A 72,089-nucleotide genomic window follows, 5' to 3' on the forward strand; every position below is an offset into this window, starting at 1 on the left:
ATCATTTTCTGTTTCCTTGGCAACTCAAGCTGGGAATTCTCGTACCACCTTCTAGCTTCCTAACACAATACCTTGTCGAGTAAAGTTTCTTTGCTTTTACTTCATCGATCTCCTAATCGAGTGCAGAATATTATTTTATATTTTTATTATTATTATAATTTTAATTCCGGTATTCTTTACGCGACTAAATAGTTTTATTGCAGGGCTATGAACCATCGAAACTATCGACCCATCAACCACAGAACCAAAAGATTGTCGCTATTTTAAACCAGCGTACTGCGAATGAACTTTCCACAGTGCATTTGCGGGGAAACATTTGAAGAAAATTCGACAATTTTTAATTGCTATAATTGGGAAAAAGGAAAAATTCGTGTGAATGATTAAATAGATTAGTATTCCTTTAGTATAGTCCAAACAATGATTTTAGTGGAAATCTTAACTGTACCAAAGTTGATAGTGATGTAACATACGTATCTACGATCTACTAATTATAGTTGAAGCTAACCTGAATATAGGTCAAGTCGTAAGGACAATTAGAATGTGTTGGCAATAATCTATAGGATATAATTTGGCAGATCTTTAGAATTAAACAAATTATATTTATTTAAAATATATAGTAAATTATTAATTATAATAAACACTTACTTCGCCATTAAATATAGCCGTTTGACAGATATTAATAAATGATTTAATTTGATCAATAGATGGTGGCTCAAATTCTAGCACATCTAACGGTGTCCATCGAAAATGATTTGGAAAATATTCAAACGAAGGCTGTTTTTCCGGCGACAGCGATACAAGATGTGTTATACCCTGTTTGACGATATATTTAATATTTGCTTCAGATTTTGGGTAGCCCATGATGGCCAATTCTTTCTTTATTATCCATTTAAAGTTCCACGGAGCTAATACATCATACTCTTCGCTCATCTTTGTGTTGTGGCACTCAATAAACAAATCTATGAAGATTAAACACTGGACCAGGGGATCGTGTTCACAAGCTGATATAAAACTAACGGCCAGGTCTACTCGGACGCTGAACAACTACTTCTGGGAACTACTCCAACAATATGTGACACAACTATAACCGCACTAAAATTAACACTAACACATTCTCGTTCGGTATGATATATATAATACATTGCCAAACTATTGTCTCTCTCCTAAACACGATAGATACACTCAATGAGTATTTAGATACATACTCATTATACTTTTATAACTATTGTTTTTTTATAAATATATCGTTCTTTTTCAATTACACGTCTTGGGCATCAAATAGCGACTTAAAGTACAAGTCAAATAATACAGATAACTGAGCGCCATAGTTAATACTTTCATAACATGCTGAATTTATCAACGTCTACTTTAATTTCTCTAAAAAACTACTTTTTTTTTTTAAGTGCAGATTAAATAGATATACATAAACAGCCGTCGTTATATTACGTGTGGCTCAAGGCTGGTAAACTATACGATGAATTTACCTTTTAATCAGTAAGATATTAATTTTAAGAATTAAAATGTCCTTAATTTTTGAAAAGTACAACTAAATTTTGGGTAAAAACAGATGCAACTTTAAATTGTTTTGTCCAAGTCTTGAGAGGGTTTCAAACTAGAGTTCCGGTTTACCCTTTTTTAAACTTTATCATGAAGTATGTATAAAACAAGGTAGATAATTATTGTGTTAAATAAGACTTCCTTAATTACCATTGATCAATTTAATAAAAAGTAGGGTCTAAGCTTTAATGATACTTTGGACTATCATTGTCCATTGTAGGCACAATTCCCCAAAGGGTACTGTTAAAAACAAATATCATTCTTTCTCAAATAGAAAAGCAAAGAACTGATTGAAAAGCTATCCTGGCAATGCTCCAAACGTTTATCCTGGTTATGTCCTGTTAGTTTTCCGGGCTCAGTTAGTTGTTATTTTAGAGGTTTTCGATTTGAATCTCTTACATTGGAACATTGTAGAAGGTCCTTTAATTTTATATGGATATTTATATATATATGCATCGGAAACATATATTTAGCGCTCTGCAATCCAATGCAGATGTTTAAAGAATTTGTAATTATGTGTTGGCAAACTAAGCATTTAATTTGCCTACATTTAAATTGGGGTAAAAAAATAAAATAAAACTAAGCAAAGGGATTCCGTTATTCCTCATAACCTTAAGTATAAAGTTATTGATATTTTCGCTTCTAAAATATGAGAGTAGCAGACTTTAGGCATGACTTTTGTAGGCGCGCGAAGGCACCCAGAAGCGGGAAACGCGTGAGTTTTAGAGAGGGTTAATCTCTAGTGCCTTTAGTGCGTAAGCCCCACCACCTCGACAAGGTTGGACACTAAGTGGGGTTAAGGCCGGGAAGGGCCGGGGCCATAAAGGGGGCAAACAAATGGCACCGAGACCATCCCTGCAGATGAAGGCTGGAGAAAAACTGATGCTGAAGAGAAGAATATGTAAAGGATACAGGACGGGCGGTTGATGCGAGGCTTCAGACGTTTGGCGGGAACCAGAAGCGCGGGAAAAGGCATGGAGGGAAAGTTAAAAGGCCCGCCAAGAAAAAGCTGTGTACTACTGAACAACTTTTATTCCTTATTTCTTTTACATATGACTACGTAAACGAATTTATAATCGTAGATAAATGAGGATGTTCTCTCTAGAGGTATCAGGATATAGTTATTCCAACGGAAATTGCCAATTTACTTATACAATTTTGGTTTTTATCAACTTTGCGAAACTTTTCTGAAAGGATAGGGGATCGAGAAGCTTTCTGTTGACCTATAATAGACAGCCCTAACTCAAAAAAGAGCCCTATCGTATAGTCGTGTGAGTGATTTCATGCCGGATGTTTCTCTTTCAGGGATAGTCAGTGGAAAAAAAGAGTCAAAATGATCCAATCTTTATTTAATTTACCACGCCATAAATTAAGGCCAATTTGAAAATGTGGTTAGGTTCAGTAGTGCTAGAGATATCTTTGATACGTCGTAGTACGAGTATGCGGCAGTGTAGCGCGAGACGGAAATAGAAGTGAAGTCGAAATCTCAATACTAAACTGATTTATCTATCTCCAATACTAAACTCATTTATCTATCTCAGATAATGGATGAATGTCCAAAACTATTCCGGAATACAATAAATATGCTTCCTGCAAAGGATTAAAAAAAATAAAAAGAAAAGAAAAGCGAAATTATTTCAGATAACGGAAAACCCCCCGAGTAAAAAAAAAAGAATTTTCCGAAGTACTTGTATTGAATATCCATATCACCTAGTACAGGATATAACACCAAGACAGGTTGCTATGCTACCCTAGTAAACACTGGCACCAAGGGGATTGGGAAAGCAACTTTTACTGTTTGGGTCAATGGTTCATTGTTACAGCTTCCCAACTTTGTGCAGCCAGTGACGTGGAAATATTCAGCTGGGAAATTTAAGAAAATTTAGTAAATTATAAATTTAAAAACGGTAAATAATGAATTTAGACTTTACAGATTTGACGGAATTTCTGCCACCTCATCCAAAACAGCAGGTAACAACAATCCGCTTATAAATACATTTTCACCTGACTTTTAGTGAAAGTAGAATGATTACCACTTCTAATCAGGTAATTGTTTTTAAATAAAATGGCACCTTTTAAGTACAAATGGCTTTCATAGCAAAATATTTTATGAATATAAAATTATGACATTTAAAAGTAAATATTTTTACTCGAATAATATTCTAGAATATTTTGCTTTCCACAAGTTGCTCTAAACTGAGTTAGAGAAATCTGTTAAAATTTATTACATAAGTCCCTACTTCCAAATTATGGTTATGGAGCTTATGTTACTTATTCTTTAATAGCATACAAGTGCGACCTGATGGCGAAGTTTAACATTAAAAAAAAATTAGAAAAGCACGGAAATGTTGAGCTTCAGCGGGCGTTGAATGTAGTAATGTATTTCGGTAAGAATTATAAGTTAACTATGTACGTCAGCGACACTAGATCGGCAATTTCATGAGTGATGGGATTTTCAGCGAAACTAAGGATAATCTTTAGGAATCTAATAATATTAACCAAATTTATGTATTTATTTCTGGCTGGAGTACTCGTAAAACTAGGAAATTTATTAAATACATGTTCCATAACTTATAATATACAACAACATAGTTTACAATACAAGTGGCCCAGCTTCTTCTGGTTGCAGCTAAGGCAGACTGCTAACGTATAAAAAACTAACACAGACGGCAACGAAAGCAATATTTTACAATTTCCATACGATCACAGCAGACTGGTACTCATCAGTTACAAATATGATGATGCAGTTGATAATTATTGACCATCAGTTTATGGTCTATGCCTACAGAGCCAAAAAGCATCTTTGGTCTTCTTGGGAATGGTTCCTGAAGAACCAAAACTTCGAGAACTCTCTATTCCTGAAACTTTTCGTTAAATTTCTCTAGCTTAAAGCTGATACCACTTGCTCGTTGTTAGCCATTGTTCGTTTCACATCTCAGCTCATTTTAACACTTCTGAAAATGCCACAATGTCGCAAATATATAACGGAGTTTTCATGCAATATTTCATGCTCCAGTCCATTTTTTCCAGTCTTAAGTACTAATTTTACTCCTCTTAAGTGGTAAATGAAGTCCACAATTCGTATGAACTCTATTTATTGTTTGCCAAAGTAGTTTACAAAATTAGTCAACTAGAACTGTGTAAATTTGCAGTAAAACGAAAATGATGAGAACATTTCACTCACTCACTATCTGGTTCGACAGTCCTAAAGTAGGGCCTGGACCTCCTCAACAAGTTTTCCCCATTCATCCTGATCTACGGCCTTAAGGCGCCATCTTCTCACTCCAACCCGACGAAGGTCTTCCTCCACATCATCCAGCCATCTTAGTCGAGGGCGCCCTCGAATTCTTCTCTGACTCCTGGGTTTTCTTTTAACAGTTTTCAGGACACCCTTCCCGCAGGCATCCTCTCCACGTGTCCCAACCAATCTCACCTTCTTTATACGGGCTACTATGTCTGGTTCACCAAACAATTCTATCAATTCAAGGTTCTTTCTGATTTTCCAGTCGCCATTCTCCTCGCACTTCGAGCCAAATATCTTTCTTAATATTTTTCTTTCCCAAACCCCGAGTAGCTTTTCGCTTTCTTTGCTGAGCACCCAGATTTCGCTGGCGTATGTGACGATGGGTCTGATTATTGTTTTTATAGGCTATTATCTTAGCCTTGTGGGACAAATCCTTAAACAGCAAAACCTTTTGAATAGCGAAAAGGCATCTGTTTCCTGCCGCTATTCTCGCCTTTATTTCTGCGAGAACATTGATTGCACAAAATTTCAAATTTCCATTTAGTTTAACAGAAAACAAGCTCATACTATTTGCTGTCATCAGTAATCTATATATAAAATTAAGGGTAAACAGGAAAAAAAATCAAAAAACAGGCTAATGGATCATTTAAGATTTTGGTCGCTGAGAAGAGATCCGCCAGGCCAATCTATATTATATAATGCGCAAAGTCGTAAGGCCCAGGCCGTTCAAATAGGCTATATTTGCCTAAGTTTCTCCCATATAGCTGCTCCTAAGTTATTACCTTCTTTTTTTTATTATATTAAGTTCCTGCTGAGTCTGCTGTATTTTCTTCCATAAATAAGTTTACGATGTTATCGTTTAGTAAACTTTTTCTTTTTCTACGAGAGTAAACTAATTTATTTTCTCATCTCGTATAATAAGGGCATATGTACAAGTCTATGGCTTCTCATAGACATGCTCACCTTGTAAATCTGCTAATAATACCTTTGGATATTATGGTAACCACTTTTCTTTTTTTTTTTCTTTTTAAAGGAAGCTGTAGACAAAATTAAAGCAAAGGAAAAAGTGGTGGAGGAAGGTATTAAAAGCCTTATAGGGTTTACGCCGACCGTCAAGCCGCTGGGTACGTTGAAGGAAATTAAAGCGCAAGTAAGTATTCTATTGAAAATATTGTGTGGTAAGTATTTTATTGACATATACTGTGTATTTTATTAGCATAAGGCTCAAGCTTCTTGAACTTGACGCTGCTAACAAGAATAAACGGCCGGAAATGATTGATTATTTTATTCAATAATTTATGTTCACGTTTTTCTACTTGAATTATTATTATTGGTATATTATTATTGGTATACGAGGCAAGTTCCTGTTTCCTGTACCATATTGTAGGTGTTCTTGTATCCCCTTCTTACATTCCTCTTCCGATATGATATCTGCACAAAAGAGCCAAATATTTCATATTTAGCAGAATCCTCCTCTTCGTGGCAGGGTCTGCACTAAGGTTTTGGTTTGAATAACTTTTGCCCTGGCTGTATGATTTCTGATTCTACCATGCCCAGTCAGGGAGGCCGAGCAACAGGATAATCTGGTTCAAAGTGTATTCAGTTCTGATTTTACTGAGATCGGGTATGAACTTTTTCTCTGTTTAATTAACATTTGTCACGTTCTGTCCAAAGCTATTGCTTTGAATGTTCGCACAGTGCGTTTGATAATACGAAGAACAAGTTCTGAAGCAATGTATGGTGTGGAAGCAGCATGGAAGCCGATGGGGCAACTCTTTGATGCCAGTGTAAACAAACGTCCAACCTCATTGCACCATGAGAGCTGCTTCAAAGAATTTCAGTTCGACTTTGGTTTAAACCAAGTTTAAGTTTCTAAACACAACGTGGTTATCATCATATACCTGCTACCATGATTTAATTTTTTATTTTACCTCCATAAAAAAAAGAAAGGAAGTTCAACTACTACCACAGCTTTAATTATTCCAAACTTAATAAACTGAAAACGGAGCAATTGAGCTCTGCCCATCTGGTCTCTAATTAATGGCCAGAAATCGGCCAATAATCTCCGTTCATCTACTTAGTTAATATTATTCCATCTCTAATTCAAAATCATTACTGAATATGTCCTAAACCCAATCAGATTAGCAACTAACATGAATATTCATGATGCTTCTGTAATGGAAGAGTATAGACCATGGCATTCCTCTTTGCGCACTCACCCCCCGCTTGTAGTAAACCTCAGAGTACCATTACCATTATCGGAATCCACAGAGGATATCTGTTTCACTTCTTTCAAACAATAACAGAAATTGGCTAATAAATTGTGTCATCAATTCCTATTAAACGGATAAATCTATCTATCTACAGGAATAAAAAAGAATTACATCAAAATCTATGAGAATTAATTGGCAACAATTTTTCGCTAAAACCCTAAATGGAACTTGAGGAACCCACTGCCCGGGTGGCGCTGCATTGGGAGCGATTGAGCTGCCAGAATCAAAGAGTGGGAATGAAAAGAAATTAAAAAAAAGAAATTGTGACCAGTCGAAGAGGAATCCTTTGCAGGGTGTTAAATTTCGGGACTCCTCCAAGATATCTTTAATCTTATAGAACGCTACAACAATGCCGAAAAGCATTTCAATCCTTGTAGAACCCCAGCCCGAAGCATAAGTTAGTTTTACACATCAGTTCATTTCATTAACTTCTTTATTCATTACATTACAGGTAAAAGCAGAATTAGAAGCAATAGCTCAAGATAAATCTGCGAAGAAATTAAAATTTTTCAAAATAAATTTACAAGAAACGGAAACATTCTCTTTAATTGAGATACCAACTAGCTATTTCTCTCCGGAAACGGAAGAAGGTGTACGAATCGCTCGTTATATTGAGTGTTACAAAGAGGTGAAATAAATATATATATATATATATGTGGTATACAATAATAAATATTTGAATTTTATAATGAATTCAGGGTAAAACTTTCAAATTCTAGAGGGAACAAATAAAGTATCCAGCTAAGACGTACGACGGTGGTTCGCAGACATTGACCGGAACTACGCACGACAAAAATATTGAGACGTTACCGGTCACTTACAAGGTATGAATGGAGAACGAATATATTAGTTCAATATTATTGGCTCATATCAATATTGTCAAAAGCGACGAAATGCGTGTCTGTAAATTGCTGATTTTTATTTATTTTATTTCTCCTTCTATTGAGCTGTAGAAGTTATACTATGCCATCTAGATCTCAAACAACTGCTGATCGGATCTTTAATTCCTAACATTCCCAGTATTAAAGATAATTTAAAAATGTTCGAATTGAGTTCCATATTTTCAAATTATGAATATTTAAAAATAGCTATTATGTTTTATCATTAAATTTGCAGATTTTTTTTTGGATTAATTTTCAAAACACCATTTCCAGGATCAATCAAGTCAAGCATCAGTTTGGGATATTGAAGATACTTACAATGGTACCAATGTAACTAAAGGTATAAAAACATAACTCTCATTTTACTAACTGCTGTATTTTTTTCCATAATTTGACCAAATCTTTTAATAATTGCATAACCTTTAAACAAGTTGACAAGAAACAGGGTGCCCCCCGCTTAAACTCGAAATAAGGGGAATGGAATAAAATGCTACCAGGTGGGCAAACCTAAATACAATTTCTTTAAAAGTTTTTATTTTTTACCATAGAAGATTTTAAGTCTTACAGAAACTTGACGAATTTAATAGGCTTTCTAACGGAGTATTGGAAGATATGAAAATGTCCAGCATTCGAAAAAATAACGCCCGTTTTGATGAAATTATTTTATGAAATTGAATGCTGAATATGAAACTGTGCTTTAAAATTGAAATAGATGCTCCATTAACTCACGCAATGTTTTAGTAAAAATTTGTTCAACAAACAACAAAAACCGAAAGATCATAATTTCAAAAAAGATTGGGGAAACCAAAACCCAATTGGGTGGCCCTTTAAGACAATTTTCATTGTACCATCGCCCAATTTCTTTAAACTGGTTCCAGCAGGACCAATCTATGCATAAATATCTTAGAAGTTAAGTTAAATTAACTGCGGTAATGCTCGTAAACTCAGCGAACCAGCCATATTATGGCACCCAATATGTTTATGTTTAGGTAAACAGTTTGAAGGGCTTTATTATCACTAGTAATAACGCATGCTAATCAGTGTAGTACTGAGCTCCCTACATTATTAATACTGTTTACTAGAGCTAATTACCGAGATTCTATCTTATTCTCTCTCCAAGTCATGACTGGTTACTGAGTTATTGCTGGAATTAATAGCTTACGATGAATGATTAAGAAAGTAATTACTTCCGTTGTTAAAACAATCACGGCATAGTTGTACATATCTCTCGGAATGCCTAGGCTATGTTAATAATTTAGCCTAAACAAAAATTTGGGTTCGTTCATTCACTCGACATACTTTTAGTAAAGATAAATTGAGAAGATGTGCTACGTAATTACTGAATTTCAACGATGCTCAAGTTCTTGTTGAATGTTCATTGGAGGTAAAAGGGTATGAATTACTTTCAGGTAATAAGTGAATGTGATGGGTAAAGGTGCACGGTGTCACCAGCACTCATTGCCATGTCGATCCCTCTATCAAACCAAATTGACGCAAATAATGTGACTACTTAAATTGAGATTTAAACAATCGAATACCAAGTTTAATAGATATCTTTGAAATCATCTTCGAAATAACAAATTCCAACAATTCTAACAATGATTTTTAGTGTCCCTTGTTTAATTCTGTACTTGTTTGCTTAAAAGTATCCAAATAGAAGAAAAGCGTGCTAGATGCTGATTAGAAATTATAGGATTTTTCAAAGTTTGGGCAAAATAATGGAACTGCTAGGTAATGGTCTTTATCCCTGATTAGAAGAAGTTGAGTTCCATTGTTTAGGAGTAGGGCCAAGACTTGATAATGAAGGGATCAGAAGTTTAAGTATTGTAGGAGGGTGACGTAGCCCGAGTATAGTTAAAGATAGCTACAGAAATGGAAGCTATGATACCCGAAAACTATAATTTAGTATTTTTACTAGAACTAGGACCTCCTATAATAATTGTAATAAAAATTATTTATTGGCATTGTATTGATTATTATTTTAAATTATATAATTATTTTGTTTGTTCGTAAATATGCTCTTTTAATTATTTCCCAATGAAGTGTAACTCAGACCTCACGAAAAGAATTATTATTAATAGAAGTTAATTATTTTAATTTTTTAAGGAACTAAACTATTGTATCTAACGCTCCAAAATATTAAAATTTCACTTGATATTACACAAAAGCAACAAACCTAACCGAAATTTAAGAACTCAATATTATTTTAATTTCTGTTATTTTTAAAACCAAAATGTTTTTAATCCGAAATGAAGGGAAGCCGAAATCTCTACACCAATCTGATTTACTCTTATAACTGAAGATAGATGAAAGTCCTAAACTGGCCAGAACCGGAAGTATATAATCCAAGATATAAAATAGGGTTCTCTGCTTTAACCCGTACGCCCACCATCCTGATTCTACTAGACTTTCGTAAGATCCCACCAGAGACGACTGAAACGAATGTAATTAAAAATGGGCAAATATAATTAAGGAGGCCTAGATCCTAGACAAATAGTTCACCTGATTTCTAATTTCTATTTAAATTTAGGTAGTAAAATAGATTCAATATAGTTGAGTATCCTCTAATCAACTATTTCCATATTCTCTCTAATCAAAATGCCTTTGCAAAAAATTAGACCCAAACATTTCTTTTTCCAGAAGAGTACGATAAGGAAGCAGTTTTCTTAAGAACAACCCAAATTTTACAAAGAATCTTAGCTTCTAATAATTTCCACCATCAACAAATGTTGTTCCATTCATATATTGTACCAAGTAAGTTGATTTTTTGTTGTTTTAATTTGTACATTAACTTAATACTAAAGGGATATAAGAGTATTATTAATATTAAATAAATGTTTAATGTATTTGTAAGAGAGTTTAGCTGGCTAATCGTATGGCAGCAGCTCAGGACTACGTTTTGTTCAAGGTTAATGAAATAATCTAGCGCGCTCTTCCAGTTTTTTAGGAAAGTATCCAAATAGAAGAAAAGCGTGCTAGATGCTGATTAGAAATCTAAAATAGTTACCGGAAGTCTCTAATGAGGAACCTTCCATGTACAAATCCATGTTCACGTAACACTAGCCACTTTGCCTCACTTGAGGTTATTATTATGATTAATAAAGCCAACCATTTCCTAAGAATGGCCCAACAATGCAAGAACTGGTATGCTCGCAACTTCATCTTCGTTCTGTCGTTATACTAATCCCGTCTCTCACGAGTTAATCTTTATCTTTTTTTCTGTTCTACTATAATTACATGATCCATTTCGACTTGAGGTTGAATTCTTTCTTTGTTTTATTAGAAAATATCGCCCAAAGCTTCAGAATATTCTCTCGTTACTTCCAGGTAGAGGAGTTGGAAAATACACATTAACTTTACTCTGGAGTTTTAAGGACATCTGTGAGTTACCTGTACTTGATGTTTGCTGGAATCCCAAATCCCAGGTAACAAAATAATTTTAAATGGTGCCATTTAATTGATTATCTCCGCATTCGGCTCGAAAAATATTGGATTAAAAATACTGGAATTTTCAGAAAATACTAGCTGCATGTTACGGAGATCGTGATAAAGATGAGGGAGTGCTTTGTGTTTGGAATGTAAAAAATCCACATACACCGGAAAGAAGAATAAAAAATGCCACAAATATAAACTGTCTCGCATTTACTAAAACCAGACCGGATATATTAGCGTACGCTTGTCTTGATGGCAGTGTTTCTTATGTTGATATAACATCTAATTTGCCAAATCCGGTGGATTTGCAAAAGTAAGTAGTTTGGCTTTTTGGAATTTTTAATTTCTATCGCTTGCGAATAATTCTAGTTCTGTTAGATAGATAGAGCTTTCGTTTATTTTGGGTTTAAGCAATAACGGTAAATGCTTAATTTAAATCAAATAACACCAAATAATATTATCTGTTTGAAGGATAAACGGAAGCGGTACACCTAGTATCCTCCCATACTTATTTCCTTTTAAGCTAGCCAATAACCTCCCTCTGATGGATACGACCTTTTCTAGCCACTTGTGACGCAACTCTTTCAATACCGGATAGGATCTCAAGAAACTAGACCACATCTTCAATCTGCCCATTCACACACGCACATACTCTCTTTGATCTCAGGCACATGATAGTATTATTTAAGTCAACGCTTCCCGCAGAACAAAGATTTGGAATGTAAAACTCCAAATTACAACTTCTTCAGAAGAACAATCATGAGAAGTGTGAATTGATTGAAAGCGAACTATTTACATGTAAATTGTATGAATCTGAAGAGATGGCTAGACGAATAAAACGATCCACTTACGATTTTAATCAAAGATTTCGACTTGATTGGTCTGCGGTTAAGCCTATTGGTGGAGGTTTGTTTTGGAGGATCAAATAAACTAAGCTATTATTAGAAGTAAATACAATTTACTAGCTGTTTAGTTGTGGGTGAATGGTGGTGAAGTGAATTGAGGTTACCCGGTGGGGTCGTTATTCCTAAATAGCTGCAAGCAACAGCTAACCCTTGCGGCAAAACATGACACTAGCTTTTTATTATATTTTATTCAATTAAATCTGTAAATCCAATTTGAACATTCAAAGAACTTTTTTAAAAACGCAATTCGCAGAGCGATAAAACTATCTATAAGCTTAGAACTTGCATTAAAAAGACTTCTTCTTCTTCTTCTTCTTCTTATGGTACTACAGTCCTATAATAGGACCTAGACCTCATTTAAGAGAAAGTGTCACTATTCCGGCTTATTTCTCTTTCTTGATTCGTAACAACAGATTTTTTTCTGAGGCCGGGTATCGTAAGCCCTGCACTCAACCCCCAACCAGGTGGACCAGGAGCATTATTTCGGAGAGCTCACTCCTAGAAGAGTAGCCTTATACCTAGGCTAATGAGCCTCTTCTAGCCATTCACGGCTTAGCCATTTAACTTGACTTATGGATACTGCCGATGACTGAAAAGGTACGAGTAGTTCTACCGCCATCTCCCTGACTATGTGACTCGCTGCAATCAGTATAGTTTGTAGATCATTTTGCCATTAAAGTATGTTTCCAGGGGGCTCTACGAGGAAGCGATCTACGATATCGCCTCCCTCCAAAAGTTCTGTTGACATAATCACACATTGTATGTTCACAACAATGAAATGATGCTGTTTAAAAGGAAGATTTGAATCACAGCTGCTCCATTACCCCCAATTTTTTTTTTATGATTAACTTGATGTCTGATGATGTTAATTTGAGATCCTTTAGAGGTTCCAGAGATAGCGAAGTCTTGCCTCCAATAAAATCCATCGCCAAATCTAGTAGCTTCTTAACTTGATCCGTTGTAAACGTCCAGATATCCAGGTTGTAAGTAAACCAGATTCAAGGTTTCCTTTTTCTTAGAGTTGATTTTCCTTAATATAACTGAACCGGATGTTTCAGCGTTTAGCTAGCCGGTAATGCCGTTTTATTTCTGGACGTAGATAGATTCAAAGAGCTCCTTATTTATTAAAAAGAAACAATAATTCTTTACAATATTTAATAAGAGCCACTACACTTAACTCAAAATTCCTCAATATCCGAGAGGAAACTATGTAATGGTACCAACTGGTTTTAATTAACTTAATAGTAACAAAAGAATAAGATGGCGCTAAAAGTTTTTCCAACTCCACATCATGTTTAATTTTTTTCTCGCAATTGCTGTAAGGAAAACATTGAAATAATGAAATATTATAATATTTCTATTTTTAAAAGTTACATCTCTTTTTGAAACCGAACAAGTTTTTTGACATTGATTTTCCTACATCCATGAGAGGCGATGAATTAGTTTAGAGATTTTTGTTTAAGATATTCACAATTTTGGACATTAAGCTAACGAAAATTGTAAAAATAAAAAATATAATTAATTAAAAACTTCAGTAAAGTACACAATATGTACGCCCAGTTTACCATTAAATAATTTAGACCCCCAAATTATGGCCACGGATCTGTTACAGATTCGATACAAATACTATCGATGTCACTGCTAATGTAATCCAAACATATCAACAAAACATAGGCCGGAATTTCAAATCAATTGTAAGCAACAATTGCAACAATGGTCAACCATAACTTTATTACGGTTTTCAATGAATATTAGATGAAGTGTAGAGTTGGAAATTCTGGGTATTTGTACAATGCAAATCTAATTACTAAAATTATTAGATAAATAAATAATAAATTATTAGATTAATATATTATTAATAATATACGTTATGAAAATGAACGTTAATGAGCTTTATATTACTTATACACCCGTTTTTACGGCAACACATACACTCCATTTCTATACATATGGTTATGCACAATCCTTCGTATAAACGTTTTTATTCAGATTTCACGTTCTACCTTTAAGGATTTAGCTGGAATTCAGCCGACACACTTGCATGTTTTATATAGGTCTAGTGAGTGACCAACATGGTTACATGTGAGTGTAAGGTGGACTTATATAGGTCTAGTGAGTGACCAACATGGTTAAATGTGAGTGTAAGGTGGACTTATATAGGTCTAATGAGTGACCAACATGGTTACATGTGAGTGTAAGGTGGACTTATATAGGTCTAGTGAGTGACCAACATGGTTAAATGTGAGTGTAAGGTGGACTTATATAGGTCTAGTGAGTAACCAACATGGTTAAATGTGAGTGTAAGGTGGACTTATATAGGTCTAGTGAGTGACCAACGTGGTTAAATGTGAGTGTAACATGGACTTATATAGGTCTAGTGAGTGACCAACATGGTTAAATGTGAGTGTAAGGTGGACTTATATAGGTCTAGTGAGTGACCAACATGGTTAAATGTGAGTGTAGAATGGTCCTACATAAATCTAGTGAGTCACCAACATTGTTAAATGTGAGTGTAAGGTGGACTTATTATCGGTCTAGTGAGTGACTAACATGGTTAAATATGAGTGTAAGGTGGACTTATATAGTTCTAGTGAGTGACCAACATGGTTAAAAATGAGTGTAGAATGGTCCTATATAAGTCTAGTGAGTCGCCAACATGGTTACTTGTGAGTCTAAGATGGTCTCATAAAAGTCTAGTGAGTCGCCAACATGGTTATTTGTGAGTCTAAGATGGGCTCATATAAGTCTAGTGAGTCGTAAACATGGTTAAATATGAATGTAGAAATTCCATTTATGTTTACAGAAATAGCCGCTAGAGTTCTCCACCGGATGGATTGTAAAGTAAGCATACAGCCCATTTAATGGCGGCTTACAAGTCTACAATGTGCCTTTTTCACTTTTATCTATTTCACAATTAAACAATACAAATTCCCAACTTTTTAGTTTCAGTTAACGATTCTTGGGTAAAATATGAAGTATTATCCCAAAAGAAATATTATTTATAGTATTTTTGACGAGAAATTTTTTTTCTTGCTTATTTAGAAAGTTTATCAAATACCTATGGGAGAAATGTCGAAAAAAAATTTTTAAATTAATTATTTCATTGAAATTATCACGTTTAAAGTAGTAGCCAATCACAGCGTAGTAGGGATGCAGACTGTGGGCGGGCCCTGCCCACCTCTAATGTAGCCACGCCCCGTCCAATGCAAACGAGTCAAGGCTGGATCTGGGCTGTACTACAATGGTGTACAATACCTTTCTCTTATTTTACTAAATCTTTTATTATTTTCTCATATTTTATTAACTTTTTTTGATGATTTAAGAAATAATATTAAAGTTACGTAGATATTGAGAAAAAATGCTCACAAATTATTCGAAAAAAAAATCATTCTCAATTTTCAAGAAATATTTTATTAATTTAAGATTGTTTTCGAATAGTTTTCGCCAATATTCGACAGTTTCATTTTACTTTCTCATGATAAGAATCTCGTATGGACACTCACATGACTTTTTCTTACCATAATTTATGATCATAACTGAATTTTATTGTAACTTAGAATTGCTTAAAAAAGAGATCACATCAATAATAATGTTGATAGAATGCGACACATTCCCTCTGAACTAAACTATAAATTGAGAAAAAATTACAAGTCAAACTGACATTTAAACTTAAGTACGTCATTAGATCAACTTCTAATGAATCCGTTAGGCAACTTCATAGTGAATTACAGAAAAAGCCTTTCTTTAAAATTGCACTTGCGGAGTAATTGACCTTAAAATATCTAAATGGAAGTTTAGAAAACCTTATTTAAACCCTTCTACAATTAAATGAGAGTATAAGATGGTCCCATTGTAGGGCTAGTGAGTCACCAACACTGTTCAATATGAGTGTAAAGGTGGACCTATCTTGGTTTAGTGAACCGTATGCTTGTGGAAGTCCAAGTCTGAAAAAAATTAATCGAAAAGTTATTGTTGGAGATACTGAGAAAGGTGGCCTCGCCTAAACGTGGTCCTAACCATTAGTTGAATAGTCATATAGTGATTAAATCAATTTGATTAACGATTGAAATTAAATGATTCAGTGATTCAAATAAAAGTTCATTAAATTCTCAGATTAAATCATAATTTAGAAATTTAGTTCACTAATTAATTGTCTTATGATCAAAAGTACGATTAATTTTGTCGATTAAATTCTGATTAAAATTTAAATAAATTTAATTCATGATTAAATTGTACTTTTAATCAGTGCCCATCTCTGTCTTCCGCATCAATTCATCAAACGAGAGAGAATACTTTCTTGAAAATGATAAGAGTTTAGCAAGGCAATATTTCTTTTCTTATAATTTATTTCAGCAACAGATTAACTTTGCTTTTGTTGCTGGTGATTTCAGGTTTGATTAAAAAAAGGAACATTTTTTTGGGATCCCTCTAGAGAACGTTTTATATTATATTTAAGGAGAATTGGGAGTGTTATGAAAAGATTTCCTTTGCTTTGCTCAATCAGTAAAGGTAGCCTTTTATATTCGCCTGAAGTAGGCCCATTTTTGTAATAGTGAATGATTCCGTAAGAGTTTTAGAGAACTTGAGGAAGGTAAAGAAATGTTCTTGGCCCGTTGTCGATGGGAATGCAAGGAATATAACATACAACTGGGGAACAAAGACGAAATTTGTTGTATAAGAATTCTCCGGGGAGGTTACATCCTTCTCTTAGGAGTCATTGCTGTGATGTGACTGAGAGTTTGCCACACCAAAGGGCCATAACCTCACCCTTTCCTCTTGCCCTACCAATTCTTATATTGGTTCTCTTTTGCTACTTGGAATAGAAAGAGCCCTGGCACTCCCTTTGGGAATAAAGGGTGAATTTATTTTATTTCCTCTTTAAGATTTCTTCCCTTACCAATAGAGATGATATTTTTGATAAATGAAATTCAGAATATAACTGAATGAATTTAACTTTTTAAATTAATTATACGTAAGTAAATAAAAATAAAAAGAAAAAGGGAAACCCTTTAAAATTAAAATGTTACTTCCGTTTTAATCGCTAAGTTACAGATCATTTTTTAGAAATGATATTTACAGTAATAAGTTCGAAAATTTGGAAATACTTTTTTTACAGAGTAAGCCAAATATTTTAGGTCGAATCGTTAGTTTGCAGCGTCTTGGTCGAAAATTAGGCCTTCAATGATAATATTTATATATATTTTTTTTTTTTATGTTTATTTATTTTGCAACTATACTAGATATAACAAGCAAAAGGGAGGAGAGTAAGGAAATGGCGCAAATACACGGGCACGCACATATATGCACTTACACGTGCGCGCACATGCATGTGCGCCAAGAGGCGTGAGTAGAGTGAACGACGACCATCCAGTGATGGAAGCCGTTAGTTTGCCATGTGGCAAGCTTACACAGCAAACATCCTAGGAGGTCGGCGTTATATGTTGAGATGGTCGCGTGGGCACCGCCGCTTTAGTCTGCGTTGAGGATTAGAAGGAAGTGTTGTTGTAGACATGTTGTGGATAAGAGGGTTGTAATGACTGTTTAGATTTGAGTGGAGTTTTGTGTAGCGAGATTGGGCTATTTCCAGAAACGAGAGGAATGTTGAGATCAGAGTGTATAGTATGATTGGAGATGTAGAAGAGAGCGTTAACTATTGTTCTCTCAGGATTTTAGACTGTAAGGTCTGAAGTCGGTTGATGTCCGTTTTTTTTAGCGCTTCCGTAGAGTTGTATTCCGTACGTCCATATTGGGGCAAGTAGAGCGGTATATAGTGATCGTTTGTTCGTCAGGGTCAGTTTTGATCGTCTGTCGAGTAGCCTTTTCAACATTTTATATCTGAGATTGAGGTAAATTCTTTTGACTAACATGGGGATTCCATGTTAGTCGTTATAAATATTCTCGGACTACATCTTGACAATATTTATAATTAAATATTGAAATCAACTAATTTTTAATATAATTTAGAGATTTGAGAAAAATTCTAATTAGATAAAAAGCGGAAATGAGAAACAAAGTGTGAGTTTATATATACGTTTTATATACGTATATCTCAAATACTTTTCAGAACTCAGACTTTTGTAATCGAATTTTATTTTTAGGAAAAGTGATTTTTATGTAAGATTCCTCATCAAATTTAAATAAAACTAAAATTTAACTATCTTCTAGAATATTTATCATATTGTGCATATGACCCTTTAAAAAAAAAAAAAAAAAACAAGTGTAGCAGCGAGTCAGTAAGCTAGACAAACGTGAGACCGTAAGGCCTGACCGACAGCTGGCCATGCATGAAACAAGGAAACTGTAGCCATGAAGTAAATATTTTATGTTGGCTAGCCTGTATGTTGTACCTGCTTCAATAATTTCGTGAACATTTCAGGTCCAAAATATCCGTGGGATAGGGAAAACACGTAACAAAACCATTTTTACAAAGAGAACCACTCGCAAAGGTAACAACACGTCAAGAGCGTTGTTCTCCCTCTGTCGCATTCAACAACGAATTTTTTTGCCGGAAATAGAAGTTCAGATGTTCTTAGAACACGATTAAGCTATGACGTTTTTTACCAATTGGGATATTTTTTAAAAAAATATTTAAAAACATTAATTGAATTAATATTTTCAATAATTATTATAGAAGTGAACATGGTCATTGGCCAATTTGGGGCATAACATGGGTTACGCTCGAAGAGATTGGCAAAGTATGTTACAAGCTGATGACCTGTGACGATATGGGGGAGATCAATCTTTGGAATCTGGAAGATAAAACGTCCACCAGTAAGTCGAACATTTTAGTTCATTAATTGATATTTGTAAAAATTGTTTTATTCAACAGTTGAGTATAGTTTGGAAAGAAAATTAAAATTAATATTCTGATAAAGCAAAATACTAGAATTTACATATTAATCTTTTTCCAATAATTGATTTTGGAGTAATGAAATTGAATTTCCCTGCGCTAGAAAGATTAACAGCTTTTCAGTAATTTATTCATTAAATTTTTTTTAAAAATTAATTCACGGTTGTTAATGGCCGCAATGAAGCTTTAAGCTTAAAGTTATGTTGGCTCTCTTAAATCTTTAAAATTTTTGAAATGACTCATTGCGTCAATAACTATCTGGAGGTTCCGGTGTCCTTAATAAAGTAGTTAGTAGTTATTTTTCTGATTCAAGAAAAATTATTATTGCCAACATTCCAGCGCTCTTTACTTGCGTTCAAAGGTAAAATATTCAATGCAGAATTTCCCTTGACTTCAAAAACCTTTTTTTGAGAGGCGAACAACGTTTCATATCATACATCTTATCCTTCCTCTAATCATAGTAAAGGCAGAAAGTAGCTTGTAGCTTATGATGGCCAAATTTTCTCCTTTGTTTCCGACTTTGCGGTGGAGATTAAGCAGCTAACGCTAGGTGTGGCTATTAAATAACGAGACTGATGCTGCTACAGAAGAACTATGCATGCGCCAAATCCTAACGACCGACAGCTGTACAGCGTAAAGCCTTCTCTTTCGATTGCAGCGACTCACGTGTTTGTAGAGAAATCTGTCTGACCAGAACCGTCGTTTGTGTAAGAGGTGTTAGTTTCGTTTTGCCGAACACTCATGTAGTAGAGTAACGAATTGTCGTGAAATTTCACATGAAACTGGGTAAAACCGCTACTGAAACTTATCTTTTATTAAAAGAAGTTTATGGCGATGAATGTTAATTACGTGCGCGAGTTTTTGAGTGGTTCAAGCGTTTCCAAGACGTCCGAGAAGACGTCGGAGATGATGACCGCCCAGGTCGCCCTTCCACGCCCAAAACGGATCGAAAATATCGATCGTATTTCAATGTTGAACTTCTTGACAGGGACCTTCTACTAAAGTTTAAGCCATCACTATCTTGGATAGACATTATATAACCGCATTAGGTGATATCAGACTATCTTAAACGGATGGCCACCACTGGACGGGCGAAGGAGTTCATTATGGGCTATTCGCCAAGGCTGACTGCAAATGTCAAGGCCGTGTGGATATTAGGATAATTGTAGGCCTATTAAACAGGCTACTGCAGGCTCAGAAAACACATGCATCGCATGGGCCAGGCAGATGATAGCCTCTGCAGGTTCTGACAGGAAGAGGAGGAAACGGCACTGCACGTGTTGTGTCAGTGTGAGGGACTCGTGCGGATAAGGATGTTACTCCTCGGGGAGGAAAAACCAAGGGCTGAGAGCTTCACCCAGGAGTCGCTCTCCAGAATTAGGAGCCACAATAGATCCATGGAGTCGCAGTGGCATAGACCTTGTAAGGCCGCCTCAACTAGAATCTAATCTTATCTTAAATAGCGTCCTTTTCCACGTCTTATGCGACTACTAGACAATTTCACTGAAATTGATATTTTTAGCCGTACCACAAGCTAACTAAACTAAGTTATTGACTGACTGTTAGACAACAATTAATAATAAGTCCTTTTAGGGCAATCCTATGAACTTAAAAAGTTTATTTAAAACAATGTCGCTTTTTAATATTGCTTAGTGTTGTTAACAGTTAATAATATTTCATCGTGAATATAATCACTTAGTCACTTATATTGTGTTCTTAGGCAAATAACTACTTACTTTTAATTATAAAATAAATAAACGTCTGAATCTATAATAATGTAGACTTGAAAAAGCAAAATAGGCTTATAGGTGAGAAAGACTAGTGAAAATGTATTCTATTATCTGGCATTGCCTTGGATTTTAATGTGTTAAAATGAGAATGGTGAAATGTGAAATATTTGCTATCCGCTCCCTACTTTGATAGGCAGCTGGACACTAAGATTGCCTAAAAAAAAAAAAAAAAAGGCTTAACTTTGAAAGGCAATTAATGATTTTTTTTCCAGAATTGGAAGAAATCACGTTCATACCAACACCGAATAAGTACCTGGACTTCCAAAACGTTAAGAAGGAGTTTCCGTTTAGAGAGACCTTTTTACCGTGTTACTGGATAACCCCTCATCCTGTCGACAGACGTACATACTATGTGGGCACCTACACTGGTGCCATAGCAACGGTAAGTTTATTAACTTTTTTTTTATCAAAGTACCAAACTGGGACTTGGGACTATTAGGCGAAAATGTCGGGATCAGTGGCCAACTCTTAGATTTTCTCTTTCTAGGAGATTTTTTTTCGATCAAATTGGGAAAAATTGATTTAATGAAGCGGACTACCGTTTGTTTGCAGATTTCCCTAGGGCTATTCAACGAAATATCAAATTTGAAATCAGTGTGATTTCCTGTTTTTTGACTGTAAACAGACAGACCAACATTTTTTTATTACTACCTTACCACCCATTTCATCAATGTTCTCGTACATTTTCCTCCCATTTCTCCCCAAAATTCCACTAATCCATATCACATATAAATTCGCCGAATAACTCACTACGCGTTGCCGTACCAAATATAAAATTTTCAACTTTTTTTTTTGTAAACTGAAAACACCTCAGTGAATAGAAAAGATACACGGAAGTAACTGAAATAAACTACATAAACAAGGGGCAGACTAAATCAGCATTAGTTTAAAAAGAAAAAGTTGACTTCCTTTTTCAAATCTGCTTCATTATACTATTATAGAAAACAAAGTTACAAAAGTTGAGATAAAGTTAAGTACAACAGTGAAGTGACAAAATTTACAAGAAAAGTCCAAAAAACGAAGTTCCCAAACAAGTTTTTCCTTCTTTTTTTAAGTGAGAAAGTTTATTGATCAAAGAAATAAAGCGAAATGGGTAAAAACTGTTCAAAATTTTTCCCAATATAAGATTTTATTTATTATTTATAAAAGTTAAATTTATGAAATTTCGAATAAAATTTTGTAAAAATTAGCCTAGGGTAGTTGATTTTTAGAAGTAAGCTTTTCAGTTTTATATGAGTTAAAACAAATTCTCGGAATATGGTCCATCGCATTATCGTTATCGTTGCCTTCAAATACAAATCGTGGGTACATATTTTTTTCTCTATTCCTAGGAGCTTCTAACAGCTCACTGACCGGCGATGAGCAGTGTTGTCTGTAGCAAGAGAAAACACTGTCCAGAGCCAAGCAGTGTACTAAACAAAAATCTCTGGGCGCCAACAACCTCAGATGTTGACGCGCCTTAATAAAATGGGGGAAAAAATATAGGTACGATATATATACAGGGTGAAGTAATGTCCATAGGCCTACTGTGTGTAGTACATCTGAAGTGGACTTCAAAGACGTATTGGCCAACTTCATATTTTCCACTGTTCTTGAGTGACGTCAACAAGTACTATTTTTAGAATCGAATATATTTGCTTGATCGAAGGTTAATTTGCTCCGTTTCAAAAAGAGTACAATAGAAGATTTTGTAAAAGCAAGTCTAACAGAACAGGGAAGTTTATTTATAAGATACCTAGTTGTATTGGTTAATTCCAGGTTCCAGATATAAGGATTATCTGTTAGTGGGTTCAAAGGGTTTTTAAGGTTTATTCAAATTCTTATCTTTTTCAACAGTATAGTTGTGGGAGAAATTGTAATTTGGAGTAAATACAAACTATATGAATTTTTGTTTAAGCACTTGTTTAAAATATTTCCTAACATTTTCTCAAATATTTCAGAGAGATCAAAAGTAAATGTTTAAAGTGCAATTTTTAACCAATTTGACTTCCTTATTTAAGACAGCCTACTTTAAAATTAACTACTGCCCATTTAAAAGAGTTTTCAGTTAATTAAACAACTTGATAAACTAACACTGTTGTGTGAACACGTTTTCTTGTAAAACAAACGTAATTTCTCATACGAAGACAAAAGGAATCCTGGGAAATGATATACCGTTTAAAAACCCATTAAACAAGGAAACTTTTATAAAAAGTGCCATCACCTAGGTCTGATAATGATCACGTAAGGGCCTAATGAGTTTTCTTTAAAAAATTTTCGATTTCTTTTATTTTCCCAGTATTCGGAGAAAGATTGAGGCTGTTTGGAGAATAACTTATGCTTCAAAATGGTGTCTATTTTTAGAAAATCTATCTGTCTTTTTAACCGTGCCATCAGAATTGAATTCAGACTAAAACGTTCTGAGTAATAACATTTTTATTGCAAAAAAGTAATGATTTTAGAAAAAAATTTAAAGGGACGTCACTCAAGAACAGTGGAAAATATGAAGTTGGCCAATACGTCTTTGAAGTCCACTTCAAATGTACTATACACAAGCCTATGGACATTACTTACTGGTTCACCCTGTATATTAGTTGCAAATACTTTGAATAACATGAGTTGCTTAAAAAAAAAAAAAAAAAAAAAAAATGGCTACACGTAATCCAGAGTTAGTTGGGAATGAAAAGAGGACTGGTTACAGGCACAAGTAAGCATGTAACCACATATCCCATACTACAACCATAAACTCATTTTACAGGGTCAGTAAATCGTAGGAACTTCCGAGGGACTGGAGAGGTAATGGGTCAGACAGAGCGAAAAACATAGGAAAAAAAGAAGGAATATGCTAACGTCAGGATGTGCAGCAGCCGTTGGTATCTAGAGGGGAATAATTTAATACCAATGATAACCGGGGACCAACAAATAACGTACTTTGCTCTATTTGACTTCCGGTATATATATTTTTTTCTCTCTCTCTCTCCATTCTGCTTTCTGAAATATCAGTTTACCATTGAAGATCCTATCTTTTGTATTTATAATTAATTAATATAAATTGTAGGTCCTTAGGGGTCATAAATTTAGGCAGGAATAAAGTTTTTTTAAATACGGTTTATTCAAAAATTGTTTTCAGTTTTTTATTAATAAAAATCATTAATTAACTATTCAATAAAATAACTTTGGTCACCAAATATTAAAAATTTACTAGTTAATTACGCAAAACTCTAATTAAAACAATTGAAAACTATTATTTATTAAATTCATTTTATTTGGAATTTCATTTTGAATTTATTCGCCATAACTCAAAAGCCAAAACATTGCAAGAAAACTGAAATGAGATATTTCGTTTTGGAACCAACGGAAGTTAACTCCGCAAGGTTTTGGACCAAATCGGTCGAGCGCAGTAAAGTACCTCTTTACTGAATCAATTTTTCAGTTATTTTTTCCCGAATTTTCTCAAAGTTGGCTCCAAAAATGGTTTTAAAGTTAACTAATTGTGATCTAAAATTTGATTATGGGCAATTTTGGAGAGAGGAAGTGGTTAGTCCCTAAAGTGATAATTATTTTTACCGGCAGTGTGTAAGAATAGTCTTTTCGCACTTTTTTGGAAAAAAAAAATTAATAATAAAATTACCAATTTATTGCATCGAATGATCTCCAATTGATTCCTCAACCCATTCTACAAACCGGTGACAATGAATTCATAGCTCTTCTGTCGCTTCCCTCATGTTTTTTACTATTTTGACGTGAATACGTCTTTAAATTTGCTATCATATGGTGGCAATCCAAAAAACCTAATGATAACAAAATCGGGGGATACAGTTTGGCATTATAGTTTCGAATCTATTGTCTATATCCAAAATTAAATTAGACCACTGGATAGCTGGATCAAAGAATTCATTACGATAAGCGAGGACTGTGACGCATCGCGCGCGGTGGAGGGGGAAGCGCCGCCATTTTGAGATCATTTTGCTGCGTATCGAGATTTGCAATTAGTATAACTTTTGACTCGGAGAAGCTATAATGTTCGTTTAAGTTTTAATCGTCAACTGTCGTCACAATCTATCGATTGTATATAAAACATTAGTGTAAAATAGTGACAGTGAATATAATAAAGTGTTAGAATAAAAAAATATTACGCTTATAAGCGTCGAAAAGCCAAAACCAAATACAGAGATCGGTATACGGTTGAAAAGGGCTTCTCAAAAACAATCTAGTGGTAATAATAAAACACCATATGACTGACCGAGTCAAGCTGTGCCGGGAACGTAAAAGAATGAATGCTGCCGAGCGGATCAACGACGTTGTCCAGTACATCTGCAGATGGGGCGGTTGAAATTATGCAAGTGGATAATGAAATCGCTTCTACATCGACAACGAACTGTATAGGCATAGATTGTGTTCGATCGTCGATTATGAAGACACATTGGGCAGCAGCTAGTGCACGTTTCACTACGACGTTTGTCAACAATTCATTCGGACATAAGTAACTCCGTTACGTAAACGTATTCACGTACAACACACGGCCGTGTCCATGACGCAGCCACAGTTTTTTTTTTAATAGTGAATTAACCTGGGGCAATATGAATATGAATCAAATGTGGAACTGAAATTCTTAATAAGGCGAAAATTAGCAAAGCGAAAATGCAATTTTACTGAATAAATTTCCACGTATTTCGCGATTGCCTCGCAAACGGTTCCTTGTACACAGTGATGGCCGCTCTAAATTAAATTTACTTTTATTTTTTACTTAAAACATTTTCCCTGAAAATTTAAAATTTTTAAGAGAGAGGGGATTGAATGGATTCACTTCTACAGTGAAAAGAATTACGTATGTCTAAAATGTTTGAAGTTGGAAGAAAAGTTACAACTTTGAGAAAAATAGAATAAGTCAAATGAGTGTTTAATTCAATTATTATTTAATTTTTACTCTGAATAATCTAAATTAACATAATTTCAGATTTTACACAAATATCTACTAGAACAGAAAGTTTATCGAGCGATCTCCCAAAATGAACAGAAAACTTTTTGAGTAAACATATTTTAGAGTCAATCGTACCAAGACTTAGGAGTTCTCGTACACAGTAAACTAAGATAGCTAGAAAAAAACTAAAAAATACATGTTTCCTTAGTTTTTTGTTAGGAATCCAAATTTACTTTGTAAATTTTTTTCGGTGCTTCCAGAAGCGAGATACAGGCACCAACTTCATTTTCTCAAATGGGAAGGTGCGGTTTTTATTTCAGAAATAGATTCCTCTGTTTTTTTAAAGAAAAATTTACTTGAACGGTTTTTTTCTGTGAGCGATATTTTACAAGTTATGAATGAAAACATGATTCTTATAAGAAATGTCAAAATGATAATATTATAACGGTTTTTTGATTGAATAAGAAGAAAAGTACTATTTTATTATAAATTTTACTCCTCATTAATATTACAGATCATGCTCGAAATGGCCTCCACCATTAGAGATGCATAGACATGCACTTTCCTGCCAATTGTCCCTTACTGCCAAAGAAATAGTTTCGGCTTTAACCGAGTTACAGGTATCTATTATTCTCTGCTTTAGTTCATCGACAGATGCAATCCGGGCTTGATTCTGATGCACCTAGATTTAGAAATGCTTTTCGATAAGCAGAAATAAGGAAAGAAAGAAAAAAGTTATGAATGAAAACATGATTCTTATAAGAAATGTCAAAATGATAATATTATAACGGTTTTTTGATTAAATAAGAAGAAAAGTACTATTTTAGTACAAATTTTACTCCTCATTAATAGTACAGATCATGCTCGAACTGGCCTCCACAATTAGAGATGCATAGACATGCACTTTCCTGCCAATTGTCCCTTACTGCCAAAGAAATAGTTTCGGCTTTAACCGAGTTACAGGTATCTATTATTCTCTGCTTTAGTTCTTCGACAGATGCAATCCGGGCTTGATTCTGATGCACCCAGATTTAGAAATGCTTTTCGATAAGCAGAAATAAGGAAAGAAAGAAAAAAGTTATGAATAATCACCTTGTTTTTCTAGTATCCTCAAAGGAAATAGTCCATAGGTGTCAAATCCGGTGAGAGAGGTGGCCACTGAATAGCCTCCGTGATAGATATAATACCATCAGGCATGTAAAGAGATATCTCGTTAGGAAATTTGAAGGGCTATCAAAAAGCATTTCTAAATCTAGGTGCATCAGAATCAAGGCGGGATTGCATCTGTAGATGAACTAAAGCAGAGAATAATAGATACTTGTAACTCGGTTAAAGCCGAATCTATTTCTTTGGCAGCAAGGGACAATTAGCAAGAAACAGCATGTCTATGCATCTCTAATGGTGGAGGCCAGTTCGAGCATGTTCTGGTAATATTAATGAGGAGTAAAATTTATAATAAAATAGTACTTTTCTTCTTATTTAATCAAAAAACCGTTAAAATATTATCATTTTAGCTTGGGACACCCTGTATATTATATAATAACTCTGTATATTTATTTATTCCAGTGTAAAACGCTGTCAGTCTGTGGTAAAAGAGAATTATGGAAAGCTCATAATGGAGCTGTATTAGGGATGAAATTTTCTCCGTTCACGCATTTAGTATTCCTTACATACGGACTGGATGGTTACCTCAATATATGGGTAGATGGGATACCAGAGCCAGTACATCAGATCTCCCATCTGCCGGTAATATTATTAATGATTTATTAAGTGTTAACCGCACAATTCTGTACCGAATAAGAAAAAATTTACACTTTTTTTTACAAAAAAACAAAAAAGTCTGTATTTTCTTAATTTAGACAACAATCTCAACGTCGAATTTGAAATCGAAAGTGTGTTCAATAAATTAGCTGTTGAAGAAGTGAAAAATTGATCGATAATGTGCAAGTTATTTTGCCTAAAATATTCTCAAAGAAGGCATGATTCTAGAATAAGTGACTATTCATTTCCGCTCACCCTCCAGCGGAAACGCTTTTGCGGTTGGCAGTGGCGCATCCAGAATTATAATTCAGGGTGGAGGCGCGTAATTTTTTTAAATTTTTATTTAAGGCGCCACATCTTTTGCTTGCATTGCTGGCCTCTGGACAATATTCTCTCGTTACAGACTATATATAGGGTCAGAGATGAAATCTAAAGACCAACTGCCCGGATTCGAATCGAGGGATTTCCGCTTTAGAATGCAGTATTCGCTTAACACTGAGCTAATTCTTTCACTAATAAATTGATAGTTCTAAGTAATTCAGTAATTTAAGCTGTGAGAATTTCGGGCAGCTCCAAGACACAGAAATAGAGCTGAGAGCTATGGTGCACGGCGCTAATTCAAAACATGATAAGCCTAGAAAAATTAGCCACAAACTATAAGCAATGAAATCGTGCTGGAGAGATGATAACAGAACCAAAATCAATTGTAGAGATTTAATAGGATGAAAAAATAATTGCCATTTCAGTTCAGGATACATTTATCCTGCCTAGCTTTCGACCTAGGGACTAGGTCATCTTCAGGGCTAGTTTACAAAGTAATATTTTACATTACAGGGTTGGTGTGTCTTCTGTCTTGTCTGTTCATGGTAAAGAAACTATGAATCAGTCATCAAAAATAATGAACAACAATGTAGAGATTTGCATACTCTGAAATACGCCTTCCACTATTCACTACCAAGTCCTGTGAAGTTTATTCAATTAATGAGACTGTCTTGGTCATACTGATGATTCATCTGGATAGCCAGGCATACGGCGAAAAAAGAGAGGAGTCCTCTCAGGAAGAATTTAATTAAACCAAAACAAAACAAAAAATAATTTAAAGAAAAAAAATTTATGGACGCTTAGAAATTGTAAACAGAATAATGTTCCAATGTTTTAGATAAGCGAACGCAGAAAATAAAAATATATATCACAAAGTGTAGAACAATGCGGCCAATTAATTAAAAAAGTTTTCCCTAACTAACTTTTCCAACTACGTAAAAAAAGAACCAAATGAAACAAGTATTAAATTCCAAACCCAATGAGAAATGATATATTCAAAATAAAACTACATATAAATGAATTATTCAAACTAACACAGAACATCCAGTGACTGTGTTTGTTATCTAAAATAATTCTGCGAAGGCAAACTGGTATAAAGGCTACTTGATCTTGCAAAAAAAAAAGAAATTAAAAAAACAAGCGGCGAGACTGGTGAAAAATAACGGATGTTATCTAAATCACAATAAGTGCAGCCAACTAGACAATAAAATCTGCTTTAACTCTTCTGAAAATACTTTTTCAACGAATAGAAAAGCAATTTCGTTCTAAACTAATCTAGAATAGAATAGATCATTTTTATAAATAAAAATATAATAAATGTAAAATATGTTTTGGTACAATAAAATGAAATTTTTGTAGCAATAGTCATAAAAAAAAACTTAGTGCCGGAAGTTGATTGTTTAAACAAATAGAACATTTTTTATTTTTTTTATCGCTTGTAGTTTTTCAAAATTCTGTAGCCCAGTTCTTTGATATAAAAGTTTTTGATGATAGTGTAAGAGTAGTAATGGCGGCCAGTGGTGTTTTAGGCGCGGCGGGTTCAATTAAGATCAAGAGGTCTTAATAAATCAAGAGTTCAATTTATAGCATTAGAGCATTGAATGGAGTAGGAGAGATTCATGGATTTTTTGGGTTTTTGTTTTATAATTATAACGACTTCTTTGTAAAAAAAGGCCTGTTAAGACTAAAGTGCCAAGTAAAGTCGGATACAAAGTAAGGAGTTAGAAGATCTAGCAGATTCTTCTGGAATCAGTTTGCTTGGTTAAACTCCAGACTAAAACCTCGCATGTCCAAATTGTTTAATAAATCTAAAGAAGCAGTCAACATCGTGTGTTCAGCTGTTGTCGTTTCAATTCTGTACGAGGTTTCAACGTGCATCTTTTGCTAAAGTATTTAACGATGCCCCAGCTACCGGGATGGAAATGTTTGTAGCCTACGTATGTTGAGAACAATGGCTAGCTGCTATTTCAGATAAAAAATTTAAAGAGGTCCTCTCCTCTTTGCGTACATTGCAATGAGGAGGAGGATTTCAAACATGTAATAATGATATGTCCACGTTATGTGGCAGAAAGGAAACGAATGTTTGACGACATATACAGGTATTTAGATGCACCATTTCGCTACCAAGACATAATATTCTCTACCAACATCTATTTGCTTAAGTCTGTAGCAGAGCTAGCAATGAAATATGAATGTATTTAAAAGTTATAGAATGAATGCAAGAAAATGATTAGAGAAGGATTACGTGATTTTAATTTAGGTTAAGCTATAAGGATGGCAGGAATATAGAGTACTGATCCATCCATTGTAAGTTTGTATGTAAATAGTTGTATATAGTAGAGGGATGAATGTGCGGAGCGAATGTATTTATAAGTAAGAATGGTGAGTGAGTGATATTCTAGTGATAAGCACCTAGACGATGCTGGCTGTATGGCGAAAGCCAATGCCAAAAAAAGGCAAAAAAAAAAGATATAACGATTCAAATAGTACTCCAGTAACAAGAGTGTTACTAAGCTCTTCAAACTGTAGAAAATGGGGCTTATTAGCTTGGAACTGTTGTGCAGATTGTGTCAGAAAGAGGAGGAAACGGACTCTCGCTTAGTGTTCGATTGTGCTGCAATCGAGTGGTTGCACTGCGAAAGGAGGTAGTAGCGCCAAAAGAACTAGCACGGAAAGTCCTAAACCTCGTTAGTAGCAGAGGTTTCGTCTACTAGATCCAAAAAGGGGAAGGCACAATAAGCCTCTATTGGCTGCAGGGCTCGAACAGGTTTCTAATCTTAATCTTAAGCTCTTCAAGCAATCCCCACCCCCCTACTCTAGCACAATAATTTGTGTTCAAACAATTTGTCCCAAACCTAGGCTTGCCTACAACGGGTTATGGATAAGGTAGAAGTTATCCCGCATTGCTTATTGATGCATAACTTCCTAGCTTTTTATTTTTGGGAGAAGCTGGTTCCTTTCTTTTACTATCTCCAGTTCCAATACAAAGTCGGGGCCACACCTGAATATCTTGGAAACATGGAGAACATTTTTTTTTTAGAAAAAAGTGGAATGAATAAAATTCCAGTTGAAAAAAGAAAATTGAAAATAATAGTAAAATGTTTGCAAAAATAAATTTAAAAAACGGGGAAAATTTATTAGCAGAAGGAGAGAGGAGAAAATGGCCGCAAAGGGAAAGGTGAATAGGGCCAAGTGCGGGAGGAATTCCTCTTCTCTTTTTTTTTTTTTGTAGCCCTTGTCAGAACGATAATTCATCTCAATCTCTCTTAGTGCTGTTGATGGAGCCTATCTGCAGAACAGGCCGTGTCTCCCCGAGAACAGTGAACAGAGTGAGGAACGTCTGCTCGGTATGCCCTTTCGACCGCCTCTCGTACATTGTGTACGCTCTTGAGTCGTGTGAGTGCCGTCTACATGTTCCTTCCTCCATGTCAGACAGGCTCGCCTCCGCTATCAAACTCATCCTGCAACCCTCCTCCCTCCCACCACACCCTTTCTCTTATTCACACTCCAAAGAGGAAGCCCTCTTTAAATAAACAAGACAAGCTATATGTGTACCCACTGTTCCACTATCTAACCCATTTTTCTTTCATTCCTTCTTCCGGCCTCTATTTCGCCCTACGATCTTTACTATTTAAAGAAAATTATTATTTTTTTATTTTTTTTTAGTCAAATTTCGAGTTTTACCAACACATTGTATTATTATTAGTAAAGTAAAGTAATCGCCTATTTTTGTCAGACGTGGTTTTACGTCCAGCTACCAATGGTTTTATTATAATGGTCATGGACGAGGGCGGAAGCTCATACTTTACTATAAACAATTTTGTTCTAAAAAATAAAAGGTAGCCATACGCGGGATTCGAACTGAGGAACTTTCACTTATAAAACCACGCTCGTGACCATTACACAAACACCCACCCATATTCATATTAATATTATAAAGGCAATGAGGCTATACATTACGCCTAAAAGACCCTTTAGAGGAAAGATGAACCCTATCTCACCCTAAAAACTACCTTGAAGAAGATTAACAGAGAACATAATATCCAAAAAAAGTTATTCAGTCCTTAAAAAGGATGTAGCGCTGTTAGCTGTCTGCCTTTCGTGTGAAACTTCTGAGAAAAATCAATAAAATAAGAAGAAAAGTCAATGATTTCCAATAATTAGCAATTAACTCAATGATTTTAGCCTTAGAAGGCTATGGTGAGAGCTAAAGATCTCCTTTTCCGCAACCCTAAAACCAAAAACTAGCTCTGGACAGGAAGATTTGTCACGTAGACCCATTAATATGAATAGAATGCACCATTAACTCCCGAAAAGTAATCTTTAAGGTCTTGGCAGTCCCATGGATCATCACTTAGCACATATCTAAAAACAGTATTCTTTTTTTTTGACGTTTTTATCTATTTTGGATGTTAGACATTTCTTTTACTTAGGCTTAATTTAAATCTGTTTTTTTTTAAAAAAAAAAAAAAGCGATAACAACAGAGGATATTTTCATACAATTTAGTTGCTCAAATTTAGGTAGACTTAAAACTTAATTTGGAAAAATATATGTATACGAGGTGTGGCTATTTAAATAACGAGACTGATGCTGCTACAGAAGAACTATGCATGCGCCAAATCCTAACGACCTAACAGCTGTGCAGCGTAAAGCCTTCTCTTTCGATTGCAGCGTCTCACGTGTTTGTAGAGAAATCTGTCTGACCGGAACCGTCGTTTGGGTAAGAGGTGTTAGTTTCGTTTTGCCGAAAACATGATACTACACATGTAGTAGAGCAACGAATTGTCGTGAAATTTCACACGAAACTGGGTAAAACCGCTACTTCACGTGTTTTTGAGTGGTTCAAGCGTTTCCAAGATGGCCGAGAAGACGTTCGAGATGATGGCCGCCCGGGTCGCCCTTCAACTTCCAAAACAGATGAAAATATCGATTATAATTAATCAACATTACTACCGTGAGGTGCTTGCTCAACTCCGTGAAAGAGTAAGGAAAAAACGACCCGATTTGTGGAAAGAACAAGTCACGGGGTTCTCCATCAAGACAACGCGCCGGCTCACACTGTATTGTCTGGTCAAGACGTTACTAGCCAAGTACAACATACCAGTTTTAGGCCACCCGCCTTATTCGCCTGACTTGGCCCCATGTGACTTTTATCTGTTCCTTAAAGTCAAATCTGCATTAAAAGGAACACGATTTCAGTCCATTGAAGCTGTGAAAGAAAAAGCGGTACGCCCGGGACCTCACAGAAAAAGACTTCCAGCACTGTTTCGAACAATGGTAAATTCGCCTGGAGCGTTGTAGGAATAGGGGAGGGGTGTATATTGAAGGTGATAATAACTAAATATGTATAAATTTAAAATAAAATGTTTTACTGCAATAGTCTCGTTATTTAATAGCCACACTTCGTATATACAAAAATGTGCAGACTTTGTTTTAATAAAAGCAAATAAGGCGGAAATAAAACATAATTTATCAAAACAGTAATTAATTTCTAAACGTGCAAAAATTAAAAAAGAAAAAGACACGGGATTTTCCAAAGTAATGAAAATATACTTTCCCTGGAGGAAAAACTAGTAGCTCTAGTACAAAGTTTTAAATTACTACGCCAGCAGCAGAGCTATATACCCAGTCTTGCACAGGAATATATCCTGTTTACTTGAGTTCTAGTTTAGGACAGGAGTATAGAGTTCCATTCCAACCGGTCTAGAGAAAGTTTACCATTTCTTTTGGCCGGATACTTAAATTTCTATTAGTTAAGCCTAAAGATAAATGTCTAATCGAAAAGCAGGGAGCCCACACTTTTAAACGCCGAAAATCTAACATCTTTTCCAATTATTTTATTTATTTCCCCTCATAATTATTATAATTTCCCTGTTCCAGCATTACATAATTGGAGGAGAATGGTCGCCAACCCACAGCACAATCCTATTCACCCTGACATATGAAGAACTAAAAGTGTGGAATTTAATTAAAACTGATGGAAAATATCAAGCCTGTGTAAAATATGAACGATTCACCTGCATGGCAGTATCGAATACTGGAATGGTGAGCTGAAGTTGATTATATTATTGTTATTTTTACCTTCAATCGTTAAATAATGTGGCAATTATTCCACCAAAGATTAGATTAGATTAGATAATAGATGGGACGGGACCTACGCCCCACGGCACCGCAGCCACAGAAGACTTATTGTGCCAGCCCCTTTCTTGGTTCTAGTAAGCGAACCCTCCCCTCCTAAAGAGGTTGAGGACTTTCCCTACTAGTTCTTTTTGCACTACTATCTCCTTCGGCCTCAGCGTTCCAAAGGTTTCATAGCGCAAACGCTCGATTGCAACGCAATCGAACAACAGGTGAGAGGCCGTTTCCTCCTCTTCCTGACATAATCTGCCCAACGGCTCCGAGCTGATAAGCCCCACCTTGCGCAGATGCTTCTTGAACCTACCGTGCCCCGTGAATAGGCGTATAATCTAATCTGATTCCTACCCAAACACAGGGTCTCTTTGGTTCTTTGCTTACACAGCCAAGACCACCCCCTAACTGTCGTTAACTCCAGCGATTCCCCAAAAAGACTCGCTGTGATTCTCCTTGACGATAGCATGTTACAGATCCATCTTGAAACAGTGGACTCTACGCCATGTCTATCCATCGCCAAGGCAATTGAACTGTAGTAGTGTTACTGAAGGCACCCTCAATATCCAGAAACACGCCCACAGCTTTTTCCTTGCAATTTACTGAAGCCTCCAACTCCTTAAGCAAACAGTGGAGGGCTGTCTCGCAAGATTTGCCTGTCTGGTAGGCATGCTGATTGGCTTGCAGAGGCCGTTACTTTAAAGCCACCTCATTCGACCAAAAGTAAAGGTTGTACTTTTATAATTTCTGGCGACTAAAAATGGAGGCGTTTACTTTAATTAAAATTGTGAATTGCGGTTACTTTTATGTAATGATTTGTAGTCTATCTTCTTCATAATATTTAATTATTCAATATTTAACAATATTATAGTCAAACCTTTTGTTTAAATTTAAAATTATACTTAGTCAATTCCATTTACTGGGAAGCCAACTCCGATTCCTTCTCGAGAATTGCCATTAAACGATATTTTACCGTGGTAAATGAAATAGTTATTAATTTGGGTAAGGAACACTCCTTATATGTATATATGTTATGCATATACACATATATTCGAAGATTTTACAGAAAAAGCTCTGGAGCCATTTTGGGAAAATGAACAATACATTCCGTAAAAAAAAACTTACTTCCGTTCGAAGAAGTTACTCCAAATTTGTCTTTAACAAAACATTTAACCCCCATTGACTCTATACAAGTAATAGTATAGTATATTATACAGGGTGTATACGGAGGAGTGGTCGAAATTTCGGGAGGTGATTCAGCAGCTCAAATGCAACAAAAAATATTCTATTCACTTTGGCCCGATTCTCAATAGTGTCCAAGAAATTTGCATTTTTAACTTTTCCGTCGATATTCGCGTTTTCCACCATAAAAACGGCCGTAACTTTTCTATCCTTTATCGTACAACAAATCTGCTTATTCCAAACGAAAGAGCATTAAATTTCCTATAAATTTGCTCAATACAGAGCCTTAAAACGTTTCTTATAAATAATGAAATTTTTACTTTAATGTCTAAAAAATTCGTTTTCGATGACTTCTGTTAAAATTTTCAACTGTATTTTTTCAATGATTAATGAATCTAGGAGTCACCCAATTTCAGAAAAAAGTTGTGCATTTATTGAGCTTCAAGACCATATGGATTTTTTTGGTTTTTAATAAAACCCTCCCCCGAACAGAGGGGTGTAAATGCAGAAAACTGGAATTTTGCGTAACCGATTTTTCATACTAATTTACTCAAATGTCAATTTTTGGAGAAGGAACAAAAAGAAAAGTAACCATTTTAGTTTTTAACAATTATTTAATAAAACGGAAGTAAAAAATGAAGTAGGAGAGTACGGAGAAAATTTGGTATTTAACTCCTGGAGAATAAACGGTATTTATGTTCTGTTATGAGTGATACGCTGCGTTGACATGTCAGTAACAACTCGAATATGGAAAATGATTATTCAATGTTCAGGCGACAGCTCTATTTAAGCTTTAAAACAATTTTATAAGCAGGCGAACAGGTGAACATAATCGTTCAAAAATATTCAAGTATCGATCAATGTCATATTATGAGTGAATGATAACTCCGAGACCCATTTTTGTAACCTTTTTTTTTACACATTTATATTGTATAATCGGTGGCGGAGGTTTAGTTTTTATAAATTTAGATTAAAGTATAAAAAAGAGGTGTGAGGAATATAGATTTGGCGGAGTAACTAAGAGTGTGAGATTAGTTTGTAGATCTAGATAAATTTAGATGGATTGGTGTGCGCGTGAATGAAGTCGAGAGGATCAATAACTCCCCGCCAGGGGGAGCTACTTCTTGCTGGCCTTTGTAAATATTGTAAATAATCTGTAGTCACCTTAATTAGGGTGGAGTCTGTATCAGCGGTGTGAGTAAATACAGAGTAGGACTTTTTAATTTTTGTAATAATTAATAATTCTGAGTTCTCCAAATTATGCATCAGTAGTGAGGAAAGAAGCTGGCATTTTCATGAACAAATTGCAAACTTACATGAAGATGTATGTTATTACACGATGTAGAAATAGTAGCATACTTTTAATTAAGACTTCGAACAAAATAGTCGATCTTTTACTGTAAAAAAATACCATTGCTGGATCTCGACAAGAACTAATTTCATTAATGCTTTTTATCTCTCAATAATATTTAGTTATTATCAGAGCACTAACAGAGCTTTTGAATTAACAATGTGATTAAAAGATAATGTACCTAATTCGTCGTCGCATTAATTGAACTGAATTAACGTCCATAACACTGTGACAGGTTATTGGGGTTTCAAATTACATCTCTATTTAACCTAAAATCGTATCAATGAGATTCATTAGACAATTAAAATATTCATTCAAATATTGAGGTGATTAAATGTCCTCATTAGATTAAATAGCGATTAATTGAAGCAATAAGTTCAATTATTATTAATGAAGCTATCTAAAGTAAATCAACTGGTCGCAAACATTTCAGGGAATAAGGGGGATGGAATTTTAAAGTATCAACTTATCATCTCTTCATTGACTTCAAAAATATTGAACTTTAAAGCTCTATCTAGCTGAGGAGGAGATAAAGATGAAGTTAGGATAGTTGAAATTACCATCAAGGCGGTGGAATGAATCATTTCTACAAGGTTTTTGGGGAAGCCGCGGAATGTCAGGCATTATTTCCTGAAAGAAAAGGACGTTTTTCGTTTTGGTTGAATCTTAGTAATTTGGAAACCAACTAACTAGACTATTTTTGTAGATTGGTAAGAACTAGAGAGAAGTACAGTAATATGTAAGTGTGACGACTCTATTCAGCGGATTATTTTTATTACTATCATTAACCTGTTAACTGTTTCGATCTTGTTGGAAAATGTGTCCCCCCAAAGTGCGTCAAACAAATTAAGCGATGACCAATAAATTCGTCAAACCCAGAGTATGTTTGATATGAAATTGTGTAGCCGCAATTTTGCCGAGTCCCTGACCAGATGATAGAACAGAATAGATTAAACTAGGGAGGCCTCAAGGCCTTCGCCACTGCGACCCCTTTGCATCTATTGTGGCTCCCCGACTTTAGAGCTCACTCTCCAGAGCCCGTCCGTTTAATCAGACTCTTAATTCTGGAGAGTGACTCCTGGGTAAAGCTGCTCAGGCCTTGGTTTTTCCTCTCCTGAGAAGTAATCCTTAGACAAGCCTCTCACACTGACAAAACACGTGTAGCAGTGCCGTTTCCTCTTCTTCCTGGCAGAACCTACAGAGGGGCTATCATCTGCCAGGCCCATGCGATGCGTGTGTTTTCTGAGCCTGCAGTGGCCAGTTAATAAGCCTACAATTATCCTTATAGCCCCACTACGGCCTTGACGGATTAATTCTCCCTGACCAGATGATAAAATACAAACAATTATGCTGGGAAATATCTTGGCAGGTTAGTAGCTCACGACTCAGCAGTTTGGATGATCGCTAAATCTTGAACCCCGCCTCTTGTATACAGGTAAATAGGGAACAAAAGGATCCTCATCCCGTTTTTTATTACGAGGCGCGCCACTTACTGCATAGTCTAGCCTAACACAATGTAGGAATTCGTTATTGATTCAGTGATGACTAATAAAAGGATACATTTACAAAGACTAATTCATACACTATATCTATCTATTAGTTCTTTTTATTTCGACATAGCCTCAAAATATTCCAAACTTCTTACAGTTTACGAATATATTTTAGTTTTAACTTAAATTGCAAAATTAACTGCAGATGGTCACTACTGAAAACCATGACGAATATACTCGTCATAACGCAAGATTTTACACTATTTTCATGACGAATATCTTCTTCATAAACAGTTAACTGGTTAAATTAAATTACTTCAATTTTGGATTCATATTTTTACTTCTTCTCGCAGTAATTAGAGAAAAATCGTGCCTATTTTTAGCGGGAAAACAGTTTTGAAGGTTCATTGACTAGAATAAAATGTTTTTTCATGCACTCATGGTCAGAGTTTGTGCAAGTGTGTGATGAGAAAGAGAGTGGGGGTAAAAACAGCACCAAAATTTGTCCAAAATCTCAAACATGGGATCTCTTTTCTTCCTGATGCCGTATCTTAAGTTTTAACCGAAATCAGTCCAGTAAAATTGGAAATCTACTGGACCATTTTTTCCCTATTTTTCGCATTTCCCCCCCAAAATAGCGCTTCTACTTCGTGTAATAGGATTTCCAGAAAAGCTTCTCACTTATAAGAATAAATGAAAATTCCTATTTTGTGGGATCTGTGAGAAGAGCATTTAAAGGCATGCTTCTAAGGAAGGGGTCCCCAAACTACGGCCCGCGGGCCATATGCGGCCCCCTGAGGACATTTATCCGGCCCCCCGCCGCACTTCCGGAAGGGGCATCTCTTTCAATGGTGGTCAGTGAGAGGAGCACTATATGTGGTGGCGGTGCCGCAAAGCACTGCGTCGCTCATCTACAGTACTACTTCCGATGACGCGGGACGGACGCGTCACAGCTCCGAAAAATAACAGCCAGAAGTAGGAAGAAAAACAAAGCACTATAACTAAACCGGACATTGGACCATCTTATTAGCCAAAAGCAGGCCCATAGTTCCCACAGAAATACTGGGCAGTTTGGTGATTTAAATTTACTTGTTCTTGATTTTAAATATTCTATTTGTTCCCGTTTTGTTTTTTTTTTACTTTAAAATAGTTTGTTTTATAGTCCGGCCCTCCAACAGTCTGAGGGACAGTGAACTGGCCCCCTGAGTAAAAAGTTTGGGGACCCCTGCTCTAAGGTGTCAGCTTGGAACAATGTTAATTCAAAATAAATAAAAAAATATTACCCTAAAACGTAGTTGAAACCATTTTTTAGTTTAACTTCTAGTAAGTTTTATTAAGCAATTTACAGACAGACAAACTAGAAATGCAATTAAAGATATTAAATTAAACATTCCTATGTCAGGAAAACTGAGAACATTAAATATGAATTAGCCCAAATTATAGACAGCTGACAGTTGATTAATGATAACGATAAAAAATTCCAAACGTTAATAAACGGAAAAAGAACATCACTGAATACAATGCACAACTAACAAATCACTTTTACATTCAGTCCCGTTCTTTTATTCATCGATAAAAAAAAAAAAGAAAAATCGATTTATTTCTGAATGGAACTCAGTGATGCAGTTCATATTTCATGTAGTCTAAGCCTGAACTATCTGGCTATTTACTGTTCATCGGACTATAATCTCACTAACAATTTTCTGTTCGGCTGTATCTAAAAATAAAAAAAAAAATCTAGTCTCTGATTTCTTTCGATCTAGTACTAGAGCGGATATTGGGGTCGTGCAGATTTCTGATTTTCATCAGTTACCGGAAATATTCTATTTCAAAGGTTCCTGAATCTTCAAAAAAGTTTGGTTTTTACAAATTGCTCTGTCAGTAAGTGCATGTTATCTACCTTAACTCAAAAACGAATCATTACGGAAACTTCAATTTTGATTTTTTTTTCTATCATTTTAGAGTTTCCTCAAGAAAAATAAATTTAATTAATTAAGTAGTTTTTTATTTTTAAATTTATTTGCAACTAATATACACATTTAGCAAATGTGTATTTACTGAGCTAGCTCAGTGCCACAACCAGGATGACGGGATGAGAGAAACCAGCCAGCTCTGGAACTCTCTAGAAACTTGTTGAAGTTTAGGAAGCAATGAGGTCACGTGGCCAACGCCTTTTTAAGCGACGTGGAGGATTGTCAGGATGGGACGATGTAGATAGTGATTGTGCCAGGGGAATTTGGGTGATCAGAGAGTTTTCTGTGCTGAAACTAATTTACATGGGGAATATTGATGGAGGGTGCGGTTGAAGTCATAGAATGGGCGCGTTCGGCGGAAGACTTTCGACTGGAAAGATTGGATAGGTTTGACATTGGATGGTTGGGTGGAGCCCCACAATTCTGCTCCATATGTCCATATTGGTTGTAATAGTGTTTTATAAGCTGTAAGTTTGTTTTGTACGTTCATGGAGGATTTCGGTCCAAGGAGTCTCCTTAGTAGTCCGTAGCGTCTGTTCAGTTCTTGCCTTTTAAGTCTTGTGTGAGGGTTCCAGGTTAGACGGCTATCTATATAGAGCCCTAGATAACGAACCTGTTTGGAAGTAGGTAGGTCAGTATTGTTAATAGTTAGTGGAGGGCAGGTCTGTCTTCGTAATGTGAATGTCACCTGTATACATTTGGTAGTGTTAAGTTTAATCCTCCAGTTCAGCACCAAGCTTCTATGAGCTCAAGGTGTTCTTGAACAATGTTAGAGACAAAATAAAAGTAAATTAATTAATAGAAAGAGGAAATTTTATAAAAATACATCCGAGAAGTTTGTAGTAAATTGGACAATTAAAAGAGCAAAGCACTAGTTTGTTACCAAACAAGCGCAGTCGCACACTATAAATTGGATATAACCAATAGAGTATCGTGTAATATTGTCAATAAAATATAAAATTCTGTGCTCTATTAGAGTCACCAATTTGTTGGCTGCAAATATAGGAATTTTAAATTGTTTTAGAGTCAATCTAATCATAACGTGAAAGATTTATTTCCAATTTGACGCTAAACTTCATCCTAAATAAAATTCTCTCAATCGAACCAAAAGCAGTTTCAACTAATTTTTTTTTTATTTTGTTTTTGTTTTTTAATATCCTTTTATCCTTTATCCTTTTAACATTTTGTTTCAATAAAAGAGAAAAAAATTACAGTAGTGCCAACTTTGTATTTTAATCGGAAATTAAGTATATTTGGAAATTTTTTTAATACGTAAGATTTTACTACAAAACTTTTAATGAAATAATTTTTACTTTAATATAAGGGCATTCAAGATTTTTTCAATATTAATACTGATTTCAGGATGATCTTGGTGTAGTGGTCTCGAAACTGGCCGATCCCTAGTTCGAATTTCGCGTTTAGTTACTTTTTTATTTGTTAGGTAAAGTATGTGCTTCCACCTCCGTACACGATGCCTGATTGGTAGTTGAGCGTTAAGCCTCGGCTGAAGAAAAAATAGGCGATTACTTTTTACTAGTTCAAGGCGAAGAAAAATGGCGTTACTTTTATTAAAATTGATTTTTGGCACTTTCTTTATCTAGCAAGAAATTTTTTTTAAAAAAACCGGGATTGACCAAAAATATTGATAACTTGATCTAGTTTGTCACCATAAATTAAACGTAATTAGATATATTGCCTTAATAGCCAACCTCTCAATAGTGTTTGCAAAGCCGCCATCAAATTGCCGACAAAAGAAGTAGTTAATATTTGTTAGTGTAGTAGGGAGAAACGCTATTGAATAATTCATCAATAAACATCAGCTGGAGCGTGTTCATTTTCCGTTGTTTATCTTATCAATTAACATTTAGTGGCGCACTAAATTCTACTGAATTGGCCAAACTAAGATTTAATATAATTATCGAACTATATTCGAGCTAGTTAGATATCTAGTTTACTTCAAGAATAGTTATAGTTTGTCTTTAGTCAAAAATGAAATTTCTTTCTAAATAAAGAATTAAAAAAATTGGAGTGAACTCATAAACTTGAAGGTCACTTTCCGGTGATGAGACAATGTTGTCTGTTACGAGAGAACATTGTCCAGAGGCCGGCAGTGCTCTGAAAAAGCCTTAGATGCTGACGCGTCTATTTTTATTGTTCTAATTTAAACATGGCTTTCACCATAGCCTTCTAAGGCTAAGATCATTGAGTTAATTGCTAATTATTGGAAATCATTGAATTTTTTTCTGATTTTTCTTCTTATTTTATCGATTTTTACTCAGAAGTTATTAAAGGCAGACAACTAACCGCGCTACATCTTTTTTAAGGACTGATTAACTTTTATTGGATATTATGTTCTCTGTTAATCTTCTTCAAGGCAGTTTTTAGAAAGAGATAGGGTTAATCTTTCCTCTAAAGCGTCTTTTAAGCATAATGTATAAAGGCCTCATTGCCTTTATAATATTAATAAGAATACGGGTGGCTGTTGGTCTAGTGGACAAGAGCGTGGTTTTATAAGTGGAAGATCCTCAGTTCGAATCCCGCGTATGGCTACTTTTTATTTGTTAGGAAAAAATTGTTTATAGAATTTATGAGCTTCCGCCCTCGTCCATGACACCTAATTGGTAGCTGGACGTAAAGCCCCGCCTGACAAAAATAGGCTATTAGATTAGATTAGATTAAACTAGGGCGGTCTCAAGGCCTACGCCACTGCGACTCCTTTGGATCTATTGTGGCTCCTCTCACTCTAAAGCTCACCCTCCAGACCTGTCCTTTTAATCAGACTCTTAATGCTGGAGAGCGGCTCTTCTTGGGTAAAGCTCACAGGCCTTGGTTTTTCCTCTCCGAGAAGTAACATCCTTAGCCACACGAGCCCCTCACACTGACACAACACGTGCACTGCCGTTTCCTCCTCTTCCTAACAGAACCTACAGAGGCTATCATCTGCCAGGCCCATGCGATGCATGTGTTTTCTGAGCCTGCAGTGGCCAGTTAGTAGGCCTACAATCATCCTTATAGCCCCACGGCCTTGAAGGATTAATTCTGCAGTCAGCCTCGGTGAATAGCCTTTAATGAACTACTTCGCCTGCCTCTGCCCCGTGGTGGCAGAGCCATAAATAGGCGATTACTTTACTTTAACATTTTTCAAACTATTATTAACATTATGTCAAATATAAAACTGTACCTCAAACTCTTTTAAGGAAGGAAAGTGAACAATTTCCGGTTTGAATTTTTTTTACTCGAAAATTTAGCAAATCATTTATTCTTACTTTATAATATATAACAAGAAGGCCGTTGTTCATAATGCTGAAATTGTATTTGAGAATCCTACCTCACCACTTACTCTCGGAAGTGCCCTAGATCGATTTTTCATTGAGAATTTTTGTAAATAAACGTAACTAAGATGAATGCAATGTATATACGAAGATAAATGAAAATTGTTCATATTATTTTTGAGAAAAAATCACAAAAAAGTATTTAAACAAATATATTCAACAATTTAAACTCAGAAATTTAACAACTGTGGAGTTGCGTACTAGACTAGAAACAGGTCGGACGTGTTTAGATGTGCTCTGTTTAAATCACTTTTTTCAGTGGTTTAATGAAAGTTAATTGATTTAAATTTATGATAGAAGTGATCTAATTAATTTTATCTGTAATATATTAAAAATTTAGAACTATTGGTGTAACTGATGTTTATTTATTAAATAAAAACTTTAATAACTAGAAGTGTAGGTTGGAATTGAACAGTAATAGTAGTGGAGCGGAGGGGGACATAATTCTGGTGGTGATCAAGATCACGGCAACGGACTGTTACTCTTTGTTTACTGGTCAAGTTTTAAGTTCAGATATTCTGTTTGGTTAAGTAAAATACAGGTAAACTGTTCTTTTATCTTTTCGTTTGGAATAGTTTTATTATCTTATTTTTATTTTTATTATTTTATTTGTAAATATATAAACCCAACTTTGTGAATTATGACTAGCCAAATTACTTTTGATTTAAAGAAACTCCTTGATGATTTAAAAACAGAGATTATAGAGGAATTTATGAACGTTATTCGTAGAGAATTATCCAATTTGAATATTACAGAAATACTCAAGGAACAAAATCAAAAATATAAACAATTAGAACAAGAAAATTTAGAACTGATTGATTTAATATCAAAACAGACAAGAGAAATAGAACGCATTAAAAGAAGAAATAATGTTGTTTTCTTTGGTATACAAGAGGAGGAAGAAGAGGATTATAAGAAATTAGAACATACTATCGTAGACGTTTGTACAAACGTGATGTCAGTAAATCTAGATAAATCTCACATAAACTACGTTAGAAGGTTTGGAAAGAATAAGGGGAAAAAACGTCCTGTTGTACTCTCCTGTGTTTCTAATAAGTGTAAAAGAAAATTACTGGAAAACTCCTCGAAACTGATTGGTTCGAATATATTTATCGCCGAAGATTACGACAAGGAGGACTTACTACAGAGGAAAAAACTAATAAAAGAACACTTAAAATTCAAAGACTTAGGCCATATAAGTAAATTAAGGAAAAACGGCCTAGTAATTGATGGTAAATTCATGCATATCACTAAATTATTGGACAGAGAGCAGAAAGAAAACAATTTAACTACACAAAAACCGTCACCAGAAGAATTTAAAGGAAAACAAATCAGAAAGGAAAAGAAAACGGTGCTAAATAATGTTTCTAGATCTAATTTGAATTATCAGGGTTTAGATAAATCAATGAAGAAAATTAAGCATGATCTAGCGATATAGCAATTACAGAAAAGTGTTACTTGCAACGAAGAAAGTATCAATGATGAAAACATTATCTACATATATAGTTATAACTGTCGGACACTAAAAGATAATAATAAATTATTAGAATTAATAGAAGAAATGAAAAATGTAAAATGGGACTTAATTGGACTATCTGAAGTAAGAAGAAACGGTGAAGAATGTTTAGAACTGCAAAACAATATGAAATTTTACTACAATGGCGATGGAAGTATAGGGGGAACTGGTTTTTTAGTTAATAAGCACCTGGCAAACCAGATAACATCATTTAAAAGTTACTCACAAAGAGTATCAAAACTAATATGGAACCCTGGTAGAAAGAAGTTAGGAAGAATTAAGATAATACAAATTTATGCCCCGACAAGTGACTCTACAGAAGAAGAACTAGAAGAATTTTATGGTAAACTTCAACCAGCAGTAGATGAAGATCCCTGCAGATTCACCATTATAATAGGGGATTGGAACGCTAAAGTGGGAAAAACGGAAGGAGAGAATGCAGTGGGAGGGTTTGGATTTGGAGAAAGGAATGAGAGAGGTAATGAAATGGTTGAGTTCGCTGAGGCTAATAACCTAGCAATTATGAACACTTTCTTCAAAAAAGATCCAGAAAGAAAATGGACATGGATTAGTCCAGACGGAAATACTAAAAATGAGATAGACTATGTTATAGTAAATAGAAAAGAAATAGTGATTGATGTAGATACTGAAGACAATATCAATATCGGAAGTGATCATAAAGCTATTAAAGCTACAGTTAAATTAAAATTCAGAAGGAAAACTTATCAGCAAAGTAGAAAGATTGAAATAGATAAGAAACAATTAATGTCGCAAGAATTCGAAAATAAATTAATATTAAACCTGGATAAGGAGAAAGACACAACTAAAGACCTTAATAGAATGGAAATGAGATTAGTGAAAGCCATAAAGGAAACAACAGAGGAAGTAATCGGAAACAAAGGAAGTAAGAATAGAAAAAAAGGAAGATTTCCTGATGAAATAAATAAACTGATGCAGAAAAGACGTAAACTGAAGAGGAAAGGAAGAGAGAAAATAGAATTCACAGAAATTTCTAAAACTATAAGAAGAATGATAAATGAATGGAACTCAAAGAAAAAGATAGAAGAAATGGAAGAAGTCATACAAACAGGTAGTAGCTTAAAGAAGTGTATAAAATCTCAAATGTTAGGAAGGAAAAGCATTATAGCGATGAAAGATAAGAATGGGATAATTAAAACAGAAAAGGAAGATATACTAAATATTATTTGCGACTTCTATAGTGAACTATATAGTGCACCAGAACCGATAGATCAAGTGCATTACGATAATCAAGACCTAGCGGAACTTCAAAAGATACTACCCTGCGAGGTTGAAAATGCTATAAGTAAATTGAAATGTGGTAAGACTGGAGGACTAGACGATATTGTGAACGAACAGCTGAAAGTGGGTGGTGAAAAACTAGCAATTGAACTATGCGATTTGTTCAATGTTTGTTTACAAGAACAAAGCGTTCCTCGGTCCTGGCTGAAATCAAAATTAATCTTACTTTTTAAGAAAGGAGATAAATTAGATATTAAAAACTATAGGCCATTAAACCTCTTATCTGTAATATACAAACTATTTATGAATATTTTAACTAAAAGAATGGATAGACATTTGGATTTCGATTCACCTGTGGATCAAGTTGGTTTTAAGAAGAATTTTTCCACTTTGGATGCTATTCTGGTAATTCGTGAACTAATAAGAAAAGCACAAGATTATGGAATCACCCTGCTACTACTGTTCATAGACTTCGAGAAAGCCTTCGACAGTGTGTACACCGAAGCAATTTTGAAAACCTTAAAGAGTAAACAAATTAAATATGAATACATTAAAATTATAGAATTTATTTACAAAAACGCCGAACTGCAAGTTAACATTGGAAATCAAAGAAAGAATATTAAAATACGAAGAGGTCTACGTCAAGGAGATGTACCTTCTGCAAAGATATTTGGAGTAGTAATGGAAGAAATTTTTAAGAGTTGCCAGTGGCATAACTATGGTATTAAAGTGAATGGTGAACAATTGGTCACTATGAAGTTCGCAGACGATTTAGTGCTGATTGGAAAGTCTCATGAAGAAATAATGAATATGTTGAAAGACCTAGTTAAATATGCTGAAAAACTCGGATTAAAAATAAATCCACAAAAAACTAAAATAATGAAAATAAATAACACTGAAGATATGATGGTAATGATAAACGAAGAACCAATAGAAGAAGTAGTTGAATATGTATATTTAGGGCAACTCATTGATAAAGAAGAGAAAATAGATAAAGAAATTAACAGAAGAATAAGACTAAGCTGGGGAATGTATAGTAAATACAGAAAATTATTTAGATCAGACGTGAGTATCGCAGTAAAGAAGAAGCTATGGAACTGCGTAGTGAGACCAGTCCTAATATATGGATGCGAAACTTGGAGTTTAACCAGAAAAGATTTGGAGAAGATAAGAAAGACAGTAAGAAAGATGGAGAGAAGTATGATGAAGATAAGTAGGAGAGAAAGGAAAAGCAACAAATGGATAAGGGCACAGACTGGAATGGATGATATTATAAAGGTGATCTGCGAAAAAAAATGGAAATGGGCTGGCCACATTGTGCGTTCGGAGGATGGCAGATGGGCCAAGAAAATACTGGAATGGTGCCCCCTGGGTTTAAAAAGAAAAAGGGGTAGACCTAAAATAAAATGGGATCACGAGATGAGGAAATGCTGCGGCGGAGTAGCATGGAAGAGAGTCGCCCTTGACAGAGCAGAATGGAGGAGAATGAGCGCAATATATGTTGAAGCCTGGCTACCACAGGAGAAGTAAAAACAATACAAAATATTAGCATTAAATTCGGTGAAAATTAAAATAATTAGAAGCAAAAATAATTAAATTAAAATATGTTGGTCTATTAGTGTAATACTCTGTGTGAATAAAGATGTAAATAAAATAAAAAATGATAACCTCTGAAATTGTAAAATTCTGTTTAAATTAGTATTTTTGTGTAAGTTAATATTTTTAAACTATTTTATCAAGACTATATACCTAAATTTAAATAATTTTGAATTAAAAAAAGAAAAAAAAAGTACATTTATGTTGAAGATTATTTGATTTGAACTAATAACAGATAAATTTTATTTTTAATGATTAGCAACTCCAATTACCCTTAGGGGAGCCACAGCGTAAGCTGAGTTAAATATTTAAATGTATTGTTTAAATGATTTAATAAATGGCTTTTCATTTCATTTCATTTCATTTCATTTCACTCAGAAGTTATTAAAGGCAGACAACTAACCGCGCTACATCTTTTTTAAGGACTGATTAACTTTTATTGGATATTATGTTCTCTGTTAATCTTCTTCAAGGCAGTTTTTAGAAAGAGATAGGGTTAATCTTTCCTCTAAAGCGTCTTTTAAGCATAATGTATAAAGGCCTCATTGCCTTTATAATATTAATAAGAATACGGGTGGCTGTTGGTCTAGTGGACAAGAGCGTGGTTTTATAAGTGGAAGATCCTCAGTTCGAATCCCGCGTATGGCTACTTTTTATTTGTTAGGAAAAAATTGTTTATAGAATTTATGAGCTTCCGCCCTCGTCCATGACACCTAATTGGTAGCTGGACGTAAAGCCCCGCCTGACAAAAATAGGCTATTAGATTAGATTAGATTAAACTAGGGCGGTCTCAAGGCCTACGCCACTGCGACTCCTTTGGATCTATTGTGGCTCCTCTCACTCTAAAGCTCACCCTCCAGACCTGTCCTTTTAATCAGACTCTTAATGCTGGAGAGCGGCTCTTCTTGGGTAAAGCTCACAGGCCTTGGTTTTTCCTCTCCGAGAAGTAACATCCTTAGCCACACGAGCCCCTCACACTGACACAACACGTGCACTGCCGTTTCCTCCTCTTCCTAACAGAACCTACAGAGGCTATCATCTGCCAGGCCCATGCGATGCATGTGTTTTCTGAGCCTGCAGTGGCCAGTTAGTAGGCCTACAATCATCCTTATAGCCCCACGGCCTTGAAGGATTAATTCTGCAGTCAGCCTCGGTGAATAGCCTTTAATGAACTACTTCGCCTGCCTCTGCCCCGTGGTGGCAGAGCCATAAATAGGCGATTACTTTACTTTAACATTTTTCAAACTATTATTAACATTATGTCAAATATAAAACTGTACCTCAAACTCTTTTAAGGAAGGAAAGTGAACAATTTCCGGTTTGAATTTTTTTTACTCGAAAATTTAGCAAATCATTTATTCTTACTTTATAATATATAACAAGAAGGCCGTTGTTCATAATGCTGAAATTGTATTTGAGAATCCTACCTCACCACTTACTCTCGGAAGTGCCCTAGATCGATTTTTCATTGAGAATTTTTGTAAATAAACGTAACTAAGATGAATGCAATGTATATACGAAGATAAATGAAAATTGTTCATATTATTTTTGAGAAAAAATCACAAAAAAGTATTTAAACAAATATATTCAACAATTTAAACTCAGAAATTTAACAACTTATTCAACTCGCCTTCATAATACAGTATGTAAAAACTGTACCAAACATTTTACAGAAATGGTACTTTGAGGGAAAACCTTTATTAAGGGTTAATTAAGAGCCCTTAATTGATTTTAACCGGAGAAACGTTTTGGATAAAAGTAGCAGAACCACCATGAATTAGACACGTTTTCAAGAAAATCAGACTCGGGTAAGGAACTCGAAAATTATCAGGATCAGTGAGGAGAATCAGGCTTGCACAGCTAATGAAGGTCCATTTGAGGTGATCACTGCCTTCTTAAAGCTGTCGCTACCTCATTGCTCCTCCACACTCTATTGGCCTGAGTAATCATTCTCAGAGAAAGTGGTACTGGCTCTGTTAGCCTACTCCTTGTTTGGAGCAGTTGTCCGGGGGGCACCTCGTGGAGGTAGAGCTCAGATTTTTGCCCCCCAAAAAACCTATCCCTGCCTTTACAATTAAATTCTTGCTGGTCATAAACCTCTATAAAGCAGGCGTATTAGCAAATCTCAGTAACAATAAAGATGCATTACCTGCGAAGAACAGAGGAGGAGGAGGAGGGAAAGAAGACCAGCAAAGCTCGCGTTAAGGATTTAATGGGCACATGGCAGGGATAGCGGAAAGCAGGTCGTTTATTCGTATAAATCGCGGTTGGGTGATAGGGATTGGCGCGAAAATGGACCCAATCAAGCAATGGTTACTACATCGCGGGCAAAAAACAAATCCTTACAAGAATCCAACGAAATAAGATGAAAATGAAAAAAAAAAAAATCAGCAAACAGACCAAACAACCATAACAGAAGAAATAACAACAAAATCGAATAACAACACTAACCACAGAAATTGAAAACAATCCTGCAAACCAATACAACCCTGAAATGTTAAAAATTAAATCACATCAAAGACATAATAAATATTATTAAACATACAGAAATGGAGTAACCTGGTCTGCTCAACTTGGTCTTGAAGTTCCGAAGAAGGATATTAATAGTGGCCATATTAATATTTAAATAATTATAATTCCGTTTATTTTTCTAAAATGACTAGTGTCATTTTTTTTCATGCAAGCAAAATAATTGGGATTATAATTATTCTAGATAGAGTTATTATTAGATCTGTGGCAGGAGTAGTGTGCCAATCCGAAGAGTGGCAGAAGTAGAGTGCCAATCCGAAGATTGGCACAAATAGAGTGCTATTCCGAAGAGTGGCACTCAAGGTTCCGACATTAATATGGTCCACCAAATTAATTCCTCGCCCTACCTGATTTTTGCTGTCGGCTGGGATATGTACCAATCACTTGCAGTACATATCCATCGATGTCTTCTTCGCCTCGTCAACACTGGACACTGGACACAGTTTAAAAGATTGAAACGGAAAAAGTGACTGTAACGCTACATTACTAACTAGAGACGGAATTTTGAAAATACCCGGAGCAACTTTTCTTTTCTATTTTTTTCGCACTGTTTAAAGGAAATCACTGCCATCTTAATAAAGGATAATAAAATCACTGCCGACAACAAGCACTACCGGGGATTTTAACACTCCCGCACTTCCCGGGGGATTTGAACATTCCCGCACTTCCTGGGGATCTGAACACTCCCGCACTTCCTGGGGTTTGAACACTCCCGCACTTCCTGGGGATTTGAACACTACCGCACTTCCTGGGGTTTGAACATTCCCGCACTTCCGGGAGTTTGAACATTCCCGCACTTCCTGGGGTTTGAACGCTTCCGCACTTCCTGAAAAAAATAAGAATAGAATTAATTATATAAGTATAATAAATAGATACTGCGCTTAGATACTAGTTTCTGTTTGCATTAAACTTTTATTACACAAGATTTGAATAATTAAATTTTCTAGATTGCATTTGTGGCATCGTACTACAAAAATGGACGTTTTCTTTTTTTGGAATGAGTTAAGAAGATAGAAAATAATGCTAAACCTTCATGTAATAGTTCATTGCAAAAGCAACATAAAAAAGGCAACATATTTGTCGAAATGCTGATAAAAATAAAAATTAAATTCTTACTATATATTATATTTATGGAATAACATATAAAAACTATTAATTTTCAGTGTAGTTTGAGTTAGGATATCCTATAGCATTACTCCCTTTTTATAATGTAGTGGTGCCCAATCTTTTTTTTTGTCGGGTTTATGCAGGACTACATTATATTAACGCACTTAACCGCACTGAAGGAGACAGTGAATTTTTCAAATCGTTGGCGATAAATAAAGTGTTTGATATATAATGGCCGATTTCTCGCTACCTTAAGTCAAGGAAACCAATTGCTAATACGCAAGAAAGAAGGACACCACAATGTTGTATCTTTCTTTTGTGAGTTAAAGTGGAGCCCCAAGATTCTTGGAGAAATTACCCAAAATGTAGAAAAACCAGAAAGCAGCTATTTCTAGTTTAGATATATGTATAGTTGTAAGAATTCTTTACAAATCTTTCATTGCGTTCTTGTATCAGTCGAACAATCCAGAAGAAGGTAAATATAATTAATGACAAGAAAACTTAGTACCTTAATTAGGTACCAATTACGATCACCATTATCTGTTGCAGAATGTAGCAGCTGGTACAGAGGATGGTAATATTTTGGTTTACAAATTGAATGATCTACCGCACCCACCTTGTAGACAGGTTTGTATTAAATTTACATCCAACAACCGTCAATTAAAAAAACAATTTAAAATAAAAAAAAAATCTTTCTGACCTATAAAATTTAATTAACAGGTTGAAGTCCTCAAAAAATCATTAAAACACTACGCCTACTATGATAAAGATGTTGTGAAAAAGATCAATGCAATACTCAAAACTGAAGGGCCTGATCAAAAAGAAGATCAAGAAATTAGAAAAGAATAAAACAATTTTCCGACATTTTAAATGTTATTTTCAGTTCAGAAAGAAGGAAGTCTTTTGATTTTTTGTATTCATTTTTATTTTTATAAAAAACATCTCGACGCTGGAGTTCCACAGGGCAGCATTCTGGGTCCCTATTCTCTACTCCATTTACACTTCAGACATACCAACTGATCCTAACACCACCACTTCTCAAATACGCAGACGACACCGCCTTACTGTGCACTAATCATGATCCTGTAATAGCTCACAAAAATCTGCAATCTCATCTCTCCTCATTAGAACAAGGGGTTCAAGAGATGGGCTATTACACTTAATGAAAACAAGTCTTAAAATATACCTTCACTCTTCGGCGCATTACTTTTCCTCCAGTCATCTATAACCTAACACCTCTACCTGTAGTGATCGTTGCCCGCTACCTTGGGCTTTACTTAGACCGAAGACTTTCTTCGAACTCCCTACACTAGACTAAAAAGAACAGAACTGAACAGACGCTATCGGCCTCTTAAAAGACTCTTAGACGATAGATCAAAATTCTCTCTGGACAACAAAAGACTGATTTATATTTCTATTTTGAAACCCATCTGGGCGTATGGAATAGAGCTGTGGGGTTCAACCAAACGCACAAATCTCCAAAGGATTCAATCTCTACAATCTAAAATACTTCGAACTATTGTACACGCTCCTTTTTATGTCTCCAACCTGGACTATCTTTCTTCTAGAACTCTTCCTGACAACCCGACAAGACGCCTTAAAAGAGACAGTGGCCTCGTGATCTCCTCTCCAGTGAAGAGAGTGACTAACCATCTAATATTTGGGAGTGTTACCCCTGGGTAACTTCTCCTCTCGTGTACTTCTGTTATTCAATGTTACTCTGTTCTCACTGATACTTTTAGCGCTAACGCGCAGATTGTAGCATAAATAAATGCAAAAAAAAAATATATAAATATATAAAAATGATTTTGCAGATTAATATAGTAAAAAAAAATTAATAATAATTTTTAAGACAGTGAAAATGATTCTTCTAATGAGTTCTCCAGTTTTAACAGGAAGTGAAATTGAATATCTCCAGGCTGTATGCAGCAGGATAATTAAATTAAGCGGAAAGACAGCAACCTGGATATGCAGCCTAAATATCTGACGTAATTGGAGTAGTCAGGCCGCCCACACTACCAGCAGCAGCTGACACAACCCCCAGTTATTACTATAGTTCCGGGCTAAATTGAATTTCGCTGCTGGCTGGCTCTTCCTCTCTTCACCATTCGATAATGAACATGGAATTTGAATTTTCTATCATCATATTTAACATACTACAAATAGATTGGAGTTTGGACAATTATCTTGTTTTTCTTTTTACCCGTCTCTTTTATGAGTAGTGGGGAGTGCGAGCGGAAGTTTTGCAATCGTGGTAACTTTACAAAAATAATTTTTGAAAAATCAGCAAAGGAAAAGTAAAGTTGAAAATCTCTACACCAAACTGACTAAATAAAAGTCCGAAACCAGTTCAGGGATGCAAATAACATGCTGCGAAGGGGCAAAAAAGCGAAGATTCTTAAAAAAATAATTTAATGTCTTCTGAATCCGTTAAAATGAGTCTCAATCTTAACGAATCAAATATACAGGGTGATCATTTTAAGACGGTTCAAATGCATTTCATGCTTAAACGGTTGATATGAGCAAAAAATAGTAGAGGAACAATTTGTAGCCTGTCACCTCTAGTTTCAGGATATGTGACTTGATTTTAGATTCCTATCGCGTACCGGCAAAGAAACCGGAAACTGCAGTTCGATATCTCTAACATAAAAGGTGCTAGGCCATTTCAAAATCTGGTATTTATTAATCAAATTACAATTTTTTAACTTGTTATCAAAGATAAAGAAGAGCAAGCGATAGGACATTTTTATGTATTTTTTCATCCCCTTTCTTCTGAAAATATTGCCTAGACAGTAAAGCTAGTATTTTTTCTTAATATCGGGAAATAAGTAGTTTTCCGAGTGATTTTCTAAGCAATAATCAAATGTTAATAGCCCTTTTATCTATGCTTTTGAACGTCTAAAGCTATTCACATTTGATTAAAATGAACGCCCTGTATATCTCAAGCGTAGTTTCAGCAATGGATGCTAAAAATCGGTCAACCAAAAGTATATCTTTAGACAAAGCGTCTTTAAACATTTTTTTGTAAATATCATTTGTTCGGAGCTCACGGAAGTTCCAAAAAAAGATATTTCCTGTAAATACGCGCAATGCTAAATGTAATATGATAATGCTTTCCTCATCTATTTAAAGAAAATAACAAATGAGAAACTAGAGCAAGAATCAGTTTAGCGACCTAAAGAAGGAATCAATTCTTTACTGAGACCCCTTTGTTGCTCATCCAGTTCACTAGTATTAATGTAATACTCCCAGCTGTTTTATGGGTATGCAACATTCTAATCACAAATTTGGAACACTTTCTTAGAAACAACAGTTTAAGTAATTTCCACTGTTACCGGTAGTTACTGGTAGAAGAAAGTGAAAACAACTTTTAAATAAATTAACGGTTGTGGTTGTTTATGGGCACAAAATGTTTGGCAACATCCCAATCCCCAAAGGTAAGGTTGGTTGATACGTGTAGCAGTGCATGAAATAGGCGGGATGTTGCTTAATTGGCTTTTTTATTGTCCAGCTATATTTTTTATTGTACATAGAATTGGCGCATAACTTTTAGATTAAATCGCCTAGTCATTCGTAGACAAGTTTGGACCTGTACTTTATTTATTTTACACTAAAATTAATTACTTTAATATAGATTAAAGTTTTGTAATTCTCCTATTTTAACTATTTTAAATAGTTTTAGGAAGTCTATCGAGTACTGTAAGCTGCAAACATCTCACTTGTAGATTAGGATTGCCAAAATATTACCCAAAATTAAGGTGAGGTATCAAAAATTAATTTAGAAAATTGATAGAAGCTTAGGATGGAGGATTTGCGAGGAACCGGTCAAATAAAACAACTCGTCTTTTTGCCAACGTTTCGACAAATATATTGTGCTCTTCAGGGCGTGGCTATGCGGGTTGGTTGAGTTACAGAAACTGATGTTACATAAACGTTGGCAAAAAGACGAGTTGTTTTATTTGACCGGTTCCTCGCAAATCTTCCATCCTAAGTTTAACAATTTGCGGTCACGAAAACTATATATTCATCATTGATAGAAGCACTCAAAAATCTTTTTCTTACAAAAATCTTCAAACATAGAATTCATATTCTAAAATAATTGGTTGGAATATTTGTATAAGAACAGCCATAAGAACAGTCCTCCTGGCAGTTGCATTTCCGAAGGAATAATCTCGGAATTTTTGATAGATATTTCGTAATCCAAAGCACCAAAGCAAGATGGTTAGATGCTTGAATCAGTAGGCTTTCTTTTTAGCGGAAAAAGCAATAACTGGGGTTTTTGTACGGGTCAGAGGAGATTGCAGCATAAAAGACAATGAAAATGTGGACCATGCTAGCTAAAGAAGTGACCAAAGCAGAAGAGGCCGCTGATGTATGGTTAAATACCCTTACTTAGCCCACTGAATTCTAAAAATATATTCCAAACTGGGCACTTAAATAATGGGAATCAGAAGTTTCGGTACTAATTAGATTTGATGTTTTACTTTTTGGAAGACCAAAATACAGACTGACTAATTTGTGAAACCCAGTTTTTTAGTTCAGTGGCGATCTCAAAGCAAGTGCCGTTGAAAACTCAAAATCCACACGATTACCAATCTTTCCAATTACAAAAAGTAAAAGAAATAAAACTTGTTGAAATATCTCCAGAAAAACAAAACCTACGTTCAAAAAACAACCAAATATTACCCAAAAACCACGCTGTACAATTACAGATCAATACAATATCAGTTGTTGCCAAAACATACATTGTAGTGTCTGGTTGTTGTTAGTATTGTAAGTTTTACATTAAGGTTAGCTGGTAAAGTATTATAAATCTTCTAAGGAGACACCAGTGTCATCTGGAAACGGAAAACAATCTGGGAATAAAATAAATTCAAATTTGTGGTAGTGTCTGTGTGTGCGTGTGGAACGTGAAGAGGCGGGGAATTGATGGAAATGAGAACACTATCTGACCCGATACAAAAAACATGTGAGACATTAGTCGGATTAAAATAAGAATGTGAAGTGATGCGACCGTTTGGAGAGAGCTGGAGTCTAGGAGGATATACGGAGATAGTTGGGTGTTGTCGGGAAGGATCAGGGGGTAGAGTACACTCTTCTCCAGCGGAGGTGATAAATTTCAAATAGGAGCGGTCCTAGCTCTGGGGGGAGCTCCTAACCCATTCCAGGACTTGGCGATCTCGATTGCCGTCCCTACATAAACACTAGCACTATCCCTGTTTACATGGAATATAATAATCATCGTATCAAGGCTTCAGAACATTTGTCACCCCTAAATGTTTTAAATAAAGGACTATAACTATTCAGTAGATTACATTCCACGAGGATTGGTCAGAAAGCCGGATTGGCCACGGCGACCAAGAGGGTCTATTGTGGCCACCCACTAGTTAGAACAACCCTTCCAGTCTTATCGGCCTTACTGGGCTTAACAGTCTGGCGAAAGCTTCCTCCGAAGAGCAGAAACCATAGTCAATCACTTCACAATGCCGTTTTTCAATCTTTTTACTGGAAGAAACTGCTCAGACTGCCCTCTGCCAGGTCCATGCGATGCTTGTGTCCGTTCAATATACAACAGCCAATAACTTCCCAGTCTTTTTAGAATGATGACGCAGTAAATTTAGCTTGAAGGTGCTAAAGAAAGCTAATTGGAGGAGAGAATTGGCATGAACACCTCAGAAGAATGCCTCCCGAATAGCCAGAGGTATTCTAAAAGTGGAATCCTCGAAGAAGCTGAAGACGAGGAAGACAGAAGGAAATAGAGAAGTAGATGGCTGGTACGGGATTGTACGAAGGAGCCAGAAAATTTTGGAGGGACGATTTGCCCAGAAATAAGGAGACGCCATTTAAGTAAACAAAGTAAGCAACTAATAAACATTTTCGCTCCCCTTTAGCCTGAAGCTCTCCTTCCTCGACTTCTGCGATTTGACGCGCGCTCATTCTCTGATGGACGCACTCATAAGGCATTACCAGGCGCCAGACCTGTAAAGCTAATATGTATTGTGGTATTGGGTCCGATTCCCCGGTTTTAGGCCTTGGATTTTATTTAATGGTTAATATAAAAGAAATTTACAGTAAAATATGTTTGCTAATCGCTTCCGTCCACGACTCCTAATTGGTAGTTGGACGTTAAGCCCCGCCTGAAAAAATAGGCATTGCTTTAATTTACTACTTTACATAAGGCATTATGTGATGCCATTAAAAGGAACAGGTCTTGTGAGAATTGCACAGAAAAGAGGATTGGATATGGATGTTTTTCCATTCAAAATAACCGCAAGATATTTGCGAAGAAACTGAATGTTTCACCTTCGTAACCGCACACTCTCAGAGCAATTAATCACACATGGAATGGAAATTGCAGAAGAAGGAAGTGACCGTACACAGATGTAGATTGTATACATCCGGATTTACTCTCGCATAACCCCAAGAATGTGGAAATGCACACATGTGTATTCAATGTTGTATTTCCCTAATGGCGCCACCGGGTTTTCCTCACTCAATTCCCCAAAGTGTTTGAAGATATTTCCTGTATTACTTTCCTTTGTGCCAATTTCCTTTTACAACGGTCTTATATTTCCTTCCGTACCAAACTCCATTCCAGTATATAGACTAGAAACTTTCCATCTATTTTTTTTGAGAAAAAAAAAAATTTTTAGTTAATGAAACTATCCTAGTTAATAAACTTTCCCATTTTCCATTTTAATCAATTAAAACCAAATAAGTGAAAATTCCGTTTAAATGAAATCAATAATCGCTTAAGTTTAAAACGTTAAAAGAAAACAATCATTTTATATTGGGTTTAACTTGATCAGCTTAAAATAAGACTATTAATGAAGATATTAAGACGATAGTGGATGCTTGACAGAGCTTGATAGCCTAAAAATGCTTTAGCCAGTTTAATAAGTGGAAAGCTTCTTTACTTTTCCAATGCTACCACCCATTTAACCAATCTTTCAAAAGCTGAGAGCGTAAATCCAGAAAATAAAGAAAATTGAGTTCAGTCACGCGGTTTTCCTCCATCTTTCAATTTTTCACTAAATATGAATTAGATTCAATTATGTTAGCTACAATAAATCTGCGAAGCTATGATTAATTGTGATGGTGAGTTCAAATCCGGGTCTTGGTCTAAGATTGCAGCTTGCATAATATAAACCTGCACAATCATGGCTGAAACATATTATAGATTTGCAAGGATAAGCCGAGCAGAGCTATGGATCACCCCAACCCGAATTAAAATGGACTCAGAAAACATGCACTGTATAAAACTATATTCACTCTAAGACCTACAATTGTGTCTTCCTGTACATCTAATTCAGATTGTGGTGACATTAACAAATATCTAGGACTGAAATGGATTTAGCGCACACAAGACTCAAAGAACAAGAACGTTACTAGCGAGTCTCTTGACGGACGCTCCAGGACAACACAGAACAGATTTCTCAAAGACTTGCGGCAGTCTCACCTAAAATCTGCTGCCATCCATGAGACTACATCCATTATCCCCCGGTATACTCCTTTAACCAAAATTATCTGCTGAAACTCCTTTCTATTCTAGATTGTCATCCTAATCCACTCAGCAGCGACTTATCCTCTAACACATCCTTCCATTCCCAACAAACACAAAGGTATCAAACATATCCTACGCTAACTTTCACAATTAGCTCCAGGTTTTTCTATCCTTTTTCCCCGCAATCTCTATCCTTCTCATCCTAAACTTTCCTTTACACTATGTAACGTAAATTAATCGTAACTTTGTAATAAAGTTTATTTTCTATCTTAAAAATAAATGAATAAAAATTTAAACGTGAACTAATTCTGATCAACAAATACGGATATACGACGCACTGCGGATTTCCGTTTAAGGACTTGGAAGTATTAGCCAAGCAATTCCATTTCCAATCATCAAAAATTCTTTGCCGACTAACCAACCCTTTATACTATGCCTCAGACACCAAATACACCTCTTTGTAGGCTGAACGAGATGGATACAGTGTTGCATATCGATTGTAGACGTCCAATTTATTTAAGTTTTCGATTTTTCTCTGAATTGACTTGACACTTGGTTCTGACTTCGATAGAATAATTCACGACTTTATAATGAAGGCAATAATACACGAGTCTATTTTTCGAGAAGGTTCATAGATTTAAAATTTGTTTGCTAAATTGAACAAAGTTTGCTTTTTTATAATAATAATTATTTTATGAATAATTTTTTTTATATTTCTATTCATCTAAAACTAAACTTTTGTATTTTTTAATCCAAGAAAAAATATTTATATTATTTTCTTTCATTTATATATAACTATATTTTCTTTGTTACTTTTAATTAAAAAAACAATAACTTATTGAGCTTTGTTAATAACGTACGTAACGAACTCCAATGCTCGTAACATAAATAATTAAATAAATTTTACGACTCAAACAAAACAGTTCATGATTTTTTAATATTTCATTCGTCAAAGGCTTAATTTTGCAACACGCTAAAAAAAAACAAGAAAATGTATTCCCTCTTATTTGGTCATCGAAAACCACTAATCCATCAAGTTCATCACTGTGACACTTCCGGACAATCACTGTGAATGGGCATCGCCGCGTGTTTTTACTTTGCGACGGAGATCAATAATAACCAGAGTTTCGGATAATGACTCGTCTCATGACTCTGTTGCCAGCACATTGTAGGAACTTTACCTTCCCTACAGTGGAAAAAAAGAAAACCCACTAATATGTGCACTCAGTGTGGACAAGTTTAAACAGGGAAAACTGCACCAATTTGGAAGAAAAATCACCCAAAACTTTTGAAAAGTCAAAGACAATGAAGTGGTATTATTTTCAGAGGATTATTTTTGATCACAAATGAAATAACACAAATGAAATAACTTATCAAATTTGAACTCATGATTAATTTCCGTTTTTCAATTACGTTTGCAACAGATATGCAGACAGATTTTACACGAGTACCAATGTGAAATTAACAGTTTTCCTAATATATTAAGGATTCAAATTAGTGAGGAATCGGTCCAAATAAAAAACCATAACTCGTTTTTTTTTGGCCAACGTTTCGACAAAACATATTGCCTTCTTCAGGGCCTGGATATTACAAATAAAATAATTTTTTATTTATTTATTTTGTAATTTACAATCTGTATAAATACATGCAATAAGTAAATAGGAGGTGAATGAGATGAACTGGAGCGGGAAGAGCAGGAGGAGAGAAGCTACCCAGCGGTAGCACTCTCTGTAGGAGATAGGGGAATGTGAAGAGAAGAATATGAGTAGGAGAGAGTAGAGATTTAGTCCTTCAGACTGTAAGGAAGTCGTGGGGCCACTGGCGATTCAGTCGGCGAGGAGTATTAGGGATGTCAGAGGAGGCGAGAGATCGTACAAGAGGATTAGAGCTAGTAGAGAGAGCAGTATGGAATTTTTGATATTTCGTCTTGGCGAGTTGGTCTATGAAGAGAATGTTGAGGTCGGTGTGAAGGGTGAGGTTAGTCACCGTAGAAAGGAGCGTCAGCTCTCTGTCGGCAGTAGTTTTGATTGAAATGTCTGCACTGTCCGTATGTTTGTAGGTTTGGCTGCACAAACTGCACACTGTACGAACCCCACAGCTCTAGTCCGTAAGTCCACATTGGTTTGAGGATAGTAATCGTTTGAGTTCAATGGGTAATTTGGAGCTTCGACCAAGAAGTCTGTAAAGAAGTTTCGCACGTTTTTGCCATTGCTTGTCTTTCAAGTCTAGTGTGTGGGTTCCACGTGAGTCGCTTGTCTATGTAGAGCCCAAGGTAGCGCACCAGATCTGTATAAGGAAGAGGATTGCTGTTGAACAAATAAAACAATAAAAAACAAATTGTGATAACAATTTGTAATATCCAGGCCCTGAAGAAGGCAATATATTTGTCGAAACGTTGGCAAAAAGACGGGTTGTTTTTTTATTTGAACCGATTCCTTGATAATTTGAATCCTTAATATAATATTTTTACAGTCCCTAAAAGCTAATATAAATTCATATAGTTTTCCTAATTCAAACTCGAAATAACTTATGCTCGAACTGTTGTCAAAAAAATAAAATAAATACAAATATAAAATATAAATAAGGAAATATTTATTTGAGGAGCCTTTAACTTTTTTTTACTTATTTTAATTGAGGGTATAAAGGGCTCGGAAGACTAATTAGGGCCCAGGATAAATGTTTACAAAGAAAATAACGAGAAAAACTACAGGAAACAAGAGCGATTTAGGAAAATGTTCAATTTTCTTCATTAAAAAAATTTAATCAGTGAATTGTAGCGACAAATATAATTTATAAAAAGGGACACATTTTCTCATATATAAAGGCAGCCTCTGTAGCCAGTTTTCTCTTCTAGTAAGTTTACTACAGTTGGAGAAAAAAAAGAATGTGACACTTAGATTTATAAGAAAACTTGAGATGAACATCAAAAAAGAGAGGATTCTGGAAAGGCGTGATGAAGAAGTTGAAGATGGCAAGATATTCTTTCTATTTAATTTTTTTTTTCTTATGTTGAATAGAAAGCAGAGTATAAAAAGTGAAAGAAGAAAGAAAATAATTTTTGCTCGGCATTGGACATGGTATAACGACTGAGGATGCTACAACTAGTGGAAGCAAACCGTGGTCCAGCGGCTGGAAAAGTTGTATGATGGCAAAAGTTAAGTGGTCCCCAGCATGCCTCACTTATTATGTATTAAAGTTATGGGAAAGTTGAAGGTGAAATGGAAGAGGTGGTTGGAGGAAGGTGGTTGGAGAAAAGAAATAGGAGGAAATGTAGCAATCCTGCTCAGTTTATCATACTTAACCACTTCCGTTTAGGGCAAACAATCTATAAGATGGTAATAACAAAGTAAATTATTTATTATATATTATTTCCGGAGAGAAATAAAAAAATTTTACGTCTCCTTACTTCTATTTAGTGGAAGTAATGCGATCGTAACTTCTTCTAAAAATTGATTTTTATATCAAGAAGTGTGCCCCGTGTGTCCGAAAACACGACTCCTTAGTCTGTCAATAAACGTGCCTGATCAGAATAACCGAAGAAAAGACACAAACCCAATTTCAGGGGAAGACGTTGAATGGTAATTCTAAAATTGATTCTTAGCCGGAAGTGGATTATCCACTTCTTCAGGAACAACATTCCCTGCGTTTATCCCAACCTTATTACCCAATAATGTAATTCCAGCATCCACGTCGGTAAAAATTGTGCCTGTATAGACAGTTTAACAAGTTAAGCGTGTTTGACGTGTCTCTATTACTGTGCGTTCGACGTGTATACTCGTTGTGAAAAATATAAAATTGCCATCAATTATAAAAACTCGAAATTTTAATAAAATACAATAAGAATATTATTTGCTGGGATGTTTCCTTTATCTTACCAATAGAACTGCCAAGTATTTTATACGGAGGGAGGTGGTGGGAATCAGCCAAATGATAAGTGGTTGGTACATGTTGTCTCCGCATTAGAGATTGGGGTATTACACAAATAGAAGCTCTAAACCCTTGTGCAATGCCGTTTTTACCTTAGGTAGAGGTTCAGGACCTCAGTACGAGCATGATTTTATTTTGCACCGAATTCAAAGCTTTTTTCTTCCTTGTAAAAACTCTTGCGACTCTAGTTAACCAGGAGCAATGCATACGTGAAAACAGTGCAAGATTTTGAAAGAGCACAGAATGCTCTGTAATCTCAAGCCCCAGTGATTGCAGAAAAAGCGCCCTGCGTTCGACGTGTATACACGTCATTGTCTGATTTTAATTCCGCACACTGTGAGGGGGTTTTGTTAAAACTAAATTCCACGCTTAACTGGTTAATGCAACTATTTGGTTTCAGCAAAACCACAGGTGTACTCAACTTCGTTCAATTCAATATATTGTTCAACCCATGCTGAAAGATGGATCGTTGTAAGGAGCCATAACTGTGCAAGAATGGGGGTCAAAATACCTCCACACGGGGTAAGTTCTTTAGCTGACCAACGGCTCAAAAAAAGGCTTATTCTAAATTTAAAGGGTGCCGTCTTAGAAATATTGGCGATGGAAATGGAAAATACTCTTATTATTACCAAAGAGTGGGTAATCCCTTACTCCTAACTCTACTACCCTCTAGCTCGGGGTTTCCCTGGAGATTCTAAGGAATGCACACCCTCCTAGAATCTTCTGCTGGTAATAATTATCCTGCTTCCTTCTGCTGGAAGCCCTCTCTTTCTAGAGCAAAATCTGGATATAAATGATCACTCCTGGAGTTTGAGAGAAGGCTAACAGGCCCCAGAGGCTACCTATTCCTATAGTATCATCTTCCTATACCCCTGGAATTTCCCTAAAGAGCCTAACAGTATTTAAAAGAGTTGTGTTTGGACTATGGTTTGGTTAACTAATTCTATATTGATTCAGCTATCTGAATTATTATTTTACTAAAAAATCTCCTAAACTAGATTATTTCAATGTAAGCCGCATCGGCTGGGCTCTTCACTAAACTGAATTAGAAGTTCTAGTCCGAAAGCTCATAAATTCTACAAGAACATACACTGCATGAACAAACTTTCAGTAATATAGAAAACTTTGTCAGAAAGCCCATGGGGGAAAAAAGGGCCCCCTCAAACTTTTGGGCTTATTTTATTTATCCACTTCATTTTTTTGTTGGGTGAAAAATTAGATTTGTCTTTACAGTAATAAGAAACTTGTTTTAATAGGATAGCAGTTTCATATATGGATCTAATTCTAGGATGGCTGATCCACAAAAGAGATTAATCATTATTTAATGTTTCCGCTTGTTATAACAGTATTACTCCACCGAAGATAGACAATGTTTTGATTTGTCAAAGCATTCTAGATAGTTTACAACACACCACTTTGCAATAAGGATTAAGTCACCGAACATGAAATGTAGCGCAAAGTTCAAAAGAACAGAGGACGTTGTAAAGATCCTGCATTGAGGATGGACGGCCGAGGACTGATATCAGCACAGGACATACCGCTGAACAGAGCTGACTGAAATTGCGAACAAGAACTGCCAAACCTACGCTCTAGACTAATGCACAAACCTAGCCTCTCTTTGAATGCAACCAAGAAAGATTGACCCTCAGTAGGTACGCTACTTGTATGAAGTTAACTAAGCTAGTAGGGCAAGCCCTTTTATCCCTAGCTCAGGTGGAGTGGACTTCCACTTCTCCCCTGCCGAATACCCTAGTGTTCGTGGAAAGTGGAACGGACGAAGTCCCCTAACAGCGCACCACTAGAGCGTAGAAGAACCAAATATTGTATTATTTAGCGTGTTAAGATTTTATATATATATAAAGTTCATATTGCCCTTAAATTTTTATAAAACCTAATTGCAATAAACAAAAAGTATAAAGCCCTAAACGTATTTCTGATTCTACTAATATTTTTACGAATATTACAGTGACCTTCGCCGAAATTTTGCAACAACTAACTCAACTCCTCCCGATATTCAAGTATATTAGCGAAGTTGTTAATTGTTCGTGCAGTCAGGATGGGATACACACAAGTAAGCATCTGAAAACGAGGCCAGACACCTTCTGCATTGGGTTATTTTTGTATAAAGAGAAATATTGATGACTAAAAAGAACAATGAAGCTATACCAAGATACCAAGCACGAGTATAACTAATAAGATAAATAACAAGAAGTGTGAATTGAGCAAGTTCCCGCCGGAACACCCACACAGAAACAAAAAATCTGTCGCAGACGTTCAAATTTGGTATATGATTGTCTCAGTCACTGGGTAATCTAGAACTTCCTCATCCATCCTAAGCTCTTTTTGGAGAAATCTTTCGTCTTTGGCCGCAAATGGGTTCAGATCTCAAAATCGAGAATAAGGAGCGTTTTCTTGTCGAAGTATAAACCAGTCTCATTTCCTTTCTCGCCAATTTTGGCACACAAGTAAAGTAAAGTAATCGCCTATTTTTTCAGGCGGGGCTTAACGTCCAACTACCAATTAAGTGCCGTGGACGGAGGCGACTAGCAAACATGCTTTACTGTAAATTTCTTTTATTAAACATTAAATAAAATCCAAGGCCTAAGACCGGGAATCGAACCCAGTACCACAATACATATTAGCTTCGCAGGTCTCGCCTCTAACCGCTCGGCCACCGTGGCGCCTTTAGGCACACCTAATTAGGTTATTTGGACCCTGTTTTGGTCAATGAGTTTTTCTATGTTTATCCCAAACTATTAGAACTTAATTTTTTGGTGCTCCTATAGAAGTCTGACTATCGGATAGATCTTAAAATTCCTTATTTCTGTTGAAGCACCGGTTCCGGTTGTGCACCAATTCGGTCAAAGGCAAAAAGGGTTTCCATCCGTTCCAAACATATGGGAGCTCATCACACGAAGTTTTAGGTGTACCCTCCAAGAAAACTTAGCTTTGGTAAAATCTTCGAAGTTTTTGTACCAAGCTAAGAGGCTAAAGAAGTGTGTAGCCTGTCACTCGTTGGCGACTCTGTAACTGGAAGGCCCTTAAGGCAGAGATAGAAATATGAGCCGGGTATACGAGGTTAATAATCCAACGTTTATCTCAGTAGATCACAGTCTTTCTGGCAGTGGTAGTCCCAGTCAGAAAGAAGGAGTTTAAGTCGGTTAAAAACAGTCGGCAAACTAAATTCTAATGAATTTATTTGATGAAATTGAGGCATTTTCAATCAAAGTAAAGTAATCGCCTATTTTTTTCAGGCGTGGCTTAACATCCAGCTACCAATTAGGTGTCGTGGACGGGAGCGGAAGCTCATACTTTACTGTAAACAATTTTTTCTAACAAATAAAAAGTAGTGATAAGCGGGATCCGAACTGGGGATCTCCCTCTTACAAAGCCACGCTCTTGACCACTAGACCAACACGCATCCCTCATTCTCAATCAAAATGTACCACTAACATTGAAAATATTAAACTTTTTTTATCCAACAATATCTAAGATAATGTTTTTTTGATATTTCAGAATTTTTAATGGAGTAATCTATTTCCACAACCGTATTTCTCAATTACGAGGCACATTTTCGTATTATGCCTCTAATTGTAGAGCGGCATTGTTGGAATTGAATATTATTTACTTTACGTCACTTATGTAGAAAAGTAATGACAGTTTTTAGTGTCCCTCATTTTGAGAATATTAATAAAATACTTGTCATTTAATAATCGATAAATTTATGCAAAACTGATTTTCAGAAATATAATTAACAATAAGAGATTATTCAAAAGATGTGAAAATTATATACACGTAAATTCTCAACTTGTCGCTTCAATAATGGTTTTTGATGTTAAGTTACTGTAGTTATTGTTATTGCTGTGGTATAGTGGTTAGCGCACAAAGTGTGAAAATGTTTCCGCCATGTCGGCGCAATAAAACAAGGTCACAATTTCCAGATGAAAATTTTGCTCATGAATGAATTTTGCCTGTATCCCTAACCAAACTAGGGAACGTTAACATTAAATGTAATTTCTGGAATTTATTCAACATTTCTACGTCTATGCTAGGAATGTTTGATCACAAGTAGAATGTACATCACTAAAACGGAAGTCTTGTTGAAAATGTTTTTCGTTCCTGCTTATTATTATTTTTAAAACTAGGTAAACCTTATTTAATTTTTTTTCATTCCAATTACCAAAAATTAACTTTGAATTGAAACAAAAATGAAAACTTAAAATTAAGTAGGAAAATCTAGCTAACTAGTATCATAAAAGGCATATCACCACGCGTTTGAGGCCAAAACATTGGAATATATCCTCAAAATAAGCATAAAATGTTGGCCGTATCCATTAAGAGCCGTAAATTAAACTTTATAAAAAATCATGATACCGTTTAACTTCAACAGAAATAAGGAATTTTAAGATCTATCCGATAGTCAGACTTCTATAGGAGCACCAAAAAATTAAGTTCTAATAGTTTGGGATAAACATAGAAAAACTCATTGACCAAAACAGGGTCCAAATAACCTAATTAGGTGTGCCTAAAGGCGCCACGGTGGCCGAGCGGTTAGAGGCGAGACCTGCGAAGCTAATATGTATTGTGGTACTGGGTTCGATTCCCGGTCTTAGGCCTTGGATTTTATTTAATGTTTAATAAAAGAAATTTACAGTAAAGCATGTTTGCTAGTCGCCTCCGTCCACGGCACTTAATTGGTAGTTGGACGTTAAGCCCCGCCTGAAAAAATAGGCGATTACTTTACTTTACTTGTGTGCCAAAATTGGCGAGAAAGGAAATGAGACTGGTTTATACTTCGACAAGAAAACGCTCCTTATTCTCGATTTTGAGATCTGAACCCATTTGCGGCCAAAGACGAAAGATTTCTCCAAAAAGAGCTTAGGATGGATGAGGAAGTTCTAGATTACCCAGTGACTGAGACAATCATATACCAAATTTGAACGTCTGCGACAGATTTTTTGTTTCTGTGTGGGTGTTCCGGCGGATACAGATCAACTTGTAAAAAAAAAAGGACTTCTTCAGACTCAAGAGACTTCAAAATAGATATTTTCCTGAGAAAAACTGCACGGATTATTTTCTCTTACTTACTGCAGGATAAGAGAAGGGATTAATTGAAATAAAAGGGCAATTTCATTGAGTTTAACCGCAGTCACTTTGCAAGAGAGAGAGTGGCTGAATGATAGAATGAGTGAGACGAAAGTCCTTACATTTAATGATATGCAATTGAAACGGGTGCGTAAAGGGACGTGCCCTATCTGCCCTACATACCTATGCAACAATATTTGGTTTGCCTCTACCACCTGCTGATACAGTGCATAATACAGCACTTCTATGGCTATAAATATTTCATATCAAATTGCATATTGTGAGGGTTTTTTTTGCATTACTAGCTATCAATTATTATTTTAATTACCCAATTTTTGTTTTCTCACCAAAAAGTTGTCTAGATTAAACTGGAAATTGATGAAAATCAAAAGAGCCGATACCAAGAAATTTTCTTTAAAAAAAATGGAAAAAATATTTGTTGCAACAAAGCGTTACTTTCAGTCAACCTGAACAGTTGACCAAAACTTTATTTCTTAAAGATTTTAAAAGAAAGTTTGCAAATTTGAAGTTTTCATGATTTTTCATATTTTCATTTGATTGGTTACTGTGGTTACAAACAAACATTCCAAACAAAGAGAAAGTGAGATCAGTGGAGGAGATACTAATTTGCAACACACTAATTTCTTCGTTCTCAAGCGGGCTCAAAATGGATATTGGGGGGGGGGAATAGCAAAAATTGGCACTTTGTCAGATATTAGTAATTTCCTCTTGCCAGGTAAATGACAAAGAATGCTTTTTCAAGACGCCATTGCAGTAAAAAAAAAAAAGAGAGAGATTTGACTTTTTCTTTTATAGTATCACAACAAGAGCGGTAGTAGCCTCCGCGAATAAAGCATGGACATTAAGTAAAAGAAATGATAAAGATAGTTGGCAACAGAAGATCCCACCCATCGCTTATGCCGGTAAATTTAAATGGCTAAAATAAGAAAATGATGAACATTGGGACCAAAACTAGGATGGTATTTATAACACTTGGAAGTGATGATCTTGTGCAGGCTGTGAGATGGGAGTTTTAAGTACTTATTTGTAAGTACTTTTCTTACAAATTCTAGACTTCAATGAAATTTTATTACAAAAAAATTTAACAGGAAATAAACAGAGAGAGAAATTCTTGTCAGTGATTGCATAAAAAGTTGAAGAATAATTTAAATCTGTTGGAAAAAGCCTTTCTAGTTGATCACAACCTTATTACAAGTTAGCACTATTAGCACCTAAACGAAATAAATAATATTCTCTGTATTTTTTTAAGGCGCGTCCAAATCTGTGGCCATTGGCGCCCAGAGCTTTTTCCAGCGCAGTGTCGGCCTCTGGATAGTATTCTTGTCATTGCAGACGATACTGTCCATCACCTGACAGTGAGCTGTAAGAAGCTCCTAGGAAGTGATAATCTAAGGGCCAACAGCTGGGATTCGAACCCCAAGATATCCGCATTAGACTCCAGAATACTCTAACCACTGTGCTACTCCCTTTTTGTTCGTTTTATCCGTTTTTATGTTATGATTATCCAATGTCCGATAGTCAGGGCATGCATTCATAGTCATTGGTAAATGCAATGCAATGTTCTTAGTACGGTTTTGCGAAACAGAAAAAGCAAATAGTAAAAATTGAATAAATTACCACCGCCCAAATCTATCACAATTAAATGTTTATTGCCAATGAAATAATTCAATATGAATCTACAAACATTTTAATGGCAGATAATTTATAAGTGTTTTGCTAAAACTCGCTAGCAAAAGAAAAAGCCCAAAATAAAGTTTTTAAGTAGACAAGTATTTAACGAGTTGAAGGCGTGAAGTGAAATTGCCGCTAACACTTTCCATTTTCATTATAATATTCACATTGTCGTTTTCCGCCTTCTAGTTTACTTAATCGGATTTCCTACACCTACAATTTGGTCGCTTTTCTCGACAGGTGACGCTTTTCCATCAGCACGCCTAATCACAAATAATAAACTTTTTTTAAAAATTTTAAATGAATATAAATCATGAATATTTTTCTTTAATAAATCTATTCCGTATTACGTAAAATTTTTTCCGATTTAAAATTAAGAAAAATACATTGATTGCAATTTTTGAACAGTTTTTATAATATATATAATATAATATATTTTATGATTTAGATAAATTGCATTTCAACTATTTTTCCCGATATCAAGTGTATAATTGCAAAAGCAGCACTACAAAAATGGCAGACAGATTACAGTAATGGTAATAAAGAGAGATTCTATAAAACTAAGGTAGATCAGTTACCTAGGCAACCATGGTTTAAGGGAACTGTCACTAATAAATGGGTTGTTACGACAATAAGCAGGCTGAGAGCGAACCACGCGGTGTGCGGATCGTATCTACACAGGATCAACAAAAGGTCCTCTCCTCTTTGCGTAGATTGCAATGAGGAGGAAGATTTCAAACATATAATAATGATATGACCACGTTATGTGGTAGAAAGGAAACGAATGTTTGACGACTTATACAGGTATTTAGATGCACCATTTCGCTATGAAGACATAATATTCTCCACCAACATATATGTGCTTAAGTCTATGGCAGAGCTAGCAATGAAATATGAATGTATTTAAAACTTATAGCCGATTAGAATGAATGCAGGAAAATGATTACAAAAGGATTTTTATTTCGGTTAAGGATGGCAGGAATATAGAGTACTGATCCATCCATTAGTTGTAAGGTTTCTGTAAATAGTTGTATATAGTAGTGAGATGAATGTGTGAAGCGAATGTATTTATAAGTAAGAATGGAGAGTGAGTGATATTCTAGTGATAAGCACCTAGACGATGCTGGCTGTATACATAGAAGATGATGGCTGTATGGCGAAAGCCAATGCCAAAAAAAAAAAAGGCAAAAAAAAACTATTTTCTCTAGATTAGTGCAAATAATTTGACTAGGCGACTCTAGGACCTCCTAGACAAAGCCCTCGGTCCCCCTAGAGGACCACCGTTGCACAGTACTGGACTATATAGATTTGTCCATCAACTTAAGAATATTTCCAAGGAATAAGCCAAACTATAGAGAAATAGGCCGTTTTCAAGAAAAGTTCTAAAAATTGAAAAATCGATTCCGTTAACGGGCTCTTCCGGTTTGCTGATATCTACATCGAGCCTATCGATAGCATCGATTTGAAATACCAAAGTATAGTAATTGTTCTTTTTTTTTTAGTTATACTGACGTCACTGACATAAACACTCAAACGATTCCCAGTAGGGACTCAAAATCAGAAATCTGTACGAAAGCTAAATCTACTTTTACTACGAATAAGATAATGTAAAAAAAAATAATCCTCAATTGGAGGACAAATAAGTGAAAATAATGCGCTATTTTAAGTTAAGATTGGTGGTGGTTCTAAATCAGAGGTGGAAGAATAAAAGAAATGAAAAGAGTCTTTGGGGATGCTCAATCCAGTGCTGTGGATTAAGAATATTAGGGAGCAGAAACCTGGACTCTGAATAAGATAAAAAAGAAATATATTGCTATCCACCGAAATGGAGTACAGAAGGAGGTCAACAGGTAGATCCAGATATAGAGCTTAAACAGCTAAAATGGTTGGGGTTAAGGATAGGTGGAGACAGAATCTCAAAGGGCAGTGTATGAGATGACGGTTTAGGGAGGAAGAAGAAGGGAAAGGATCTAGGACCAGATGGAAAGGCTCCATATAAGAATCCCTGGTGGAATAGGATTTGATTGGGGAGGCTGATGCCACGGAAAAGTAGAAATTGAAGGATCGGCAGAGATAGTTGTTAGATAGGAATCTACTACGCGTGGGAGTCTCAAAGAAAAGAAAAAAATTCCTTCCTAATTTAAAGGCAAAACTACAGATTGTAATGGATATTATAAGGGGCACACAAAGTCTCAATATAGGTGAACACAATTTCTTGGTAAATTTAAAATTTATCACCCAAGTGCTTAAAAAAATTAAAAAAAAAAAAAATGTGCGATATACGAGTATACAAAGTAATGAGAGTTGCCTGATGGAGAGGTAGTTCACAATGCTGAATTTCAAATGAGCAAGTTCCGGAAGTGGGTGGAAAGTAAGAAAAAAAAATAAAAGTTGATTTTCACAAAAACCCTAGTGGGTCTTTGCTAAACAAACAAGACAATCCAACAAAACTGAACAAATATTGCCACAACGAAACAAGAAATATTAGATTATAAAGTTTT

General features: G+C 35.3%; 3 protein-coding genes across 4 annotated transcripts in view; 2 read left to right on the forward strand and 1 right to left on the reverse strand.

Moving 5' to 3' along the window:
• Positions 1–1,085, reverse strand: part of LOC141454221 (dual specificity protein phosphatase 23-like) — a 2,152-nt gene extending 1,067 nt beyond the window's left edge. The window contains exon 1 of one of the 2 annotated variants that reach the window (XM_074128224.1): positions 646–1,085. In XM_074128224.1, coding sequence (XP_073984325.1) covers positions 646–930 — 285 coding nt within the window. In that variant the 5' untranslated portion in view covers positions 931–1,085. The remainder of the gene's footprint in view (positions 1–645) is intronic. The other variant, XM_074128225.1, reaches the window with a different exon arrangement.
• Positions 1,086–3,390: 2,305 nt separating this feature from the next.
• Positions 3,391–8,309, forward strand: LOC141454436 (uncharacterized). Its single transcript, XM_074128661.1, has 5 exons — positions 3,391–3,528; positions 5,835–5,951; positions 7,526–7,702; positions 7,794–7,898; positions 8,229–8,309. Exons 1-5 carry the CDS (start codon positions 3,472–3,474, stop codon positions 8,307–8,309), a joined length of 537 nt encoding a protein of 178 aa, XP_073984762.1. The 5' UTR covers positions 3,391–3,471.
• On the forward strand, positions 7,771–53,664 carry LOC141454322 (dynein axonemal intermediate chain 4-like). Its single transcript, XM_074128431.1, has 11 exons — positions 7,771–7,898; positions 8,229–8,295; positions 10,596–10,709; positions 11,283–11,380; positions 11,471–11,700; positions 18,924–19,063; positions 21,145–21,314; positions 27,399–27,578; positions 33,796–33,960; positions 51,930–52,007; positions 52,101–53,664. The coding sequence occupies exons 3-11, from the start codon at positions 10,682–10,684 to the stop codon at positions 52,227–52,229; spliced, it is 1,218 nt and encodes a 405-aa protein (XP_073984532.1). The 5' UTR covers positions 7,771–7,898; positions 8,229–8,295; positions 10,596–10,681; the 3' UTR covers positions 52,230–53,664.
• Positions 53,665–72,089: the final 18,425 nt, after the last annotated feature.

The sequence above is a fragment of the Rhodnius prolixus genome, unplaced genomic scaffold (genome assembly GCF_049639745.1).
Source record: "Rhodnius prolixus isolate KJV_2025 unplaced genomic scaffold, Rpr scaffold_9, whole genome shotgun sequence".
NCBI lineage: Eukaryota > Metazoa > Arthropoda > Insecta > Hemiptera > Reduviidae > Rhodnius > Rhodnius prolixus.

Excerpts from the sequence above, each read along its gene's own strand:
- LOC141454436 (XM_074128661.1), top strand. The coding sequence starts at position 3,472 with ATGAATTTAGACTTTACAGATTTGACGGAATTTCTGCCACCTCATCCA. Across the intron at positions 3,529-5,834 it reads CACCTCATCCAAAACAGCAG|GAAGCTGTAGACAAAATTAA; the intron begins GTAACAACAATC and ends TTCTTTTTAAAG. Across the intron at positions 5,952-7,525 it reads TGAAGGAAATTAAAGCGCAA|GTAAAAGCAGAATTAGAAGC; the intron begins GTAAGTATTCTA and ends ATTACATTACAG.
- LOC141454322 (XM_074128431.1), top strand. The coding sequence starts at position 10,682 with ATGTTGTTCCATTCATATATTGTACCAA. Across the intron at positions 27,579-33,795 it reads ATCAGATCTCCCATCTGCCG|CATTACATAATTGGAGGAGA; the intron begins GTAATATTATTA and ends TCCCTGTTCCAG. Across the intron at positions 52,008-52,100 it reads CGCACCCACCTTGTAGACAG|GTTGAAGTCCTCAAAAAATC; the intron begins GTTTGTATTAAA and ends TTTAATTAACAG.